The sequence below is a fragment of the Apodemus sylvaticus genome, chromosome X (genome assembly GCF_947179515.1).
Source record: "Apodemus sylvaticus chromosome X, mApoSyl1.1, whole genome shotgun sequence".
NCBI classification, from domain to species: domain Eukaryota; kingdom Metazoa; phylum Chordata; class Mammalia; order Rodentia; family Muridae; genus Apodemus; species Apodemus sylvaticus.
Window position 1 is genome coordinate 62,561,989 of NC_067495.1, and position 70,310 is coordinate 62,632,298.

Genomic DNA, 70,310 nt, shown 5'->3' on the forward strand with positions numbered 1-70,310 from the left:
AATGTTTCATGTGACCATAAAGGAGGTAACTGGGTGGCCTCAATGTTAAGTAGTCAGTGAGGTAAGTGTATTAAGGCTTTGTAGGAAAACATTCTTTTTCTTGGGAAATAGATGCTGCCACATTTAGAAATGAAGTATCATAATGTCTTCAGGTACACAAACAACTCAGTAGAATGATTAAATGTGTACACACACAGAGTTGAGTAAAATAGCATTTACCTGTAGTCCAAGTTACTTGACAAGATGAGGGAAGAGCACCATGTAGCTCGAAAGTTTGAGGTGAGATCCTCAAATCTAAAACAAACAAAAATGGAAAGAGTTAAAATTAAAACAAACCCCAAGGGCTGGAAAGCTGACTCAGTAGTTACAAACATATACTGCACTCACAGGGGATCAGAGTTAGATTTCCACCATCCACATCTGGTGGGTCACAATCGCCAGTAACTCCAGCTCTAGGGGATAAATCCAACAGTTCTGGTCTCTGATATGCCTATGCACACTGCATGCATGCATGTGACACACATCCTTAGGATTCCCTATCAAGCTTTTCTCCACTTAATTCTGACATATGACCCAGGAATACATACATTCACTCCATACAAACTGCTGGAGAAACTCAGAAAAGAGGATCACTCCCCAGCTCAAGTTCTTAGATGGGAGTTACCAGGGTATCGAAAGCTGGTGAAGGCAGTTTGAAAGAGACAAGCCCCAAGGCAATTGTACACTCATGACACAGAAGCAAAAACATCCAGAGGTTGGAAGCAACCTGAGTCCTATAAGATGCCTTAAGGAAAAATTGCAACTGAATTGAGTTCATTCCAGGAATACAAACCTCCCTTCAGAAATCAAACATTTGTGCACATTTCCATGCTGAAAACAAAACCACACTATTCATATTCAGGAAGTTAGGTAGGACATTCAATATTTATTTAAGATATATTGCTTACAGGTTTTTTTTTTACCTTAAATTTTTTTATTCGATATATTTTTTGTTTACATTTCAAATGATTTCCCCTTTTCTAGCCCCCCACTCCCCGAAAGTCCCATAAGCCCCCTTCCCTCCCCCTGTTCTCCCACCCACCCCTTCCCACTTTCTTGTTCTGGTTTTGCCTTATACTGCTACACTGAGTCTTTCCAGAACAAGGGGCCACTCCTCCGTTCTTCTTGTACCTCATTTGATGTGTGAATTATTTCTTGGGTATTCCAGTTTTCCAGGCTAATATCCACTAATTAGTGAGTGCATACCATGATTCATCTTTTGAGACTGGGTTACCTCACTTAGTATGATGTTGCAGGCCAGTAGGATTTGCTGAAGGAGGCAGAGGCAGGAGCATCTGGAGTTCGAGGCCAGCCTGGACTACACATTGCTTACAGTTTTTTAAGAAGTCAAAATGTGGAGGTAAAATTTGTTTACAGGCCGATGAGGCTTTGACACTTTAAAAACGTTGATATTTCTGTGCATGGGTGTTTTGTCTGCATGTATGTCTGTACACTACATGGTTGTCCTCAGAGGCCAAAAGACTCCCCTGGACTCAGAGAAAACTGTGAGTCAATCTGCAGGTTCTGGGAATTGAAGCCAGGTCCTCTTAACAGTAGGTCCAGCCCCTGAGAATTTTCTTTTATCTTTTACTTCTTGTTTTCTTTCTTTCCCTTTTAAAAATGCACATCTTATGTACCCAGGCTGCCTTGAACTGACTTAATAATTGAAGATGAGTTTGAACTTCTGATTCTCCTGCTTTTATTTCCTGGGTGCTGAGATTACAGGTGTGTATCACTACAGTTGGTTTGTGAAGTTCTCTGACACAGACCCAGGGCTTCCTTGCATGCAAGGCAAGCACTCTAGTATAACTGAGTTATGTACTTGGCACTGGCTTGCTTGCTTCAATGCCCCCTCTGTGTGTGTCGCATGCATGCATGTGTGAGTGCTCCTATGGAGGCTAGAGGTCAGTTTTCCCTTGAATTTTCCACTTTATCTTTTTTTTAAAATAAAGTTGAATTTTTATAATTATTAAGTCTGTGTGTATATGTTTGTGTGTGTTTGTGAATATGTGTCTATGGATGGAATTTCACTTATACTATATGCAAGTGTGTGTGTGTGTGTGTGCGCGCGCGCGCGCGCGCGCGCATATGCACTGGCAGAAACCAGAGGTGTCAGTGTTGGTTCCTGCGTTGATTTCTGTGCTCGCTCGAATGTTCTGTCTGCTCCCTGCGTTGTGGCTGCCGCTGCTCACCGGGCCCACACGTGCGCACCCCGGGCCGCGGGCCGCGGTGGAACCGTGAACCGCAATGAGACACGCTAGACCAGAGAGCTCCATGTGGGCTTTATTTAAGAAGGGGAAGGGGTAGCCGGCGGGAAGGAAAGGGGGAAGAGAAAGAGAGAGAGGAAAGGAGCGCTGCTCAGTTATATACCGGGGGTGACGTAATTACAGGTAAAGGTGGGCTATGGAATTCTGGGTAAATGGCAGCCGTTGCCTTGGCAACAGACCTATACATTGCTTTGTATGGCGTCACAAGCTTTGCAGGCCTCAGGTACCTACATTCCTGCATTTCTTTTATTAAAAAAGAAAAAGAAAGAAAAGGGAGGGGGGACCCAATGATGAAAAGGAGTGAGGGCGTCGTGTCTCTTAAACTACTTCCTGCTGTCTAGGGGCGTTGTCAATTTTGGGGTATAGATGACTTTCATCATCGGGGTCCACCTGGTGCATGTTGGCATCAGCTACATCTGGGGACGGGGGCTCTTCCGTGGGCAGCGGCTGGTAATTCTGTAACAGAAGCTGATTAATAGTTTGGTTAGTAATTTTTGCATTTGCCGTTGGAGGAATGTAGAAACAAGATTAATTAGGCAGGGAGCAAACCATAACACCAGGAAAATGACTAGAAGAGGCGTTACAAAAGGGAATATCCACTTCCATATAGGGTTTTCGAAAATGTCAGAGCTGGAGGTCTCACGATCTCTGAAGTTCTTTATGTCTGTCTGAAGTTCCTGGATTTTGTTTCTCACTATCCCGGATTGGTTGACATAGAAACAGCATTCTTCTTGGAGGAACAGGCAAAGACCACCTTCCTTAGCTGTTAAAACATCTAGGCCCCATCGGTTCTGAAGCACCACAGCTGCCAAAGAATCAATCTGCTTCTGGATAGTAAGCACAGTTTCAGTCATTCCCTGAAGGTCACTTTTAAACTGAGAAGTAAATGTATTGTATTGGGCCAGAGAAGTTGTTATCCTTGCCACACCTGTGCCAACACCTATGGCTATTCCTGTAGCTACCAAAAGAGGCACGATCTGAACTGCTCTCTCGCGTCGAGCAGCTATCATATCAACAACTGGGATTGGCAGGGGCTCATTTCCCTGGATCACTCCCAGCTCAGGGAAAAGGAGTACCAACGTGCAAACTCCTGACCAGCTGGCAGGTAGGCGATGATATACCTGAGTGCCACAAAGAATTGACGTGTTTTGGATTGCAGGGCATTGTGGCAGAGATGATAAATCAAGGCTTATGGTTTTATTACAGTCTAGGGAGCTTAGTGTTCCTACAGATTGTGTCCCAGAGGTCTTAAAACAGTTTGCCATGCCAAAGAGAGGGACAGAGGTAAGGTACGGAGCCATGGTGACATCGGAGTCAGGACAGCTAACAAAAGGTAAGGTAAGGTTATTTGGCAGTATCACCGGAGAAGCTGTAAGTGACAGTTTTGAGTCAATCCCTGGGGGTACACATAACCAACAATCTTTAAAGTGACCAGGCCTGGTGACATTAAGGAGCTGGTACACTGAGGTCAAGGTTTGAAGCAACAGGCGAAATGACAAGTTAGTGCCATTTATGAGGGGTGCTGTCAAAGAATCAAGGACCTTAGAGGAGTGTTTAATTATCTCCCCTACTTTTCCAATATCTAGGGGTTGGGCGATTGAGATATACTTTCTCTGAATATGGATGGTACTTATTGGGGAACTGGGCTGGTTTTTATGATAGAGCTTACCAACAACTCCTGTCTCCCACCTGAAATCCCACGGGTCTTGTATGTGGAAGAAAAGTGTCTTGCGGTGTTGATAGAAGAAATGATTGACCCGTGATCCTAGCATATGTATCTGACAAGACCAATATGGGCAGCCCCCATATTCATCTGGCCATTCTTTACAATAATCTTCTGTCTGGTCAAAGAGAAAGCAAGTATAGAGATCATAATACTTAGATGGGATAACAGATACAGGGATGATCGCGATTTGGATCGGTACCTGACATCCAGCTATGGAGCAGTTTCCTGACCCTATTTGGAAAGACTGTTTGTTATCTGTGGGGGTTTCTTGAACCTCGAATCTCCAAATGTAAGGACTGCCCTGGATGGAAATGAAGAACAGCAGTGGTAGGACAAGAAACCCATGTCTAATCCAATGAGGTCGAGCTCGGCTGCCGGAGTAGAGTCTCATGTTCTGGAATTGGGGACAAGATGGATGGTCTCAATGTCCTCCGGAGCTTAATAGAGCACGGTCCTGTCAGGGTTGACGTGTATGAAGAAGAGTTATCTTTAGGTGGAGGGATGAAAGGTTTAAGGTGAGATAGATGGACCCAATGAGGAAATCCTTCGAGTTTAGCAGCTGTAGGGGTCACGAGAATCACCTTAAAAGGGCCCTTCCATTTGGGAGAGAGGGGTGAGGGCCGATGATCTGGAGGGATAAGAGGACTTGGTCTCCATTGTTGACCGGCAGTGGACAGGAGACAGTCTGTGGCCACGGTAGATGGTGGTCAGCAAAGTCCCATAGGAGAGAGCGAAGGTGGCAAAGTAATGGGGTGAGTAAGTGGTCTGGGAGGGGAGAGCATTTAGGTGAGAGACCACGAGTTAAAACTGGACATCCATACATAAGTTCAAAGGATGAGATGCAAAGAGGTCGCTTGGGGAGAGCTCGTAGCCTGAAAAGAGCCAGAGGCAGGAGTTTTACCCAGTCAAGGTGAAGTTCCTGTGACAGCTTGGCAAGAGTGGTTTTTAAAGAGCGATTAGTTCTTTCTACCTTGTCTGAAGATTGAGGATGGTAAGGAATGTGAAAATGCCAAGGGATGTTTTTTTTTTTAATTTCTTTTTTTAATTCGATATAATTTATTTACATTTCAAATGATTTCCCCTTTTCTAGCCCCCCACTCCCCAAAAGTCCCTTAAGTCCCCTTCTCTTTCCCTGACCAAGGGATGTTTAAGGCCTTAGATAGACTCTGAGAGATCTGGGAAGTAAATTCAGGACCATTGTCTGACTGAAGGGAGGTTGGAACACCAAATCGGGGGATGATCTCTCGGAGGAGGAGATCAGAGACTGTCTGAGCCCTTTTGTTAGTGGTAGGAAAGGCTTCTACCCACCCCGAGAAGGTGTCCACCAAGACCAGGAGGTACTTGGAACGCTTGACTGTAGGCATATGGGTAAAGTCTAGCTGCCAGTCAGTTCCAAGAAGGGAACCTCTAGCCTGATGGGTGGGGAAAGGGGTACTACGATACCTCGAGTTAGAATCTGACATCTGACAGATTTTACAAGAAGCAGTGATAGATTTTAAGAAATTTAAGTCTTCAGGAGTAGGCTGTAAGTGGGTCTTAACAAAAGAAGATAATGCTCGACTGTTAGGATGAAATAGCTGGTGAAGATAGGATAGAGTTTGGAGAGTGTCAGGGGGTAGAGGTAGAGATGTGGGTTGTAGTGTAAGGATGTCTTGGGGAAGGCAAGATGAATTTATCCCCCTAAGGGCTGCAGCTCTGGCTGCCTCATCAGCTCGGTTGTTTCCCTTAGATACAATAGAGTCATCCGTCTGGTGAGATCTGCAATGGACAATCCCAATAGCTTTGGGGAGATAGATGGGAGGCCTTTAGCAAGGCTAAAATATGGTTTGCATTAGTTATTGATCCTCCTGTTGTGGTAAGTAACTCGCGCTCTTTCCAGATAGCAGCGTGGGACAGGAGGATATGGAAGGCATATTTGGAGTCTGTATAGACATTGAGGGATTGTCCCTGTGCCAGTTGAAAGGCACGGGTGAGAGCTATCAGCTCAGCCTGTTGGTTAGTGGTGTGTACAGGAAGGGCCTGTGCCTCTACCACCTCGGTGTCTGACACTATGGCATAGCCAGCTTTTCTAGTCCCTTCATATAGAAAGGAGCTTCCATGTGTGTACCAAGTATAAATGGCTTGAGGCAATGAGTCCTCCTGTATGTGTGAAGGATGAGGTAATAGTTGCTCTAAAGTCTCAGTGCAGGCATGAGACAGGGAGTGGTTAGTATTAGGTCGGGGGAGAAGAGTAGAAATATTAAGAGGAGGACATGATTGAAAGGTGAGCGTGGAATCTTCTATTAGCGCTACCTGGAGAGAAAGAACTCTAGAGGGAGGTAGAGTCTGCAGGCCTTTGTAGGTTAGGAGCTGTGACAGGTTGTGAGAAGAGAGCACAGTTATAGGAGACCCCAAGGTTAATTTCTTTGATTCTCGAATAAGAAGTTCAGCAGCCGCTAAGGCACGAATACAAGGTGCCCATCCCTGGATGGTTAAATCCAGTCTTTTTGACAAGTATGCTACAGGTGCAAAGGAAGGTCCCAGTTGATGGCCTAAGACTCCAAGGGCAAATCCCTCTTTTTCAGTTACATAGAGGGAAAAAGGGCGAGTCAGGTCAGGGAGATGTAAGGCTGGGGCCTTAAGGAGAGCCTGTTGGAGCCTCTGAAAGGGTTTGACAACAGATATGAGAAGAGGTTCGTGGGTGGGGCCTAACGCTGCCTCATATAAGGGTCGAGAGAGGAGGGAGAAGGAAGGAACCCAAGAACGTAAAAAGCTAGCCATTCCTAGGAATGATAAAATCTCTTCCTTTGTAGAAGGAACAGTTAAAGACTGAATTAGATTTTTTCTATCTAAGGTAATAGCCTTATGGGTTGGGGTAATTGTTAATCCCAAATAAGTAACCTGAGGAGTGGACAGTTGAACTTTAGAGGGAAAGACCCTGTAGCCTCGACTGGAAAGGAAATTCAGAAGAGCAGAGGTGTCAGCTTGGCTAATCTCTAGAGATGGACTACAGACAAGGACGTCATCTACATAAAGAAGAATTTTAGATCTGGGGAGCGATAAAGAAAGTAAGTCAGAAGCTAGAGCCTGGCCAAATAGGTGTGGGCTGTCTAGGAATCCCTGAGGCAGAACAGTCCAGGTAAGTTGGGTAGAAAAGTGGGTGTCAGGATCTGTCCAGGTAAAGGCAAATATGTTTTGTGACTGGGCATCAAGAGGGATAGAGAAAAATGTGTCCTTTAGATCTAGGACTGAGAAATGAGAGGTTCCTGAGGGGATAGTAGAAAGAAGTGTGTAAGGATTAGCTACAACAGGATGGAGAGGAACCACTGCAGCATTAATGCACCTGAGGTCTTGAACCAGGCGGTAGGTACCATTAGGTTTTTTAACTGCTAGTATAGGGGTATTGAAAGGAGAAGAAGTGGGATGAAGAAACTTTTTCCTTAAGAGGTCAGAAATGGTAGGCTTAAGTCCCCTGAGGCTCTGGAGAGAGAGGGGGTATTGAGCTTGGGTGATGTACCTGGTAGGGTCCAGTAACTGGATGACAACAGGAGAGTAATGTTTAGCAACAGAGGGGTTCTGGACATCCCAAACTCTGGGGTACACCTGAGAAGCTGGTAGAGGAAATAACATGTTAGTGTGTTAGTAGGTTGATTGGCTAGAAGGAGAAGTAGGGGAACTGCTGGCGAGCTCGGGTTCAGGCGAGTGGGGGGAGCAAAAGAAATTGAAGCTCCCAACTTAACTAAAAGATCCCTTCCTAATAAAGGGACGGGAGAGGTTGGCACTACCAAAAAGGAATGGGTGAAGGGTATATTTCTAAAAGTACAGCTAAGTGGTGGGGTCTGATGAGGAAGGTAAGGCTGTCCTCCTATCCCGACTATGGGAAGACGCGAGGGTGAGGTGGAGCCCCAACATTCCACCAGGACTGAGTAAGTGGCCCCGGTATCCAGAAGGAAAGGGATGGGCTTTCCACATACTACGATAGTTACCCGGGGCTCCCTGCTAGTGATGGGCGAGGTCGGGTTGAGGGAGCTCCGGCCCCTTCATTCATCCATAGCCAAGCCTAGGAGGTCAGTAGGAGGGGTTTCTGGGCGGGATGGCCTTCTGTTCTGTGTAACATGAGGACAGTCGACTGCCCAGTGACCCTCATGATGACACCTAGAACATGGTCCCCTTGGCTTGCGGGGGTTGGGGCAAATCTTTGCCCAGTGACCTGATTGACCACACCTGTAGCAGGGAGCTGATGGTTCCTGAGCCTTGGAAGGCCCGGAGCCCGGGTTGATAGCTGGAGCTGGTCGGACAGCTTTTGCCAGCATGTGGTACTTTTGTTTTCGGGCTTTTTCATCTCTCTCATGGTATACCTTGAAGGCCAGCGCCAAGACTTCCGCCTGTGGAGTCAGGGGTCCTCTCTCCAAGTGTCTAAGTTTAGCTCTTATGTTGGGATAGCTTTGGGAAAAGAAATAAGTCATTAAGAGTTGCTTACCTTCCAGATTCTCAGGATCTAGATTAGTGTATTGTAACAAAGCCTTCGTGAGGCGTTGTAAAAACTGAGATGGATTTTCCTGTTTGTCCTGGACAACCTCTTGGAGTTTTTCAAAATTTATTGGCTTTAAAGCTGCCTTTCTAAGACCAGCTAGAAGGCATGTAACAAACCTGTCTCTGGCTAAAATACCAGCCGTGGAATTATAATCCCATAGTGGGTCTTGGTCAGGCACTGCCTGAGATCCAATTGGATAGCTTCTGTCTGTCTGGTGAATTTCGTCTGCATGCGTTTTTTCCTCTTCCCAAACTTGCCTGCGTTCATCGGGAAGTAAATTGTTAGTAAGAATCATATGAAAGTCAAGTTGTAAGATTGAGTAATGTACTGAAACTCTTTAATAAAGTTAGAGGAGTTAGAGGTATAAGAACCCCAGTCTGCTTTCTATTTGAGAAAGTTCACTCAATGAGAAGGGAACATGTACTCTAACCAGACCATCAGTTCCAGCCACTTCCCTCAGAGGAAGGACTGGTGCTGGGTCAGGTGTCTTTGGGGGAGAAGAACTTGGGGGTTTGGCCGTAGCCTTAGAACGTGTAATAGGAGGGGTAAAGGTTGGCGCCAGTTCAAGGCATCTGTGGTGATCCTTTGCTGGCACAGAGGGAGAGGAGACATCTGGGGAGGTCGGGTTGGTAGACTCCGAGACCTGGTGAGAGGGAGAAACTGAGGCTGCAGTTTGAGATCTTGTAGTCTCAACATGTCTGTGGCGAGTGGACGGAGGTGGTTCGTCAATGGGGTCGAAGGTAATGCCATCTAGTGGAGGGTGAGCAGGTTTCATGGCTAGGAGGAGCTGGGATGGGGAGCAGGCAGTGCAAAGAGAAGGCTTAGACAGGAGATAGATAAAAGCTTGAATGTATAGGATTTGGTCCCATTTACCGGATTGCTGACAATATGTATTAAGATCCCTTAAAACAATTGGATCTAGGGTGCCATTAGGTGGCCATTTGGAATTATTATCTAGCTTATATTGAGTCCAGACCTTGACCGCCTCACATCGTGCGTTAGTTTTAGAGACTTGAGATTTTCCAGGAGACATCCCAGTGGGGTGCCTGGAGGTACCAGCGAAGACACTCTATTACCCATCAGGTGGGTGGGGGCATTGTTATTACACAATCGGCGTCCCAAAGAGTGTATAACAAATAATGGCAGCTAAGCCAGAGGGTCCAGACCGTCGTGAGGGCCCCTGGGAGCTGAGGCAAAAGCCGGAAGAAGTATCCTGCCTGGACCAGGGTTTGAGTGAACGGCTGGAAGCCAATGGGGGAGACTCAGGAATACTTCTGGATAAGGAGACACCTGGGGTATGAGTGTTCTAAAACGAATGTTAGCTAGGGAGGCACCTAGCTCCAGAAAAGATTGGCCAGATCCCTTCTGAACTTAAGAAACCGTCCAGCCAACCGAAAGACCTTACCTTTTTAAAGGCCGATGGTGTTTGCTAAGGAAGTGCAATCCGATATCCAGGAACGTGGAACTATTTGGTTTAGCGGCTCAGAGGCAAACCAAGTGGCAGCGGTGGCGGTGCGTGTGGTGGCAGCAGCGGCGGCAGCGGTGGCAGCTGCGGCGCGTGGGGCAGTGGCGGGCAGCAGGCAGCGCAGCATCACGTGCGGGAGGCGGCGGCGGTGGCAGTGCAGGAAGCAGTGGCGCGGGCATTAGTAGCTCGGGCAGGAGGGAGGGAGTGCTGGGAGTGCTCCTGGGTCGGCTCGCCAGTGTTGGTTCCTGCGTTGATTTCTGTGCTCGCTCGAATGTCCTGTCTGCTCCCTGCGTTGTGGCTGCTGCTGCTCACCGGGTCCACACGTGCGCACCCCGGGCACCGGGCCGCGGGCCGCGGTGGAACCGTGAACCGCAATGAGACACGCTAGACCAGATAGCTCCACGTGGGCTTTATTTAAGAAGGGGAAGGGGTAGCTGGCAGGAAGGAAAGGGGGAAGAGAAAGAAAGAGAGAGAGGAAAGGAGCGCTGCTCAGTTATATACCGGGGGTGACGTAATTACAGGTAAAGGTGGGCTATGGAATTCTGGGTAAATGGCAGCCGTTGCCTTGGCAACAGACCTATACATTGCTTTGTATGGCGTCACAAGCTTTGCAGGCCTCAGGTACCTACAGTCAGGTTCCCTGGAGCTGGAGCTAGAGGCAGCTGTGAGCTTCCTGATGTGGGTGTTGGAAACTGAACAAGTGAACAACAGCAGTATGTGCTCTTAAACATGGAACCATTTCTACACCCCCTCCATGTTATTTTTTCCAATACTGGCTCTCTCGCTGAACCTGGAGCTTGCCAATTAAGTTAGGCTAGATAGCCAGAAAGTCCCTGGAATACATCTGTATTCACCTGCCTCCACCCCAGCATTAGGGTTACAGATGTTTGTTGCCAATGCCTGGCTTTTACACTGGGTACCAGTGATCCAAACATAGCTCCTCATGCAAGCACAGTACACATTTTACTACTGAGCCTTCAGCTTACTCCACTTTGTGCCGCAGATAGTCCCAGCCAGCAAGATTAAGATCCGAGGGGAGACTTTGGATTTCAGGAGAGAAACAGGTTCAGTGGTGACAAACAGAAACAACCACAGAGGCAGCTTGAATCTGAGTGTATTTAGGAGTACTAAGTAAGTAAGGATTTTTATACAGAGTTGGTATTAACATTTCAAAAGATGTAGCCAGTGAGGCAGGCACAATTATCCTAACCATTTGGCACAGGGAAATGCAAAATCAATCAGGTACAATGTTTCCCATGTAACAGATTTAGAGGATCAATTTACAGATACCGTCAATCTTTCTGATTAGAATATAGAGTCACTTGTAGTTAACAGCAAACCTTTAAAAAGAGTTTGAAGTTTCTTATACCCCCCCCCCCCCGCCCCCGGGTCTGAATGAGTTTTGTGAGAGATTCTTGTCTAACATTTAGCTTTTACTTTGTAAAAAACTTCTTGACTTAATCAATGCATTCCGTATCACAGTGTCAGAGCCACCCTCACCTACATATGCACAGCCATATAAACCTGCATGTTGTTGGAAGGTTGTAATTATGTAAATGACTATGAGGCAAAGCATTGCAATTCTTAAGAAAGGTTTTCGGTCAGTGAGTCCACTTCAAAGAACAGATTATCTGCCAGGGCTCTTAGGATCACCTTGTGAAAGAGGAAATTTAGAGTAAACTGCTTTTGAGAAGTATGGCTCAGAATTATCCTCCAACTGGAGAGTTCCACAGCCTTCCCAGGAGACTTCCTCACCTTTGGAGTCAAATGCCTCAGTCTGTGGAACTTTTTTGTCACACAGAATCTACTGGGGTTGGTGTGGCAACTTTGCATGATTTTCTGTGTTACAGTCCAAACTCTGCCGTGGGATAACCAGGATTCTTTGGTCCAGGAAGGCACGGGTCCAGCGAAATGACACACAGACACTCAGGTGGATTTTGGATCTGAGTGTATTATTCTGGGTATCCTCTGGTCCAGTCACGTTAACATCTCAAATTAAGCATCACAGTCATCTGTCAAAGCTTCAGTTTTCTCGGGCAGTACAGGGTGTTTGCCCATCATCTGGTTGGCCAATTGGCGCATGCAGTTAAGCCACTTCTTCATCTTGGCCCCGCTGTTATGCTAGTCTGGGGGCTGGGGAAGGATGGCTCCCACACCTAGCCTCCTGGGCGAGGATAGCAGCATTGTAGAGCTTGGAGAGCCTCCTGGCCCATGTTGTCCTCCCAAGAGCACCTCTGCCTAATCCACCCGCCGCATTCTTCTCTGTGCCTTGCCTGGGGCCTCCCCTAGGTACCTGGTGATCAGCTCTGGCTGCAGCCCCTAGCCCCAGCCCAGTGAATCAACCCGGGAGTGTCTGTGAGTAAAAAGTATAAACTGTATCCTCAATCACACCCGGATAAGCTAAGAACGTTGTTTTGGTCAAAGACTCTCTAGGTGGGGTCTGCAAAACAAAAGGAGGTCCTCACCAGCTTCCATTGAGGCAGCTCTGAGCGCTGCACCAACTCAAGTGTAAAAATTCGTTCTAGTTTGCCCAACACTCTGTTCCGCAAGAGCATGGTATGAGGTTCCTCAAATGTAAATATCTTCTAGACTGGGCCTATTGTTTCAAATCCACCTGTCCTGCAAGGGTCACTAAAAAACAAAAGGAACCTGTAATTTTAGGGTTCCTGGAAAATTCTACTGCCTGCTATTAATGCTTTTTATACCATATCTGGAGCCATACTTCATATATATCCTGTTGGGAGGTAAATGTAATTACATAAACGATTGGAGCAAAGCATTGCAGAATTTTTTGGCTACAAGATAGATTTTTTTACATCCCAATTTGCTTGTTTTTTCTTAGTTCTGACTACTAGGAGGAAGGAGAGCTTAGAAGTATAGTAAATTGCCAAGTGAGATTTTTGGCTTCTAAATAGGCATGTTCCGACAAGCCCCAAGAGACATTTCTTGCCTCAGTCTGTAAAATTTTGTTTTACAGATTTCATTGGGGCCACTGTGACATTCTGGCTGGGATAAAATTCAATCAGGAGAGTACTTACATAGCATTTGAGAAGCACTGGATTCTATTCCCTGCACTCAGTGAACTTAGGCATGGTGTCCCACACAGGAAAGATCAGCACTTAGTAGGTTAGAAATTCATTGTCATCCTCAGCTACATGATAAGTTCAACACTAGCCTGCAATACATGAGATACAGAATAAACAAACAAACAAACAAAAGAGTTAGCAGTTGGGGGCACACACTGCTCTTACAGAGAATCTGGCTTCTCAGTCCCAGCAATCATACCTGGCAGTGCAAAACCACTTGTAACTCCAAAGCTCCAGGGGATAGAAAGCCCCTGGCACTCCAATGAACTTGTATTTACATGTGCATACTGACCTTACATAGTTTAAAAATAAAGAAAAACTATTTCATTTTATATATCCGACTACCCATAAAATCATGACCCTCTTGCCTTAGATTCTTCAGTGCTGATTATAAGCCTGCACTATTAAGTCTAGAAAAGTTTGCAAAATTTTAAAGTTGATACATTTAAAGAAATACAAGAACATCACCTTTTGTGCACTGGATCCATCACAGGCTGAGAAGCTGACCTAATGCTGCCAGTGGCTGAGCCATAGCTTTCCACACCAAGGGCAGTCACATTGCATTCACAGATTCACAGCACACACAGCCAGTGCGATGGGCAGACCCCACGGCCCCAGATGATTTGGCATCACCAGGCCATCAAAGGTGAAAAGCCCCCCACGTCTCAGGAATGGGGCCTGGCAGAGCCCACACCTGCTCATCCCGCCATCTCAGATCCTGCCTGGCACTTGATCCTGATTTGAGGCTGGAAGCCATCCTGTCTGTCAGGATGTGGAGCCCTGGAGGTAATAGGGAAGATGGACCAGGGACATACAGTATCATGTTTGGAAATATTTGTGACATGTGGGAAGGGTGAGGAGAGACCTGTGGAAAACCTTTCACACAGCTGTGGACACATCACCTTCAAAACCAGATGCACAGCTAGCAAGATGGTTCGAGCCTGAAAACCTGAGTTCACATTTTAGAATTCACTTTAACAATCTGGATGAAGGGGCTAGACATACGACTCAGAGGATAAGCACACTAGGTCACCCGGAGGAATATGAGTTCAATTCCCAGCAACCACATGGTGGCTCAAAACCAACTGTAATGGGATGAAATGCCCTCCTCTGGTGTGTCTGAAGGCAGAAACTTTGTACTCACAAATAAAATAATTGCTAAACACAAAAACAAAACAAAAACAACAAAAAAAGAACAACCTCTGGGGAGATGGCTAATGAGTTAGGAGTAGTGTGTGACTGTGTGCTCCAATTGCTGGCCTCTTCACACCTGGGACCTTCACTAACCAGATCCAAGCAGCCTTCAGGGAGCCTCGGCTTCTAGTGGTGACTGATCGATCGCAGGGCTGACCACCTCACAGAGGCCTCTTATGTAAACCTGCCCACCACTGCTCTGTGTAACACGGATTCTCCCCTGCGCCGTGTGGACATTGGCATCCCATGCAACAACAAGGGAGCTCACCCAGTGGGTCTGATGGGCTGGATGCTGGCCCGGGAAGTACTCCAGAGGCAAGGGACTATCCCCCGTGAGCACCCATGGGAGGTTATGCGTGATCTTCACTTCCACAGAGGCCCAGAGGAGATGGAGAAGGAGGTGCAGACTGCTGCTGAGAAGGCTGTGACCAAGGAGGGATTCCAGGGAGAATGGACCGCACCAGCTCCTGAGTTCCCTGCTGCCCAGCCTGAGGCGGCCGGCTAGTCTGAGGGTGCGCATGTGTCCTCTGTGCCCACCCAGCAGTTCCCCATATTCGACTGCATGCACAGCAGCCAGCCACTGAGGATGGGTCAGCAGCTCCCACAGCGCAGGCCACCGAGTAGGTGGGAATCACCACTGAGTGGTCCTGAGCTGCTCTGCAGACAGCTGAGCAAAGGGAAAAAAGGAAGAAGGAAAATGGAGTTCCTAAAAGCTGAAAAACAAACAAACAAAAAGCCATATGCACAGGCTCCCATGATGGCTCCAGCCTGAAAACCTGAGTTCACTTATTAGAACCCACTTTAAAAATCTGGATGCGGAGGATGCATAAGTCTCAGAGGATAACAGCACTGACTGCTCTTCCAGAGCAATATAAGTTCAATTCCCAGGAGCCACATGGTGGCTCACAACCATCTGTAAGGGGATCCGCTGCCCTCTTCTGGAGTGTCTGACATATAAGAAATAAATGCTGCAGTGTACTCACATATATGAAATAAATCTTTAAAAAAAAAAAAAACCTCTGGATGCAGGGTGGGGGAAAGATGGCTCACAGGATAAGAACAGTGTGCTGCTCTCCTAGAGGCTGTGAGTTCAGCCTCCCCTCCCTCTTTCCTCTCCCTCAGCCCCAACCCCACCTCCCTCACACACACCCACACCCCCACACATTCCCCAAGCTTCTTAAAACCAGAATTTTTCAGATGGGGGCCAGATAAGAACACTTGTCAGACAAGGACCTGGAGATGTGGCCACTCAGGCCCTCGAGGCCTTCACTTCCACTGTCGTGAGAAGGTTCCCCGTGTTGGCACACAGAACCACTAAAGACTCACTTCACACCACCAAGCCAGAGAGAAGCAGGCACACTCTTCTCTGCTCCCTACGGCCTGGGTGCACACTGTGTGGCTTCACTTACTCCACCACCCATGGAGATGTGATCTACACCTCTGCTGCCATGGCCCAGGGCAGGCCAGGGGACCTGGAAACTCATCTCAGAGGGGAGGGTTATGCAGGGGCCCAAAGATGAAGTGTAAGTTCTAGTCCAGGACTCCCCGAGTGCAGTGCCTCCCAGACACAGACTGATCCACAAGGTCGGAGACTGGGATGGGGGAAGACCAGGAGGGGAGACAGGACTGCTGCATGCAGGGAACAGGGGACAAGAATGGCTTTCTGAGACTGTCCCAGAGAAAGCAGGAGTCAGGGCAAGGGCAGGGACTCTGGCAAAGGGGAAAATGCTGGCCGGGTCAGGCCTGGCCCCTAAGAATCCAGACCTGGCACACTAAGCTTGGGTGCATGGCACCTGCTCAGGAGCTGAGCCCTGTGTGCCCACGGCCCACAGCCCACTCAGGACTGCTGCTATTTTCTTGTTCTTTTCCACAAAATACTTTATTTTTGAAAAGTTCATACACGAGAACCGTATTTGGGGAAAATAGACTGGATTGTAGGTGGCGACTAGTGTTCTCGAGGGCCAGGAAAGGGACAGTTTCCACCCCATTGCTGTACCTAATCACCCACCAAAAGAAAAAGGGCTGAATATAGGACAAAAGTATGTAATGTGAGACAGCTCTCACCAGGGGCAGGTATGGGGCAAAAACAGGGGCACAGCTCAGCTCTGGCTGTAGAGCAGAGGCTCTCAATCTGTGGGTGGCGACTCCCTCAGTCTCACACATCAGATATTACACTATGATAAACAACAGTTGCAAAAATACAGTTGTGAAGTAGCAACGAAATAACTTCATGGCTGGAGAGTAACATAACACAAGGAACTGTATTAAGAGGCCATAGCATTAGGAAGCTGGAACCACTGCTGTAGAAGAACTGGAAGGAAGCGGGATCCATGGGTTGTAGTTTGGCCTCTTCTGTGGGGAGATTCTGGGTCCAACCTGCCAAGCAAAAACAGAGTCAGAGCTGGGCCGTGGTGGCGCACACCTTTAATCTCAGCACTTGGGAGGCAGAGGCAGGCAGATTTCTGAGTTCTAGGCCAGCCTGGTCTACAGAGTGAGTTCCAGGATAGCCAGGGCTATACAGAGAAACCCTGTCTGGAAAAAAACCAAAACCCAAAAACCAATTCAAACAAACAAACAAACAGAGTCAGGCCAGCACTGGCTTCCTGAGCAGTCAGGACTGTGGCAAGGGCTGTGGATAGAACACTCACTTCAAAGATCCTGGAACTCTTCGTTGAGCGCCTGCATGATCGCTGAAACACAGAGGTACAAATGGGCAATGCAGACACAGACACGCAGGAACCCACCAGCCTGAGACCCATTGTCTGTTCCACGGGAACTTCCAGACAGCCGCCTCACTGCCCTCCAGCCCCCATCCAAGCAGACAGACTTGGGACAGACTCCCCCACCCATCACCGAGCGCTATGTGCAAACTTTTTCTACAGGAGAACAGCATGGACAGGCAGTCCTCAAACTCTGGGTCACAGCAGTGCCAGCCCTACTTGTGAAGCAAACAAACAATCATGTGACAACAGACACCTGACAAACCACAGGTGCCAGGACTTCAAGGGAAAGTAAAGGAGGAACTTGTGACTGTCTGGAGAGAAGGGGACCTGGGGGACACATCTGCACAGCACATGGCAGAGCAGGGAGCCACTTGGTGCAAGTCCCAGAAGTCAAGGCGCAGAGGGCTCCCAGCCTGGCCTGCTTCATGTCACATCCCCCATGAGTGTCTGCCCCACTACCTACCATAATCACCTGCACCCAAACAATAAGCTCCCCCTCCGTCCCTGACCCAGTATCCTTCCTGCCCAGGGTAGGCCATACCTAGTTGTTCCTTCAGTTCATCTATTTCTTTCTGGAACATCAGACACTAGCCCAGCAGACACGGAAGAAAAAAGAGAGATTAGTATTGAATGACCTGGCTTCCTCTCTGCTCCATCCCCACTTACAATTACCCTCCCCCCCACTGTCCACAGTCCTGTGATAAGAGTAACACAAAACCATAAACAGGAAGGAGGGGCCCTCTCTTTGTGCAGTACGGGACAGGAGTTGGTACAGGGGATTAACTGTCAGGTTAACTTGGACACTCAGCTCAGAGGCTAGCTGAGGCTGGCATTTCTGAGAGCTGACAAGTCTTTACCTGTGCACAACCTGGAGTCCCTTGTAGTACTGGTGGACTCTCCTCATCTGGGAGTATGGCACCCACAGGTGGATCCTGTTCCCCTAAAAAGAAAATTGTTTTATGTAGCATGTAGACTTAGGGTGCAGGTGTGAAGGGATTGGTGAAATCTAAAATGAGTCCACATCTCCCTGCGTTGGAAGCAACTAGTATCTGTTAGGTCATCAGCTCAGCAGGCTTTGAACCTTCCTTTTCTGTTGCTTCTTGCTTGGTACAACTAAACTAGAACCTGAGACAAGGTCATTGACTGAGCGTGGCTCACCAAGCAAACACTCTGGTTAGCTAAAAGCTACCGGTGGAGTTGGTGTTGTTCTACTTTTTAAAGTCACGCATCCTACAATCCCACTCATTTCATTATGTGACCTGAGGCCCCCTGACCACACCCAGTCCCCTGTGGACTTCCTGCCTGCCCCATCAGGGAAGCCCAAGGCACAAGGCTGCAATCCCCAAAAGAACAGAGCCCAAGGTTGCTTTTCTCTCCCCCATCCTCCCTCATTGCTCTCAAATCCCCAAAGTCTCACCAGCAGGCGGAGGTGCTCTGGGTCTGACACATCTCTGGCTCAAGGACAAGAACTGCGGGTTTCCTGGAACTTGAGGTGCTCTGGGGTTGGAGTCTCCACTGCTCATTTCCACACGATGCATGCACAGGGAAGGCTGCTCTGCCCTGTGTGGTGGAACCTCACACACACACACAAACATATCACTGAGTATATGTTGTTGAGAGGTTGAGGGGAAAGTGGGGCAACAAAATGGAGGCTTGGGAGGCTCAGCCCATCTGCACTTTCTGTCCTCAGTCAGCCTCAGGTCAGGAGGCAGAGCTCAGCCAGGAAGGAGCCCACAGACCCTGAAAAGGCTCAGGTCCTGGCCTGGCTTCCTTGGGGAGGAACCAGGGAGGAATCAGGAGGCCCTCAGGACTGACTGTGTGCTCAGGGTGTGCAGCCCACACTCTAAGGGCTCTCTGGACACAAAGCACCCAAACTGACAGCCAGGCCCATTTCCCACCCCAGACCTGGTTAGAGAGAGGAAATGCACAGGGAAGGGAACAGTAACTGGCACCTGACCGGGGCTCCCTTGATATCCACCCTCACTTACTACTCCACACTGACATCCTAATCAGGATGAGTGTCCACTCACAACTTCCCAAGCCAAGGCAGGGTCAGGGGCAGCTGTGCTGGGGAGAGAAAGGGCAGGGCAACAAGAGACAGGGGATGGTCTACTCACTTGGGCTGGCAGGCCAGGATCCCTTGGTGAGTTATCGTCTTTAGGCCCTGCCTGTGTCTCCTTTGTCCTCTTTGCCACAGACTTCTTCCCAGTGCAGAAGGGCTTGTACTCTTTAGGCCCTGAAGGCAGTGAGCATTTACTGGCCTTCCCTAGCAGGGCAATTCCTGAGATTGGGGGTAGGGTGGCTGGCCCCACAGGTGCTGACTTGAGTCTTTGCTCCCATGGTGGGAGGCTTCTCCCCTGAGGTCCTCTTGAGGCATCTGAGGAGGAGGTCTTCTCTTGGGCTTGCTTCTTTTTGGGACTGGTCTTGTGCAGGGCACCTGAAGTACCAGAAGCTGAGGTAGGGGCAGCAGCTGCAGTAGCTCCTTGGTGGCTGGGTTTGCTCCCTTCTTTGCCCCAGAATATATTTGGCTTTTTCTTAGACAAAGAGCTTTCCAGTTCTCCTGCAGCCTGCCTTTCTATGCTTGAGCTGACTCCCCAGGGAGCACTGGACAATACAGAAGGGGGAACATGGACAAAATTTCCTCTGCCATGAACATTTGTGTGTCTGGCTATGTTATCCAGCTCAGTGAGGCCACTGGACCTGGCCTGGTCTCCTTCTTTGAGGCCAATGGTGCCTTTCATCATGTGAGTGTCAGTGAACTCATCAGAGGACACAGGGTTTGCGGAGGGATATTGGACACCTTCACTACTCACCATCCTACCTACGGTGCCTCTTCTTGGGGTCACCCAGGTTCTGCCTCTCCCCAGGCCTCTGGAGTGCGTTGCACCTTCAGGGGCCTGTTTCCCTCTCATAGTGCTCAGGGACAGTGCCCCTCTGTTGGAGCCTTCATCTGTGTTTCCCCAGAGGGCAGCCAGCTCAGCGGCACAAGATTGTGGGGACGGGTACCTGCAGACTTTTCGGGTCTGTAGGTTGGTCAGCTCTCGCATTACAGTCATCGCCTCAATACTAAGCTGGGGCAAAATATCCAGGTCGGCCTCTTCTTGGTCCACGGGGGAAGTGGTCCGCCATTCTGGATCCCTAAACCCCCTGCCTCTTCCCTCTGTTGCTTCCAGCTTAGGGCCAGACTCCAGCTCAGTGCTCTCAGGGCCCGGGAGGCTGCCTCCACCCTCTCTGATCTTCGGAGGACCTTGGATGAGGCTCGAAGCCTCTGGAACTCTGGGGCTGCTCACAGGGTCCCCTAAACGCTCCCTGCCTTCCCGACCCAAGTCAGCTTCCGGAACAGACACCTGATCCTGGGAATTCATGGCACCGGTAACAGGGGTGTCCTCATCGTCACAGGCTGCGGGGACGGCCGCCTCATCCGAAGAGCTCATGTCGGCAGCACGGGATACTTAGGAAGATAGCGCCCTGTTGTCAGCACGGAGAAACTGAGGCCTTTCGTCAGGTATCGCAGGCCTTTCAGAGAACACGTGACTTAGCGAGACTTCGAAGTCTCGAGAAGGCCTCACACTAGGCCCCAAGCCCCGCCCTTTCTTTAAGAGTCCTCGTCTCTATTGGCTAGGGCTTCGAGTAAAGGCCCAACAATGAAAGCCCTGGTTGGTGGCTCGTACGATGGCCGACCAATGAGAACGGCGAAATGAACCCCCGCCGCTCCCCCCACCCCCGGGCATGAAGTCTCGCGATATTTGAACGTGAGGCGTATGGCACCTGCAGTCGCGGCCGAGGCGGTTGGCTTCGCCAAGGCGTAGCTGGAAATGCGGTGAAGGCGGTGGCGGTTTTCCCTCAGACTGTGCCTGCAGGACTGGAAACATGAGCTCTCCTGATGAGGTTTCTCTTCGGGGGGCCAATTTGGGGCCAGAAAGTGGGGAGCACTCAGAAAGACGCCGCTTTGCCCACGGCTTCCCAAGGGGACACGGCATAGGCCCTGAGGAGAGGCTGTTAAGGAGCAGAGAGGACAAAATGTGTCACCCGGTCTCCAAGACCTTTCAGTGTGAATCCTGGTTAGACAGGGAGGACATGGAGGGAAGGTCAGTCATTTGGGGCTGCGAAGGCCGGCCCGGCACTCCGGTGGATGACAGAGGGGACAGTTTGGACTTTGTCCAGCAGCTGGCCGTAGAAGGTACGAGCTTCGGGCAGCATGTAGCCAACCGGGAGGCCTGGGGTGTCCACAGACATCCGTCTCCCCAAGCCTGTGCGGCTGAGCCCTTTACCATCTGGGGAGACTCAGACGCGAGCACGCTCAGGAGAAGCGCGCGCCCGCTGACCTCAACAGAAGGGAAGCAGTACGCAGCAGCCCAACTGCACCCCAGAGGTCTAGGGAGAGGCAGGGCCTGGATGACCCCGAGAAGAAGTGCCACCAGTCGAATGATAGCCAGTGATGACACTCAATATCCGTCCTCCGACCCTGAATCTTCTGATGAGTTCAGTGAGATACAGATGATGAGGGTAACCATTTGTCTCAAAGAAGGAAGCCAGCCCAAGGCCACTGGCCTCACCGAGCTGGAAGATCCACCTAGACACACAAATGTCCATGGCAGAGAAGGTTTAGTCCATGTGCCGCCCTCTCTGCTGGCTACCACTCCAAGAGGGCTCAGTTCAGGCATAGAAAAGCAGGCTTCAGGAGACCAGGAAAGCTCTCTATCTAAGAAAAAGCAGAGTATCGTTTGGAGCAGAGAAGGGAGCAGGAGCAGCCACCAAGGAGCTATTGCAGCTGCTGCCACCGCCACTGCCAGTGCCTCGGCCATTGCCACTACTGGTGCCCCTGCCCCTGTCGCTTCCGGTGGCTTGCCCAAGACCAGTCCTAGAAAGAAGCCAGCCCAGGAGAAGACATGTCAGTGGGATGCCTCAAGAGGACCCATCGGAAGAACCTTCCCACCATGGGGACAGAGACTCAAGTCAGCTCCTGTAGAACCAGCCACTTTCCCCCCAATCTCAGGGGTTGCCCTGCTAGGGAAGGCCAGTAAATGCTCACTGCCTTCAGGGCCCAAAGAGTGCAAGCCCTTCTGCACTGGGAAGAAATCCGTGGCAAAGAGGACAAAGGAGACACAGGCAGTGTCCAAAGACGATAACTCACCAAGAGATCCTGGCCTGCAGGCCCAAGTGAGTAGACCATCCCCTGTCTCTTGTTGCCCTGCCCTTTCTCTCCCCAGCACAGCTGCCCCTGCCCCTGCCTTGGCTTGGGAAGTTGTCAGTGGACACTCGTCCTGATTAGGATGTCAGTGTGGAGTAGTAAGTGAGGGTGGATATCAAGGGAGCCTCAGTCAGGTGCCGGTTACTGTTCCCTTCCCTGTGCATTTCCTCTCTCTAACCAGGTCTGGGGTGGGAAATGGGCCTGGCTGTCAGTTTGGGTGCTTTGTGTCCAGAGAGCCCTTAGAGTGTGGGCTGCACACCCTGAGCACACAGTCAGTCCTGAGGGCCTCCTGATTCCTCCCTGGTTCCTCCCCAAGGAAGCCAGGCCGGGACCTGAGCCTTTTCAGGGTCTGTGGGCTCCTTCCTGGCTGAGCTCTGCCTCCTGACCTGAGGCCGACTGAGGACAGAAAGTGCAGATGGGCTGAGCCTCCCAAGCCTCCATTTTGTTGCCCCACTTTCCCCTCACCCTCTCAACAACATATACTTAGTGATATGTTTTTGGTGTGTGTGAGATTCCACCACACAGGGCAGAGCAGCCTTCCCTGTGCATGCATCGTGTGGAAATGAGCAGTGGAGACTCCAACCCCAGAGCACCTCAAGTTCCAGGAAACCCGCAGTTCTTGTCCTTGAGCCAGAGATGTGTCAGACCCAGAGCACCTCCGCCTGCTGGTGAGACTTTGGGGGTTTGAGAGCAGTGAGGGAGGATGGGGGAGAGAAAAGCAACCTTAGGCTCTGTTCTTTTGGGGATTGCAGCCTTGTGCCTTGGGCTTCCCTGATGGGGCAGGCAGGGAGTCCACAGGGGACTGGGTGTGGTCAGGGGGCCTCAGGTCACATAATGAAATGAGTGGGATTGTAGGATGTGTGACTTTAAAGGGTAGAACAACACCAACTCCCTATCTAACACCAGAGATTTTGCTGCTAATCCCTATTCATGCACTGAGCTGCTTCCAGCTTCTAGCCATGGTGGTAGTCCTGGTAGCATCCACACAGTGGTTTTGTCTTAGGTGCTCACACCACCTTTATGCTGCCTCTGGGCTGCAGTGAAGGCAGGAATAGAGCTGGGTAGAGCTGAAGATTTCCCAGGTACAAGTTGCTGCCAGCAGAGGGCACTGCTACCTCATATCAAACCCAATTAGTCCCTTTCCACCTGTATGATCCTGCTTCTCACCCACACCCATATGTGTGTGTGTGTGTTTCAGGTGACCAGGAAGTGCCTCTACGCCTGCCATTCCCAGTTGGAGACAGACCACATCCAGTACAAGCAATCGGGGGCTGCCAGCAGGTAAAACTTTCATCAGCTCTCAGAAATGCCAGCCTCAGCTAGCCTCTGAGCTGAGTGTCCAAGTTAACCTGACAGTTAATCCCCTGTACCAACTCCTGTCCCGTACTGCACAAAGAGAGGGCCCCTCCTTCCTGTTTATGGTTTTGTGTTACTCTTATCACAAGACTGTGGACAGTGGGGGGAGGGTAATTGTAAGTGGGGATGGAGCAGAGAGGAAGCCAGGACATTCAATACTAATCTCTCTTTTTTCTTCCATGTCTGCTGGGCTAGTGTCTGATGTTACAGAAGGAAATAGATGAACTGAAGGAACAACTAGGTATGGCCTACCCTGGGCAGGAAGGATACTGGGTCAGGGACGGAGGGGGAGCTTATTGTTTGGGTGCAGGTGATTATGGTGGGTAGTGGGGTAGACACTCATGGGTGATGTGACATGAAGCAGGCCAGGCTGGGAGCCCTCTGCGCCTTGACTTCTGGGACTTGCACCAAGTGGCTCCCTGCTTTGCCATGTGCTGTGCAGATGAGTCCCCCAGGTCCCCTTCTCTCCAGACAGTCACAAGTTCCTCCTTTACTTTCCCTTGAAGTCCTAGCACCTGTGGTTTATCAGGTGTCTGTTGTGACATGATTGTTTGTTTGCTTCACAAGTAGGGCTGGCACTGCTGTGACCCAGAGTTTGAGGACTGCCTGTCCATGCTGTTCTCCTGTAGAAAAAGTTTGCACATAGCGCTCGGTGATGGGTGGGGGAGTCTGTCCCAAGTCTGCCTGCTTGGATGGGGGCTGGAGGGCAGTGAGGCGGCTGTCTGGAAGTTCCCGTGGAACAGACAATGGGTCTCAGGCTGGTGGGTTCCTGCGTGTCTGTGTCTGCATTGCCCATTTGTACCTCTTGTGTTTCAGCGATCATGCAGGCGCTCAACGAAAAGTTCCAGGATCTTTGAAGTGAGTGTTCTATCCACAGCCCTTGCCACAGTCCTGACTGCTCAGGAAGCCAGTGCTGGCCTGACACTGTTTGTTTGTTTGTTTGAATTGGTTTTTGGGTTTTGGTTTTTTTCCAGACAGGGTTTCTCTGTATAGCCCTGGCTATCCTGGAACTCACTCTGTAGACCAGGCTGGCCTCGAACTCAGAAATCTGCCTGCCTCTGCCTCCCAAGTGCTGAGATTAAAGGTGTGCGCCACCACGGCCCAGCTCTGACTCTGTTTTTGCTTGGCAGGTTGGACCCAGAGTCTCCCCACAGAAGAGGCCAAACTACAACCCATGGATCCCGCTTCCTTCCAGTTCTTCTACAGCAGTGGTTCCAGCTTCCTAATGCTATGGCCTCTTAATACAGTTCCTTGTGTTATGTTACTCTCCAGCCATGAAGTTATTTCGTTGCTACTTCACAACTGTATTTTTGCAACTGTTGTTTATCATCGTGTAATATCTGATGTGTGAGCCTGTGGGAGTCGCCACCCACAGATTGAGAGCCTCTGCTCTACAGCCAGAGCTGAGCTGTGCCCCTGTTTTTGCCCCATACCTGCCCCTGGTGAGAGCTGTCTCACATTACATACTTTTGTCCTATATTCAGCCCTTTTTCTTTTGGTGGGTGATTAGGTACAGCAATGGGGTGGAAACTGTCCCTTTCCTGGCCCTCGAGAACACTAGTCGCCACCTACAATCCAGTCTATATTCCCCAAATACGGTTCTCGTGTATGAACTTTTCAAAAATAAAGTATTTTGTGGAAAAGAACAAGAAAATAGCAGTAGTCCTGAGTGGGCCGTGGGCACACAGGGCTCAGCTCCTGAGCAGGCGCCATGCACCCAAGCTTAGTGTGCCAGGTCTGGATTCTTAGGGGCCAGGCCTGACCCGGCCAGCATTTTCCCCTTTGCCAGAGTCCCTGCCCTTGCCCTGACTCCTGCTTTCTCTGGGACAGTCTCAGAAAGCCATTCTTGTCCCCTGTTCCCTGCATGCAGCAGTCCTGTCTCCCCTCCTGGTCTTCCCCCATCCCAGTCTCCGACCTTGTGGATCAGTCTGTCTCTGGGAGGCACTGCACTCGGGGAGTCCTGGACTAGAACTTGCACTTCATCTTTGGGCCCCTGCATAACCCTCCCCTCTGAGATGAGTTTCCAGGTCCCCTGGCCTGCCCTGGGCCATGGCAGCAGAGGTGTAGATCACATCTCCATGGGTGGTGGAGTAAGTGAAGCCACACAGTGTGCACCCAGGCCGTAGGGAGCAGAGAAGAGTGTGCCTGCTTCTCTCTGGCTTGGTGTTGTGAAGTGAGTCTTTAGTGGTTCTGTGTGCCAACCCAGGGAACCTTTTCACGACAGTGGAAGTGAAGGCCTCGAGGGCCTGAGTGGCCACATCTCCAGGTCCTTGTCTGACAAGTGTTCTTATCTGGCCCCCATCTGAAAAATTCTGGTTTTAAGAAGCTTGGGGAATGTGTGGGGGCGTGGGGGTGTGTGAGAGAGGTGGGGTTGGGGGCTGAGGGAGAGGAAAGAGGGAGGGGAGGCTGAGCTCACAGCCTCTAGGAGAGCAGCACACTGTTCTTTACCCGTGAGCCATCTTTCCCCCACCCTGCATCCAGAGGGTTTTTTTTTAAAGATTTATTTCATATATGTGAGTACACTCCAGAAGAGGGCAGCGGATCCCATTACAGATGGTTGTGAGCCACCATGTGGCTCCTGGGAATTGAACTTATATTGCTCTGGAAGAGCAGTCAGTGCTGTTATCCTCTGAGACTTATGCATCCTCCGCATCCAGATTTTTAAAGTGGGTTCTAATAAGTGAACTCAGGTTTTCAGGCTCGAGCCATCATGGGAGCCTGTGCATATGGTTTTTTGTTTGTTTGTTTTTCAGCTTTTAGGAACTCCATTTTCCTTCTACCTTTTTTTCCCTTTGCTCAGCTGTCTCAGAGCAGCTCAGGACCACTCAGTGGTGATTCCCACCTACTCGGTGGCCTGCGCTGTGGGAGCTGCTGACCCGTCCTCAGTGGCTGGCTGCTGTGCATGCAGTCGAATGTGGGGAACTGCTCGGTGGACACAGAGGACACATGCACACCCTCAGACCAGTCGGCCGCCTCAGGCTGGGCAGCAGGGAACTCAGGAGCTGGTGCGGTCCATTCTCCCTGGAATCCCTCCTTGGTCACAGCCTTCTCAGCAGCAGTCTGCACCTCCTTCTCCATCTCCTCTGGGCCTCTGTGGAAGTGAAGATCACGCATAACCTCCCATGGGTGCTCACGGGGGATAGTCCCTTGCCTCTGGAGTACTTCCCGGGCCAGCATCCAGCCCATCAGACCCACTGAGTGAGCTCCCTTGTTGTTGCATGGGATGCCAATGTCCACACGGCGCAGGGGAGAATCCGTGTTACACAGAGCAGTGGTGGGCAGGTTTACATAAGAGGCCTCTGTGAGGTGGTCAGCCCTGCGATCAGTCACCACTAGAAGCCGAGGCTCCCTGAAGGCTGCTTGGATCTGGTTAGTGAAGGTCCCAGGTGTGAAGAGGCCAGCAATTGGAGCACACAGTCACACACTACTCCTAACTCATTAGCCATCTCCCCAGAGGTTGTTCTTTTTTGTTGTTTTTGTGTTTAGCAATTATTTTATTTGTGAGTACAAAGTTTCTGCCTTCAGACACACCAGAGGAGGGCATTTCATCCCATTACAGTTGGTTTTGAGCCACCATGTGGTTGCTGGGAATTGAACTCATATTCCTCCGGGTGACCTAGTGCGCTTATCCTCTGAGACGTATGTCTAGCCCCTTCATCCAGATTGTTAAAGTGGATTCTAAAATGTGAACTCAGGTTTTCAGGCTCGAACCATCTTGCTAGCTGTGCATCTGGTTTTGAAGGTGATGTGTCCACAGCTGTGTGAAAGGTTTTCCACAGGTCTCTCCTCACCCTTCCCACATGTTACAAATATTTCCAAACATGATACTGTATGTCCCTGGTCCATCTTCCCTATTACCTCCAGGGCTCCACATCCTGACAGACAGGATGGCTTCCAGCCTCAAATCAGGATCAAGTGCCAGGCAGGATCTGAGATGGCGGGATGAGCAGGTGTGGGCACTGCCAGGCCCCATTCCTGAGACGTGGGGGGCTTTTCACCTTTGATGGCCTGGTGATGCCAAATCATCTGGGGCCGTGGGGTCTGCCCATCGCACTGGCTGTGTGTGCTGTGAATCTGTGAATGCAATGTGACTGCCCTTGGTGTGGAAAGCTATGGCTCAGCGACCTGAGACCTCAGTCTGTGACACATGCAATGTACAGTATTTCATTAGAGGTAGTTTTTTGAAACTCATACCACAGGAAAGCATGGACTGTTTACGGAATTGCAAGTCACAAAAGCTACTGATTAGTGCTTTTATAGCAATATAGTTGTCCAAGTGGGCTCTGGATTCTGTCCTAGCACATAGTCTCAGAAAATCTACCCTGAGGTCCTTAAGAGTTGGCTCAGTAGTTAAAAGTAGTGGTTGCTCTTCCAGAGGACCTGGGTTCGAGTCTCAGAACTTCCAACCAGTTTACATCTTACATCTGTTTATAAGTCCAATGCCAGGGGATAAGAGAGACCTTTTTCTGGCCTCCTGGAGCTCAGCATACAACACACATGTTCCATAGACACACATGCAGAGAAACTACTCAGACACAATGAGAATAAGTGTTTTAAGATCCTTCTTGGTGAGAGTGATATGTTTCTCAGATTAGCTGGCTGGCGCTTATCTTTGAAGCAGGAGCTCTCCCGGGAGCAGGCCTGCTCTAAGCTAAGGGAGAGTCAGGTGAGATGTGTTCAGTGAGAGTTCAGAGTGGGTGAGGCCTGGCCGTACCCTGCCCCACAGCCTCCGGGGGTCCCCTCTGGGCCCCATAGGTTGACTTTCAGGAGACAGCACATAATACATAGAGTAGGACAATCATAGACCTCAGAGCCTGAATGGAAAGTGGGGACTCAAACCCCCATCTACTTGGAACCCCTCTCTGAGAGGATGTTCTCAGTTTCTTAGGATGTGGCTGTCATCCTGAGCCACATTGCCTAACTCTGGCAGGTCTAAGAGCCGAGTGAAGTCTGACAGACTCTGCAGTTGGGTTTCTGGCAGCTTGCACCAGTCAGTCAGGCCTGGCTGTGGTTGGTGTATTCCCGCACCCAGGTCCCGTTCTTGCATGCTCAAGGCCATCGTCACCAGTGCAGCTGCATGCACACAACCTCCCTCCTCCTCATCTAGTCTTACTGCTGTGCAATAGTGTGTTACTGTGGCAGACTGATCCCGCTGCATCTAGGGGAGGAAGTGGCAGGTTCCCGGGCTCAGTTCTGACAAATAAAATTGGGCCCCATTGGAAAGGAGGAGGTAAGAGCGTTCTCTTCCTTTCACCCCCCACTCTTTCTCAGCCTCCTCCCCAGCCAGGAGAGGGTGTGCCCTGGAGAACACCTAAGCTCTGTCCTGCCTCCTGCTGCAGCTCAGCTCAGTGAGGGCTTTGTAGGGTGGCTGAGCTGTGTGCCTGCCCCTGATGCACTGGCACTAGGGAACCCCTAGCAACATTTCCCTGGGGCTGGAAGCCAGGGATCCTCTGAGCTTCTTTACAAACATGACCTGCACCTTACTGAAAGATATAGTGTCCTCTGAGAGACTAATCCAGTTGTCCCTAGCCTTCCTAAGTCTATGACCCTTTAATACAGATCCTCATGTTGTGGTGACCTCCAACCATAAAATTATTTCCTTTGCTATTTCATAACCATAATTTTGCTACTGTTATGAATCATAATGTAAATATTTGTTTCGTAAGCGACCCCTGTGAAAAGTCAAAAAGGTCGCAGCTGGCAGGTTAAAAGCCACTGGTCTAATCCAAGATATTGACACCTGCTGAGAAATTGGTGTCCACAGCATTGTATTGCTAATAGTGGAATGTAACAGAATTAGTGAAGAGCATAAGTAGACATTTGTGAATGGATCGGATCTGGGTGGGAGGAGAGTCGAGGCAGAGCTGGGAGAAGTAGAGGAAGGGCAAACTAATCAAGATACATCACATGAGGAAAATAGTGCTATTTTCAAAAAGAGGAACTGTGTAACCATTAAAAATTAACTCCCACATTTCTCTAGAATCTGAAAACCGCCATCCTATCTTCTGTTCCTCTGAGTTGAACTCTTTGGGATCCTTAGTGTAAGTAAAATCACGCAGCATTTTACTGTTTAAAAAATTTATGTGGGTATGCATTTGTTGCATGTATGTACATACACATGCCTATGTGTACATGGGAGACACGAGGGGATTGGATCTCTTGTAGTTGGAGATCTTCGAGATGCCTGGCTTGTGACATACTTACTGGGACCCAAATTCCAGTCCTTATGACTGCACAACAAGTGCTCTTAACCACAGAACAATTTCTCCAGCCTCGGTATTTTATGTTTTGAGAGACTAGGTCCCTATCATAATATTCTCAAGGTCCCTTCATGTTTATAGGATCCATAAGAAATTCCTTCTTAAGTACAAATGAAAGTTCATCTTAAGACAAAAGAAGAGATCACATTTCGTGTCCTTCCTCATCCATGGCTTGCTGTCCTCTCTCAGAGAATGCTGGGAACATGCTAGCTGAGAAACTAATAACATTTGGAAACTCTGTTTTAAAAACATTTTCTCTATCTTCATTGAAATCTTTGTGTTATATCTTTCTGTGTGTATGTTACACACATTCAGGTATCTGTGCAGGCCAGACGAGGGTGCTGAATTCCCTGGAATTGTTACAGGTGTTTGTGAGCTGCTGTGTGGTTGCTGGGAACCAAACTCAGGTCCTCTGGGAGATCAGCAAGTGTTCTTAACCTCTGAGTCATCTCTTTAGCCCAGATACTTTGCTTTTTAAAAATAAATACTTAAAAGCAGAATTTCTACACCAATAGGGGAACTTCATATATTACAAATATTTTAGATTTATTTATTTTTATTTTGTGTGTATGAGTGTCTGGCCTCCATGTTTGCTGACCGCACCAATGCCTGGTGCCTTCAGAGGTCAGAGGAAGGCTGTGGAGTCTCTGGAAGCAGAGTTACAGACAGTTCTGAGCAGCCATGTGGGTGCTGAGAATCAAACTCAGATCCTCTGTAAGAGCAGCAAGTGCTCTTAACCACTGAGGTAACTCTCTGGTCCCTCACACCGATATTTTTGAACAAAGAAATTATTTTATTTTTTGTTTTTGTTTGCTTTTGTTTTTCTTTTTGTTTTGTAGACAGGGCTTCAGTCTGCTATCCAGACGAGCCTGAATCTCACTCTGTAGCCCAGCCTTGCCTCAGCGTTCTGAGTACTTGGATCAGAGCCACCACAGCCAGCATATTCCACCTTTTTGTTTTGTTTTGTTTTTTGGATTTGATTTTTTGAGACATGGTTTCTCTGTGTAGCTCTGGCTCTCCTGGAACTCACTTTGTAGACCAGGCTGGCCTCGAACTCAGAAACCCGCCTGCCTCTGCCTCCCAAGTGCTGGGATTAAAGGCGTGCGCCACCAACTGTCCGGCCATCTTTTTTTCTAAGGCAGGGACTCCCAGTGTAGCTTGCCTGGTTGGCCTGGAACTCAGAGACCTGGCTGCTTGTGTCTCTCCTGAATCCTGAACTTAAAGGCACACACTACCATGCCTAGCATATTTTTTATTTTGAATATTTTTAATTTAAAAATATTTTATGTGTTTGGATGTTTTGCCAGCATGTATGTCTGTGCATCATGTATGCACATGCCCGCCAAAGAGATCAACAGATCCTGTGCAAATGTAATTACAGGCAGTTGTGAGCCACCATGCGGGTGCCAGGTATTGAACGTCAGGTCAGTCCTCTGGAAGAGCAGCCACTTCTCTTAAGCATAGGGCTATCTCTAGTCCCTATTTTTTAAAATTTGTTTTTAATGTCTATGTATATGAACTTGTGTTTTTGTGCATATATGCATGCAGGACTCCTCAGAGGCCATAAGAGGGCATCAGACCCCTTTGAAATGGATGTGGGTACTAGGACCTAAATCCCTATCTCCAAAAGAGCAGTAAAGTGTCCTTAACTGCTGAAGCATTAAGCAGCCCCTACATTTTACTTTTTAAATGGAAATATTGCACACATTATGTATAATATCATGTTCTGAAATATGAACACCCTGTGGACTTGCTAAATTGAGTTAATTGACATATGTATTAGCATACAGGCATCTTTTTAAAAAAATGTATTTATTTATTTGCTTATTCACTTTACATCCCGCTCACTGTCCCCTCTTGGCCACCGCCTCTCCCCTCCGTCCTCCCTTCCCCCCCTTCTCCTCTGAGCAGGTGGGGCCACCTGGGTATTCCCTCATCCTCACACTTCAATGGTGGGAAAACTTAAAGTCTATCTTAGAAATTTTTGTTTTTATTAAAAATTTAAACTGATACACAAAACAAGGTTATACATATTAATGAGATACCATAAGATTTTTCAATACATATATACATTTTGTCATATATGAATCAGATTAGAAATACTGATTTATTCAAATAATTTTCTCATAATGAAAACATACAACATCCTTTCCTTTAGCTTTTGTAAATCCATGTGACAATTATTTTATTGTGAATGCTTTCAAAATTATTTCCTCAGTATCTCCCTACAGAGACAAAAAATTCTGTTATTTAATACACTGGAAGTTGACAAGTTGATCACTGCCTAGAGAAGGGAAAATTGTCTTGAAAACATACTTCCCCAGGAGGCCAATTCATCACAGACCTCCCATAACATGGGCATGAACACGACAGATGCACTGTCCCTGATGTGAACTTTTATTAACTACCATTTGATAATCATCTTCAGGCCCAGATCTATGCACATTTCTCACCAGGAATCATTACCTGTCCAAGAAGACTTTCATCAGCATCTTCTGCAATTTCAGGAATCTAGAGTCTATGTTTCTTGGGTATTACCAGAAAAAAAAGGGCTTGTACTTGAAGGGAAAGTTCATGGAAAGCATGACACTTGACATCCAAAAAAAAAAAAAAAAAAAAAAAGATTGTGCTTGCAAAGTCCTTGTAGATGACCTTCCCAAACATTGTGCTGTCGTCACCCAGGCCAGGCAACCTGACACTTGCTATTACTGTCAGTCATCTCAGGCTTCCTTGCAGGAACCAGGAATGAAGTCCTCTTTCAGAGGTTGAGCTATACCACACAAAGCTTGTCAGTAGTCACCTTGCTGTGCAATAACAGACCAGAACTTACTGCTTCTAAGCATAGCTCAGTACACATTTGTTCCTTGCACTGGTGGCTGGCTCTGTTGTTTCTGGATTGTGGTGAGCCACAGCATTGTAGTGGGAGGAAGCCGAAGAGCAGAGCTGCTTACCTAATGGCAGTCATGAAGCTGGGGGGCAGGACAGGAAAAAGGATGACAATGTATAGTCCCCAGGAACAGGACCCCAACAACCTACTTCTCAATATGACCGCCTTCCAAAGAATTCTCCCACTTCAAATATAGCCATCAAATTATTAATCCAGCAGTGGATTAATCCATTGATTTTGTTAGAGCACTCATGATCCACTCCTGCTGATTGGATCCATTAGCAAGATATATATATATAATATATATATTCATTTTGCCAATTCTCTTATTCTAGAGAACTCTGTCTAATATAGGCATGTCCTATCCAATCCATAACACTATATATATATATATATATATATATATATATGACATGACACAGGGTTCCTCTGTGTAGAAGTTGGCTTTCCTGGAACTTGCTCTGTAGACCAAGCTAGACTCTAACTCGGATTAAAGGTATGTGCCACCAAGCCCAACTTAAATTATATATTCGAATTAGCTTACAAAGTAGTGCTTCTCCAGAGGGTTTTTCATACATCCTTAGCTTGAGTTAACCCAGTTCTGCCCCCTGCTCTTCCGTCTCTCACTGCTCCCATCCACACTTAAACCTTGAACCCCCAGTATCCCATTTTCATATCACACGAGCTCTAACCCTTAGGCCTCTTTCTCTCTCTATCTCATGGGCCCTTTCTAGCATCTGCCTTCTAAAGATATTTAAAATTAAAGACACAAATCAAAACAATTTTCTTTCCTTGAGTTCTTTGTCTGTTCTAGATACTAATTCTGTAGGGCATATATATATATATATATATATATATGTATGTATATGGCAAAGAATTACTGGTTCTTTCCTGGACCGCAGCAGTGGGAGGCGGCTGCGGGGAAGATGGCAGACGGGAAAGCAGGAGAGGAGAGGCCTGAGAAGCTCCAGAGAGCCAGAGCTGCCGGAGTTCATTCAAGGGAGCCTCTTGTACTGCCACACAATCTCAGTTCCTGCCGCCTACACGCTAACAAGCAGTGAAGGGACTGTTGGGTCGGTACATGATAGCTGCAGAGGTATCTTTCCTTGTAAAGACGCTTTTTGAGGCTGCTGCTCCCATCAATCTGCTCAGTAAAAATAGTTCATCTTGTAATGGAGGGGAAAGTTCCAGTGGCAGCGCTGAAAAAGCGATCAGCTGAAGACGAAGTCGCAGACCTCCCAACAAAGCCTACAAAGGTGTCCCAAGTTTGGATTTGCCATAGGTAGTCAGACGGCAAGGAAAGCATCGCCATCTCCATTAGACTAGGAGCAAGTCAGCGTAAGGAAACAGTTCCAACTCTTGCTCCAAAAAGTCTTTCGGTAGCAGCAGCTTTCAGTGAAGATGAAGATAGTGAGCCAGAAGAAATGCCTTCAGAAGCAAAGACGAGGATGGAGAACACCGGAAGGGACGCACCAACAAACCCCTTTAATAAAGGAAAGCACGACTTTCCCAATAACCAGAAGTTGTGGGAGAGACATATAAAATCTCATCTCGGAAACATCCACGACCAAGACAATTAAGTGAAGTGTTCTGAGACTGCGCTGTGGGTGGGTGCAGATAGAAGGAGCAGTCTCCTTTTTGTAAAGAATGGTGTAAGACTAGCTTTGGAGCCGTTTTTCTTTCTTTCTTTCTTTCTTTCTTTCTTTCTTTCTTTCTTTCTTTCTTTCTTTCTTTCTTTCTTTCTTTCTTTCTTTCTCTTTCTTTCTTTCTTTCTTTCTTTCTTTCTTTCTTTCTTTCTTTCTTTCTTTCTTTCTCTTTCTTTCCTTCTTCTTCTTCTTCTTCTTCTTCTTCTTCTTCTTCTTCTTCTTCTTCTTCTTCTTCTTCTTCTTCTTCTTCTTCTTGCTTTTCCTCTTTTCTTTATTTTTTAAGATTGAGTGGTACACTAATAAATGAGAGTTTGCAATTAGAGCTAATTTATAAACATAAATTTTATATACAGATTTCAAGACATTTGCTAATTTTGTAGTTTCACATGATTAGTTTCAAAGGGTTACAGATAATAAAGAAATCAGAAGTAGTACCTTTCTAAGAATTGCATTTTTTTAAGACATAACTATTAGCCCATTAAGAGGGAAGCCAAGTTATTGTATACTTCAACCTGAAAGCAGTTCCTCTCCGACTTCTCCTGTCATGATCTAACGGTCTGGCTCCCTGGAACTGCCTTACAGAGAGGGAGTCTTGGATTGAGAAGACAATTTTACTGGACTATTGACTGAGAGCAAATTTAGATAAGGTTAAGATAAACTTTTCCTATGAGTATTTCATTTTGTTTTGGGTCATTATATGCTAGTATTGCTTCACTATCAGTGGGTACCAACTCTTTGCTCAGTAAATTTTTTTTATTAAAAAATCTTATATGAAGTATTGAGTATTATAACTAGCCCACTTTGATGGAGCCTGTCTCCGTTCAGGATCTTCAAAGGACACTATTTGCTACCAAAGTAAATTAGTATTTTGAATGTGCTTCTCTTGATTTCTATTCTAGTTCCTATAAGCATTTCCACCAGAAATTGAGGCGAAACATAAGGAAGCTGTTTCTTTTAAAGTACAAACACCGCCAAAAATATCAGTGTACATACTGCTTTATGTATTTGGCTTACTTTTATTTTTTAAAAGGTTTAAATAACAAAAAAGGGGGGGAGGTATGACATTGTATAAAGACAGACGAGGTGACACACCTTCTGTGACTTTTGAAGCATTTAAATTACTGATTTACTAGAACCAGTTTGAATTGAATTCACAAGATTTCTTTCTTTCATTTTATTTTATTTTATTTTATTTTATTTTATTTTATTTTATTTTATTTTTGTTTGTTTGTTTTTCAAGACAGGGTCTCTCTGTGTAGCCCGGCTGTCCTGGAACTCACTCTGTAGACCAGGCTGGCCTCGACCTCAGAAATCCGCCTGCCTCTGCCTCCCAAGTGCTGGGATTACAGCCGTGCACCACCACTGCCCAGCAAGATTTCTTAATAGTACAACTCCATGGCTTATTTTACGTATCTGCACACTGGCCAGTGGTTTCAGAAGCACGATTAGTGACTGCGATAGGGCAGAAGTGCTTCTTCAGACACAAGCTCGTTGTGAGCCCTTCATCTCATATGCTCTTAGAGTTCTGTGTGTAGGATGTTTGTTTTGTATTTTTGAATTGTATATGGGCTTTTAGAATGTGACAGTTAACTGCATCTTTAATAGTCACAGACAAAAGAAGTGATAAAAATGTCCTTGAAAATTACAATGTTAGATTTGAAGGCAGCTTTGGTGAGTTTCATGGGTGGTGATTATTCACTGGGCAATCTTTAATGTAATGACTTCCAAGAAGCAGCCTACAGGTATTCCCAACACTTTGTTCACTACATGTTAGTTTACTTCATAAGCCCCAAGCAAAACGATGGAACTGTACAGAGCACTATTAGTTCATACATGATTTAAGTATGTCAAGATACACAAATTAACTTTTATGTCTGCAAACTGTCCATTTATCCATTTTACTGTTTGTTGAAGTAACACCTCTCCTACATATTTTCTACATGACTAAAATAACTAATTAACCTGAGGTCAAGATGGAGAGAGACGACTGAGCTGAATGTCTTTACTAAAATTACAATAAATTTTGTCAAATTTGAAAAAAAGGGAATTCCTTCCATTCTCTAGGCTGCCTCTTTCTTCACTTTGCTTTTTCATTTCGTAAAATTCCGTTGGATGATTATTAGCTGTAGTTCTGAGTGATTAAAGTCTTATTCAGAAATTTCTTCCCTTTAAGTTTTATTCAGGTTCAAATCTTATATTGAGGTATTTGATTCATTTGAAGTTGATGTTCCTGAAAGGTAAAAAATAAAGATTTAGTTTCATTCATATATATATATATATATATATATATATATATATATATATATATATATATGTGTGTATGTATATATATATACATACATATATATGTGTGTGTGTGTATGCATTGAAAAAGGAAGTAAAAACATTTTATGATAAAATTGAAGATTTACATGGAAAATATTTCTGGTAAAATTGAAATATATAGAAAAACATGTTAAAATTGAAGATTATCATGGAAAATTATACAGATAAAATGGTAGGCATAAAAACATTTCTAAATTAATTGAAAGTGAAATTAAAAATATTTTGTGATAAAATTAGAGATTTACATGGAAAGTATTTCTGATAAAATGGAAGAAATATATAGAAAAACATGTTAAAATTGAAGATTATCATGGGAAATAATATAGATAAAATGGTAGACATAAACATTACTAAATTAATTGAAAGGAATTATAAACATTTTCTGATAAAATTGAAGATGTACATGAAAAATATTTTTTAGTCTATGTCTTTTTATTGGGGAATTGAGTCCATTGATGTTAAGAGATATTAAGGAATAGTGATTGTTGCTTCCTATTATTTTTGATGTTATTTTTATGTTTATGTGGTTACCTTCTTTTGGATTTGTTGGAAGAAGATTACTTTCTTGCTTTTTCTAGGGTGTGGTGTCCCAACTTGTGTTTGGGTTTCCCATCTATTATCCTTTGTAGGGCTGGATTTGTGGGAAGATATTGTGTAAATTTGGTTTTATCATGGAATATCTTGTTTTCTCTGTCTATGGTGATTGAGAGTTTTGCTGGGCATAGTAGCCTGGGCTGGCATTTGTGTTCTCTTAGGATCTGTATGAGATCTGCCCAGGATCTTTTAGCTTTCATGGTCTCTGGTGAGAAGTCTGGTGTAATTCTGATAAGTCTGCCTTTATAAGTTACTTGAGTTTTTTTCATTACTGCTTTTAATAGTCCTTGTATCCAGAAAATCAATTTCCTTGCAGTGACCCACTGCCCTGGATCTTGTAATCTTTCCCTATCCTTTTTTACAATAATCTCTGAGCCTCTAAGGGGTGTATGATATATACATTCAACTTAAGACTGAGCACTCCACAATCTCTTAATCTGTCTATTTTGTTCATATGTTTATGTTTGTGGAAAGAGAGGTCACTTCCTGAAACAATGTAAACAAAAACTTGCTAATCAACCTCAGTATAATAAAATCCCTTCTAAAATATGCCCAATATGTAAAAAGAATTTTTACTGGGCTAGTCAACACCAATCTAGGACCAATGACAATACAACCCAATTATGAGAACCCAGAGAATGAATAAAGCAGGCCCTTTTACTTTAATTTCTAGCTTGGAATCCCACTGGTTGGACCTCTGAAGTTCCTCAGCTGGAACACAGTTTGGTTTTATATAGACTCTGACTCTGTTCTGCAGCAAGTCACCCAGCTCTATTCTTAACCCTCAAACAATGAGAGACTGCATTACTACTACTAAGAGCAATTCAAAATTAAACTTATCTATAATTAAAGATATATAATTAGATGTAATAGGAGCAGTAAAGAGGCTCCCTAAAAATCTACAGGGACCTCTTTCTAACAAAGTGTTTTGATGTTGTTGGATTTTAATCTCCTTTTGTCTCCCTCCTTTAAGGATTCTGTGCAATTCTATTCCTTCACATATAGGTCTTCTACCCCCCTCCATAAGTCCATGTCCTATTTGTATTGCACTTTTTTTCAGATAGAGTCAGTATATCAGGCAAAGAAACTGAGATGTTGTTGGAATATGGCACTCTCATATCACCCCTGAAGTACCATTACCAAGAGAACTGGCTGGTTTTTTCTGCCTTCAGATAATTCTGTTGATCCTTTGATTTACTGATTCTCATTATGTGGCTCAAGCCAACAACTATTGTTTCAAGCCTTCCTGGAGCACACCTCAGAGTCCTCTATGTAATCAATATTTACCTCCATTCAAAGCCTCCTCATTCTATTTTAATTCAGCGCATTTGAGTTCACCCAGAATTACCTGGCCCCATCACAGATAGAAATCATCATGCTAACCATCTTGTCATGTCCTTTTTTTCAAGAGGTTACTGCTTCTAATTACTTTTTTCATCTAGGAGTTAAAACTTTACAAAACCAATCCCAGTCATCAAGGGTACAAACTCAACAAATTGTCCAGTCACGTACCAACTGCCAGTTGCTGGGTCCTACCATCCTAAGGAGTCAACCCCCATACTCTTCATCCTAGTGATCTTTGACAAATGGATGTGACTCACATATATGCCTTTGGTAATTTTAAATCTGTTCGTGTTTGTGTTGATTCCCTTTCAGGCTTTATCTATACTACTTCTCAAACACAGGAGCCTGCTCCAGCTGCTCAAACACGAGTCTGCTTGAGCTGTTTGCAGATACATACTGACTATTTTCTCTATAATGGGAGTCCCAAAATAGATGAAAACTGACAGTGGTCCTGATTATGTATCTAAACCATTTATCTCTTCCTGTCAGCATTGGGAAATACATATTACTTGTGAAATTCTCTATAACCCCGAAGTATAAGCCTTAATTGAACTAATTAATTTGATTTATTACTCAAGAATCAAATATATAAACAAAAAAGGGGTAAGGTATCGAGTGCTCAGGAGCAACTTGCCAAAGCAATTTACAGTTAAAAATTTTTAAACTGTTCCTCTTAATTCCACCTCATGCCTTCCCAACATCTGAGGAAAAACATCACAAAAAGCAACAAGTTTTTGCTCCAACCTGTGGTTTTATATAAAATTCCTCATGGACCCAACCAGTGGCTGGTTCCTGTTCCCCTCATTATTGGGGCCAAGGCTCCACCTCTATGCTTTCTTCTATAGGTCCTCTCTGGATCCCAGCATTACTCATAAAACTATACCATGAGCTGGCCCCAGAAGACAACGACTGAACAACAGAAGAGAGACCCAGGCCCTCTCCTGAACTTCAAATCACGTGTTGAAAACTCCATTGCCTGGGATGCACTTTTGCAAGAGATGATGTAAATATTACCAATAGCTTCAGCTTTCAACCCACTATTGATATTGACAAGCATAAAAACCTGATCAATGTAGCAGAATTTTCAGAATAATGGGTCTGATAAAACCCTGGAAAGTTCTTTTTTGCTATGATGGCTAACAAAGTCTCTCTCATTTTGATAAGGTAACACTCTGAACTGTCTTTACTTTCCTCTCTCCTCCTGCTTCAGCTCTGTGGCTGAAATCCCTTCCCAGGGGAAAGGTAAGTAAAGTCTACTCCTTCTTCCAAGGTCCCAACAACAAACTTAAGGCTTGATTCCCCAGTGTTCACACTGGGGAACCGTGGTGGTTTGAATGACAATGGCCCCTGATATGCTCAAATATTTGAGTCCTTGGTCCTCAGTTGGTGGAACTATTTGGGAAAGATTGGGAGGAGTGGCCTTTGTTAGAGGAAGTATGTCCCCGGGGGCAGACTCTGAGGTTTCAAAAGACTCAAATCATTTTTAGTTTGCCATTTTCTCTCTCTGCCTGCTACGTGTGCACCAAAATGTAAACTCTCAGCTGTTCCAGCCCTCATGCCTTTGTTCCAACAATCATGGACTGCAACTCTCTGAAATAGTAAGCTTCAACTAGACCCTTTCTTCTATAGGTTGCCTTGGTCTTAGCATATTATGAAAGCAATAGAAAAAATATAACAGGAGTCGAGTTTATATTAGGCTTCCTTCCTTTCAGAGCATAGGTGAGGGGTTATTTAAGGTGGTGTGGGAACTCTTCATCTAACAGGCTGGACCTGAAAAGCCTAACCCAGAACGAATGAGGGCTTTCCCATAGCCACAAAAATGAAGTCCTGACCTTTGTAATCTCTGTCCCCTCTCCCAGGCATGTGCAGAGTTATTAATAGGTAGGGAACAGTTGGATACTGGGTTGGGGGACAAACTGTCAAGAAGCCAAGCTGGGATGATCTTGTACAAGGAGACACAGCTGAATGTCCCCAAATGACACTTGGTCATCTCAGAGGACAATCACATATGACAGGCCCAATGTTTGACCAATGATATAGTCTAAACTTGAAACTCTGTTAAACATCAATGACACAGTGGTCACTGGAGAGACTATCTTTTTCCTTATGGCTCCCTTATCCAGTTACAAGATTATATACAGATTCTCTAAACAAATTCCATGGATTCCCTTGGAAAATAACATAGGTATATTTTACTCTACAGATGTCCCTATGTGTCTTCCCACCATATCAAGTTCATTTTGCACTTATGTGCAACCACAATTGCATATGAATCTCCTATATCAAAATAACTCCAGACTCGGGACTTAGCGGACGTTTGTCTTCCATCTCCCTGTCGCCATGGCCACCGGCATCATCCAGTGGGCCGGACTGTTGTGCCTGCTAGAGGTGGACGAGCCGCCCCAGCACACCCTTTGGGTCGACTAAGCCGGGGTGACGAAGGTGGACGAACTGGGCAAAGTGCTAACGCCTACCCAGGTTCTGAATAGGCCCAGCAGCATTTCATGGGATGGCCTTGATCCTGGGAAACTCTACACCCTGGTGCTCACAGACCCGGATGCTCCGAGCAGGAAGGACCCCAAATTCAGGGAGTGGCACCACTTCCTGGTGGTCAACATGAAGGGCAACGACACTAGCAGTGGCACTGTCCTCTCGGATTATGTGGGCTCCGGGCCTCCCAGTGGCACAGGTCTGCACCACCATGTCTGGCTGGTGTATGAGCAGGAACAGGCGCTGAGCTGTGACGAACCCATCCTCAGCAAGAGGTCTGGAAGACAACCGCGCCAAGTTCAAGGTGGAGACCTTCCGCAAGAAGTACAACCTGGGGGCCCCGGTGGCAGGCACGTGCTACCAGGCCAGGTGGGACGACTACATGCCCAAGCTATACGAGCAGCTGGAAGGGAAGTAGGGGTGCCGGGCCCGCAGTCGGGGGCCTCCCCCAGTAGTTAGGTTGTGGAAAGCATATTGTTTCTCCCATCCTTCCCTCCCTCTAACAGGGAGTTCTCAGCTGTGCTAGGATAGAGGTTTAGGGCGTCTTCCTACTCGCTGCCTGCCCTGTCGACTCCAGTCACATCCAAGTTTATGATTGGATTTGGTTTCCATCTGGAGAGGTGTCTGAAGTTCTGGTGGGGTCATTCTATCGTTGATTTAAAAAGAGTAACTCTGAAAAAGAAAACATTCTGCCAGGATCAGGTCCACAGAGGAGAGTCAGGGCTGGTATTGTCTGTAAGCGGGCAAACAGGAAACTTTCCAGTAGCAGACATAGCGGCATCTTTACGGGTGTGGTGGGCTTTTAGGGTCCTGTCCCCCAGCTGAGACAACCCTAGACTCCCATCTCAGCTGAGCCCTGTCAGGCCAGGTGGCTGTGTAGGTATTGATGTCCCTCTAAAGAACAGTGCTGCTGTGGAGAGACCCTGTTGAGCCCCTTGCTTCTCTGAGGGGTGAGCAAGTCCCTGGAGTTGCCGAGTGTGTTAGTCTTCATCACATACAAATGAAAGGCATTGCATTCAGAAAAAAAATAACTCCAAAGACCAAATGATAGATACAATCCATTTATACTTTAATCAGGCAATTAGGTTCCCTAGCTACCCCAATCCCATAAAAACGAAGCCACCTTTCCCTAAATGCCTTCACTCAATCCAAAAAGGTCACTCTTACCCTATTCCTAATTTGAATATCTGTACTCACCAAACTATGATGAAGAAATATTACCCAGTAAAGAAGTGTTACAGCTGGGTGGTGGTGGCACACACCTTTAAACCCAGCACTAAGGAGTCAGAGGCAGATGCAGAGATGCAGAGATGCAGAGAGGCAGAGAGGCAGAGAGGCAGAGAGGCAGAGAGGCAGAGAGGCAGAGAGGCAGAGAGGCAGAGAGGCAGAGGCAGAGGCAGAGAGGCAGAGAGGCAGAGAGGCAGAGAGGCAGAGGCAGAGAGGCAGAGGGAGAGGCAGAGAGGCAGAGGCAGAGAGGCAGAGAAGCAGAGGGAGAGGCAGAGGGAGAGGCAGAGAGGCAGAGGGAGAGGCAGAGAGGCAGAGGCAGAGAGGCAGAGGCAGAGAGGCAGAGGCAGAGAGGCAGAGGCAGAGAGGCAGAGAAGCAGAGGGAGAGGCAGAGGGAGAGGCAGAGAGGCAGAGAGGCAAACACAGAGAGGCAAAGAGGCAAATCTCTTAGTTCAAGGACAGCATGGTCTATAGAGTGAGTTCCAGGACAGCTAGGGATACACGGAGAAACCCTGTCTTGAAAAACAAAAGAACAAATAAACAAAAAGTGTTAGAAAATTGTTGGCCTGGTAATCTAAATTTGATTCCTTCTAGTATGAAACCACAGGAGTATGCCATACTTTAACATCTACATTGGGACTCAGGGTTTGCTGGACCTATTCTTCATCCCCACCACAATACCTTTCTGTCATCTACTCAAATCCTCCCTGGTGTTTGGCTCTTCCTCTTTTTCCTAGATTGCTAAAGAAGGGAAAGTACTAGCCCTCTTATATGGGGGCACTTCTGGCCATGGGAACAAAACTGAGGCTCATGATCTGCACTTCCCAATCTTCTATCCCAGTTCTCACCCCTACTTACCAAACTTTTCATTATACTGCGACTCTCTCTTAGATGACTCACTCACACCTTGCCTAACTCAACACAATGTCAAATTTGAAATTTTCTTCTATATTAAGTTTTAGGCAGTGAGTCCCTGACTAGATTCTTGTTAATCTGGCCCACCCATGTCCTGAGGGATCTACTTTAAAATAATGCAATTATGCCCTTGGACATATATGTACACAAAGGCTTGGAATGATTATTGCAGCTATTATATCTGCCACAGTCATTGTTGCAATGCTGCCACACAGCAGTGACCCTATTCAAACTGCAATAACTATAAATCCCTATCTTTAAATTCCTGTTAATGAATTACAAAAACACACCCATACTGATTATCTTAATAGGATTTCTATTGCTGTGGAGAGACACCACCAAGGCAACTCTTATAAAGGAAACACTTTAATTAAGGCTGGCTTACAGTTCAGAGATTTAGTCCATTACCATCATGGTGGGAGCATGGCAGCATGCAGGCAGCAATATGACAGAGAGCATAGAGAGAGTGACAGTGGGCCTGGCTTGCTTGTGCTTCTAAAACCTTAAAGCCTCCCTCCACCAATGACATACTTCCTCCAACAAGGCCACACCTACTCCAACAAGGCCACATCCACTCCAACAAGGCCACACCCACTCCAACAAGGCCACACCCACCTCAACAAGGCCACACCTACTCCAACAAGGCCACACCTCCCAATATTACCACTCCTTGTGAGCCTGTGGGGGCCATTTCAATCAAACTACCATACTGAACAATAAATCTTTATGAGAGCGCTGAGTGTGGTGGCCTACAGCTTTAATTACAGCACTCAGGAGGCAGAGACAGGTGGATCTCTGTAAGTTTGGGGCCAGCCTGGTCTACATATTGAATTCCAAGAGAGCCAAAATAAATAGATTTATTTAACACCCTGTCTAAACAAACAAACAAACAACAACAGCAACAAAACCTTTAAAATATAAGATGCCCTTAAATCTGCTGTCTTGTGGCGTAGACAATATCAAGTAGTTCTTAAGCTCCACAAGCAGCTTCAATGTTAAAAGGTTTTCATTGTATGTGTGCCACACTCTTCCTTCCATGTTAACTATACTGAAAGATAGGATAACATCTATAAAGAAGGAAGGAAGGAAACTCCTCTTAGTCACAGTCTAAATAAAACAATATAAGAACAAAAAGTGTGTACTGAAAGCAGCAAGAGAGAAATACCAAACCACACATAAATAGGGACCCATCAGAATAACAATATATTATTCAACTGAAATTTCAAAATCCAGGGATGGCATCTATAAAACACCTTGGAATGGAGTTCAGTTCTCCTTTAGAATGAGGCATTTATGTCTTAAATAAACACACTTCTCTCTAAACTAGAAAACTCATACAAACACAAAATGCATCATTATCCAGACGAATGAACTAATTGACTCAACCGTTCTAATTGGTTTTGTTGTTGTTGCTTTGTTTTGTCTTTCCAGATCGGATTTATCTGTGTAGCCATGGCTGTCCTGGGACTTATGCTGGATGTTGTCCTTTAGGCTGGTGTGGTAGCCCATGCAGAGGCAGAGACAGAGGCAGAGGCAGAGGCAGAGGCAGAGGCAGAGGCAGAGGCAGAGGCAGAGGCAGAGGCAGAGGCAGAGGCAGAGGCAGAGGCAGAGGCAGGTGGAAGTTCTATCATGCCTTGTTCAATTGTTCAAAAGGACCACTTGGAATGAAGTGATGCTACCCTATAGTATACCATAACTTGTCTAACTCTTCATCAGTGAGCATGCTTTCTTTTTAATAAAACATAAAGAGAGGAGATATCTTTGCTGGGCATAGTAGTCTGTTTTGGCAGTTGCTATTATTTAGAAATTGAAATACATTTGTCCAAGCCATCCTGGCTTTTGAAATTTCAGTTGAATAATATATTATCATTCTGATGGGTCCCTATTTATGTGTGGTTTGGTATTTCTCTCTTGCTGCTTTCAATACACTTTTTGTTCTTATATTGTTTTACTTAGACTGTGACTAAGAGGAGTTTCCTTCCTTCCTTCCTTCCTTCCTTCCTTCCTTCCTTCCTTCCTTCCTTCCTTCCTTCCTTCCTTCCTTCTTTCCTTCTCTCATGCATTACATCCTGATTGACCACAGTTTCCTCTCCTTCTACTCTTCTGTATCTGCCCTCCCCTTCCCTTTTCTCTTTCTAAAAAATGAGGAGGCCTCCCAGGAGTATCAACCAAACACTGCATAACAAGATACAATAGGACTAGGCACAAACCCTCATATCAAGGCTGGATGAAGCAACCTAGTAGGAGGAAAAGGTCCCAAGAACAGGCAAAAGAGTCAGAGACACCACCACTCCCACTGTTAGGTGTTACACAAGGACATCAAGTTGCACAACTATAACATATAGGCAGATGATCTAGCTTAGACTCATGCAGCCTCCCTGATTGTCACTTCAGTCTCTGTGAGCTCCTATGAGCGTAGTTGATTCTGTGGGCTGTGTTCTCCAGGTGTCCTCAGCCTCTCTTGCTCCTATAATCCTTCCTTTCCCCTGCCTGCCCCTCTTCTATGCAGTTCCCGGAGCTCCACCTAATGTTGGACTGTGATGAAGCCTTTTTGATCATGGTTGGGCTAGTCATTAATCTATGTGTATAGCAGAATATAATCAGGAATCATTTTATAGATATTTCTTTACCAATCATCTTTGTTTCCATTCAGGCAGTGTCAGGCATGGTTTCCCTCTCCTGGCGTTGGCCTCAAATTGGACCATTGGTTGGTCACTCTCACAAGTTCTGTACCACCGTTATCCAGCACATCTTGTAGGCAGGACAAATTGTAGGTTGAAGGTTTTGTGGTTGGGTTGGTGTTCCATCTCACCACCAGAAGCCTTGCCTGGTTACTGAAAATGGCCAGTTTGGGCTCCATATTGCCCACTACAGTTGTCTTCACTTGGATCAGCCTCATAGATTTCAGGGAGTTTCTACTACATTCAGTTTCCATATTGTTCCCAAAACACCCCCCAGAGGGGACACCTTGGCCCACTTTCCACATGTGTCTGATCCCTCTCACTTTCAGTGTGGTCAACCTACCTGGCTGCCCTTTAGCTTAAGATGCACCTGGTACCCATGAGAGCTCCTGCTTCATAGACGAGGCACCAACCAGCCAATCATAAGAAGCCTATACATCATTCCTTCCTCAACACACGGTTTTTAATCTGTATATGTATGCATTTTTATGGTCATACTTGTGAGGGGCTAGACATCAGTGTATGGTGTCTTTCTTTATTGCTTCCCTTTGGTTTTGATATAGGGTCTCTCCTTGAGCTCAGAGCTCACTAATTAGCTAGACTGGCTGGTAGTTAGCTCTGGAAATTGGGCTTTCTCTGCCTGCCCTTACCTCGGTTCTAGAATTACAGATGTGAGCCACCAGGGGATCCAGAGTCAGGTCCCCAAGTTTGTAAGGTGAGAACTTTATTAACACAATTGTCCCAGGATAAGACTTCTGAGATGTCTTCATTCCAGAGAAGGATCAAGAGCCAACTCTGGCAATTCCAATCCTTTGATAGCCCTCACTTTCCCCCAGCGAGTTTGCTAATTTCCACTTTCTTCTACTCCATGCTCAATGATTACGGCCTCAAAATGGGTCCTAATGATTTGGGTCTTCCCCTAGGGTCCAAAAATGGGTCATAATGATACTCTAATATAGTATAGTATGTCTTGGAGAATAGGGCTTGAAGGACTATTCTAGTGAACATCAACTTTGCCTTGTATGCATTTGATCCATTAGAGGCTAGGGCCCCACCCTACTGCTGTCACTCCCTGAGTCAGACCTTTCTTCCTCAAGGGTAATCACATGTCATCCACAGATTTACAAGCACACACAGCTGGACCAGGTGATAGGCTCAACAGCCCTGAGAAATGAACAGCCTCTTGTGAGTGGGAATTGATAGAAACCACACCTGCTTGACCTCACTCACTGCCTCTGAGTTTCCAAGCCTTGCCTGGTTCTGGGACCTGGATCAAGGTACAAAAACCTCCCAACCATCTGTGATGGTAACTTCAGAACATGGGGCTCAGGTAGAGGTCCTAAGACCTAAGGGGGAAGATCCGGGATATATAAGTATCATATTCTGGAAAACTTGTGCCATGCAGGAAGTTAAAAGCTGCATGTGGCTGCCATCCTTGCATGTGTGGATGCATCATCTTAGCAATCAATAAGAGCAAGAAAAAGGCAGTTGGCTGGTCAGGATGAGAGGATGTGGGGGCTCTGGTCCCTGACTCTCCCTTAAGCTGCTTGTGAACAATCCCTGCAGGTTGGCTCAGTGGAGCCACTTACAGACTCCTGCCCCAGGGGTGAACAGGTGATGTTGTTTCCCCCCAACCCATTTCCCCACAGTGAGTTTCTGCAGCTTTGTTGTGCTCTGCTGCCCAGCAAGGTGATGTTGGGCTCCACTCACATAACGGAATGGATCAGGGACATAGCAGAGGATATGGAAACTATGCAGCAGCCCAAGGATAATGTGCAAGGTTTGGGTCCTCCCCTAGTGTGATGCTAGGAGAGATTGAGCCAGAAAGGATGGAATCCGGGGAAGGGATAAAGGGACAAAACCACCAACCAGAGTACATCCGGAGGGACCCACGGCTCCAGCTACATAGGCAGCAGAGGATGGCCTTGTTGGACATCAAAGGGAGGAGAGGCCCCTGGTCCTGTGAAGGCTTGCTGCCCCAGTGTAGGGGAATGCCAGGACAGGGAAGAGGGGGTGGGTGGGTGGCAGAACACCCTCATAGAAGCAGGGGAGGGGGGTTTTCATAGGGGAAGCAAGGGAAGGGGATAACATTTGAAATGTAAACAAAGAAAATATACAATAAAAAGACACCCTATTTTAAAAAAAAACGATGGGTGTTAATGATACTCTAATGTCTGCTGAAATGATCCATAAGACACACTCCCCCTTAGTCCAAAGTAAGGGCTCAGAAGTTTCTGTTGAATTCAAGGAACAGCAGGCAAAAACGGGTTCTATGAGTGTCCCAGAGAAGGACAGCAGTCAGGGGAGGGACAGTGTAGAAGGGTGGAAATGCTGGGTGGGCCAGGCTCCCCTCACAGAACCCAAACCCAGTGCAGAGGGGTAAACGTGAGTGCAAGGCACCTGCTCAGAAGCCGAAGTGCTTAGCTCAGGTTACCCTTAGGGGTACTGTTCTTAAAGGGAAAGGAACAGCTTGCCATTCTGTTCTGAACCCCAGCTTCCCGTGGGAAGGGTTGGGTGGGAAGACAGGGGGACGGAAGGGAGCTGATGGGACTTTCGGGGAGTGGGGGGGGGGTCTAGAAAAGAGGAAATCATTTGAAATGTAAATAAAAATATATCGCATTAAAAAAAAGAAAAAAGAAGAAAGAACAAAACACATGGAAACTACTTTTATGTGCAACATCTGTCACCAGGGGCACACGGGGCAAATCAGGGGGCATAAAGGTGGCTCTGGCTGTAGAATAAGGAAAAGGAATAAGCAGGCCACAGCTCTGGAACCCATGGGTGCTGATAGTGTCTCCTCTCCTTAAGGAATTCTGGGTCCAGACTTTCAGGTAGAATACAGGTAGTCAGGCCAGAACCGGGTCCCGCGGGAAGGACTGTGGATAGCAGAACACTCACTTCAAAGATCCTGGAACCTTTTGTTGAGGGCCTTCATGACCGCTGAAACACAGAGGTACAAATGGGGATTCCAGACACAGACACACACACAGGATTCAACCACCCTTCCCACTTCTAACCACAGAGAATCCCTAAGCAACCATTCGCCCCCCAGCCCCTTTCTAAAAAGCTCTGGAATTGATGCCTCCACCCATTACTGAACTCCATGTGCTAATGCCCTCTACAGGAGAACAGTGTGGGCCGGCAATTAACTTGGCAGACGGCGTGGGAGAGCAGACGCACACAGTTCCTGGTGCATGCCATAACAGTCAATGCACAGAGGCCTCGGGGTCTGACTTGCTTGGCATCGCCTCCCCGCAGGTAGGCTAGCCTTGCCTACGTCCTAGTACCCGAATACCTAGCTCCCTCTGCCCCTGCCCTCACCCATCCCTGCCGAAGGTCAGTCATACCTAGTTGTTTTCTCAGCCTCCATACTTCTTTCTCTAGCAAAGGACACTAGCCCAGAAGACAAAGGAGGGGGAAAAGATTAGCAATCAATGTCCTGGCCTCCTCTCTGCTCTGTTTACATTCTCCAGTCCTTATAGACCCCACCCCCCAGTCCTGTGGCAAGACTATCTCGCAATCACGAGCAAAAAGGAGGTGGGGCAGGAGTGGCCACAGGAGCCAGGCTAGTTTCTGCACTCAGTTTATCATCTAGATGGGACTGTCATTTCTAGGAGCTAAGGAAACTTTACCTGCTGACATCCCAGTATCCCTGGGGCTTGATGCTGCTTCTCCCCAACAGGGAGTGGGAGGACCACAGGTGGATCTTGGTCACCTGAAAGAGAACATAGGATGCAGTGCCCAGGCCTGGGATCCAGGTGGGAAGGGTCTGGGGAGGTCTAAAATGAGGCAATATCACCCTCTGCTGGAAGCAACTTGTTATTTCTTGGTTCTTCAGCTCCACCTAGTTCTGGGTCTGCCTTCCCTGTTGGCCAGAGAAGGGGGCTCTCTGGGCCCTAGCAATTTGGCCCTGGGCTAGTGCTAGTAGGGCTACAGCCACAGCCAGGACCTGACAGGAGCCCAGCACCAGGAAAGGATTTGGGTGCTGAAAGTCAGCTTCTAGAGTTGAGTTGTCCCACTGTTTAAAGCCACACCACAATTGAGAACATGGCCTGCCTTCGCTCAGTCTCCTGTGGGCTCTCTGCCTAGAGAGGAAAGCCCAGAAACAAGGCTCCAAATCCCCAGTTATAGAACCTGAAGTTCCCCTCCTCTCCCCCACTTCTCTCAAACCCCAAAGACTCACCACAGGGTGCAGATGCTTTGGAGCTGGGGCTTCCCTGGTTCAGGGTCACAAGCTGGGAATTTGCTGGAACTTGAGGTGCTCTGGGGTTGGAGTCTCCACTGCTCATTTCTACACGATGCATGCACAGGGAAGGCTGCTCTGCCCTGTGTGGTGGAACCTCACACACACACACAAACGTATCACTGAGTATATGTTGTTGAGAGGGTGAGGGGAAAGTGGGGCAACAAAATGGAGGCTTGGGAGGCTCAGCCCATCTGCACTTTCTGTCCTCAGTCGGCCTCAGGTCAGGAGGCAGAGCTCAGCCAGGAAGGAGCCCACAGACCCTGAAAAGGCTCAGGTCCCGGCCTGGCTTCCTTGGGGAGGAACCAGGGAGGAATCAGGAGGCCCTCAGGACTGACTGTGTGCTCAGGGTGTGCAGCCCACACTCTAAGGGCTCTCTGGACACAAAGCACCCAAACTGACAGCCAGGCCCATTTCCCACCCCAGACCTGGTTAGAGAGAGGAAATGCACAGGGAAGGGAACAGTAACCGGCACCTGACCGAGGCTCCCTTGATATCCACCCTCACTTACTACTCCACACTGACATCCTAATCAGGACGAGTGTCCACTGACAACTTCCCAAGCCAAGGCGGGAGCAGGGGCAGCTGTGCTGGGGAGAGAAAGGGCAGGGTGATAAGAGGAAGGTTGGTCTACTTACTTGTGCATGGGCAATTTCCTTAACCTTGGAGGACTCTGATGTTGGAGTCATCCCTGTCGAATTCTTCATGGTGTCTTTACACACAGGGCCCCTGTCTCCTCTGGCCACTGGCAGGGTCTCCCTTGTATTCTTTGCTACTGCTCTCTTTCTGGATGTCCCATGTGTGGATTCAGTGGCTTCTAGAGGTGTTGCGGGCTGTTTCTTAGAACTCTCAAGTGTAGGGGCACAGGTTATTGGAGGAAAGGTTGCTACTTCCACAGGAGCTGCCTTGGGCCTCTGCCCCCACACTGGGACAGGTCTTCGCCCAGTGACTCTTGGAGTATCCTGTAGTGGTTTCTTCTCCTGGGCTGATTTCTTTTTGGGACTGGCCCTCCTCAGTGCACCTGCAGCAGCTCCTGGGTAACGAGGCCTACTCTGTTCCTTGCCTCTGAACACAGATGCTTTTCTGTTAGAACAAGAGGCCCCTAGCTTTCCCATGCCCAAGATATGGCCCTTGGGAGCAGACATCTGCAGAGAGCCAGTCATATGATGAAAATTGCCCCTGAGTTGGACATTTCTTTTTCTGATTTTGTCTTCAGGAGCCATGGAATTGCCAGATATGATCTGTTCTCCATTCTTGAAGCAAATGGTCACCCTCATCACTTGCATTTCACTATACTCATCTGATGATGAGTCAGGGTCAGACGGTGGCTCTTGGATATCCTCAGGGATTGTTTTCTTACTCTTGGTGATTTTCTTTTTCTTTTTTGTCCTGCAGCCCCTGCCTTTGGGCCCCCGGCGGTGGACTGGGGCCACAGATGCCCGCTTTCCATCTCCCAACTTCTTGACCAGCCTGCTTCTTCTGCTGCAGTCTGCCTCTGGATCTGCCCAAGCAGTAGACTGTTGGGTGGCACAGCTTTTTGAGGATGAGTGGCTTCTAGCATCCTGGTTCGTTTGGTCGGTTTGCTGTTGCACTCTATCCTCAACCTTGTCACTGACAGGAGGCAAGCAATCCATTAGATCCCCTTTGTCTCCAGCTGGGGTGACAGAATTCTCTCCATGATCCTGAAAGACCACCATCCCTGATTCTAGCGCCTGTAGCTTGGACCCTGAGTCAATCTCAGAGTTGTCCTCAGTCTCGACCTCATTCTCACTTAGGATTCTCTGTAAAGATCCCATGTCAGGGTCCAGGTTGAGATCCTGCAGTGAGCAGGGGCCATCCAAACAGATGTTAGTAGCTTCCCCATCTTCAGGGTCTAAACTTACTTTTTCAGCTGCCCCCTCCTTACTGCAGCTCATGTTATCAGTGCTAGTCTACATGGCTTGGCCTATAAGGACAAGGGTATCCCTAGTATCAGCTAAACCAGACAGGCCTTCAGAGATACCGTCGCTATAGACACCACCCGCACTAGTGTTAAACACAAACAAAAGGAACCTTCTAGTGCCTTGGTGTCCTCATGTGGCCTTCTCATTGGTCTACCCTCCACCAATCAGATTGATCCTTGTTGGGCCAGCTTACAGGCCCTAGCCAGTAAGAATAAGGATTCTTGGTTGTTTGGAATTCTTATCCTGGCTAGTCTAAGCCTATGGATGGGTGTAGGGGTGTCGGGGGTGTGAGGAAATGGGATTGTTTGGGAGTGGGTGGAACCTTGAGGTTGTGGTTCAGTCTGCCTTTTCTATCATTTCCTTGCCTCCTCTGGCAGACACCTACCATGGAAGGAGAACTGCACCCGCTGAGATTCTTTCCCATGTAAAGGTGCAAATTGGTGAAAATAACCACATATAGGCCAGGGACTTGTGAAGATTCAATGTCGTGAGACCTGTAGAGCATTCAACATAGAAAGGATTTGGGAACCTCAGTTCCATAGACAGACTTCCTACTCAATAGGACATTGGGCAAAAGAAACCCATGGCCACTGAAGAAACCCCTCCACAGAAGAGGCAGAGACATAGAAGATTGTTTATGAGCCACGGGTTGTAAAGACAGCCACTATGATTGTAAGCAGTCATGCACCCATAACACTGTGTTGGTAGGTTGCACTTTTTCCCCACTTCTTCCAGACTCCATCCTGTATTCAATCAGGCCCCCACCCCATCCTCACCCTGAGTTAAGGCAATGAGGAGGGAATCTCTTTGGTATAGAACCAAAACATTTAGTGTCACTGATCGTGAAGTTTCGAACTGAAATCCGTGTTCACATACCAGGTTTGCAAACACAAAACAGCATTAAAGGGTGGGTGAGGTTCAAGCTTGTAGTCTGCTCTCTTCTGAAGTGGAAGGTGCAGCTAGTAGAGAGCAATGGCTTGGGTGGGTAATTTGGCAGAATCAGAGGAACACAAAACATGTCACAATCACTGTTACCTGCCTTACAATTTTCTAAGCACTCACATAAAACTAACATCCCTTTCAAGACATCTCCAAGGTTTGGGTAACTACTTACTGCTACTCTTCTTGAGTAAACAACCCATTACCATGAGGGCAAGGACATTGTCAAGGTTGTTGATGAAGACAACCCTTGGGGAACTCCGAAGTCCCCTGGATAAGGGAATGCATGAATATATATATACTGGCCCATGCACCCAGCAGAATATATAGAAGCATTATACACACCCCGATGTTGTGTTTAACATGCTTAAAAAGCAAGCATGACTGCATAAACCAAGTTCTAGAATATTTCATAGATTTGGATACCCATTTGTGAACTAAAAATCCAAACCAGGCATCTGTGATATTTGAGAGTACATATAAGCATATAGAGGATTATACTCTAAGGACCCAGAATGGAAACACAAGAAAGGCCTCGAGGCACCACTGTTGTCATACTTTGCCTGAGACTGTCTGTACCCAGCTTTTCCTTCCTTGGTTTCTAGAAGGGTTTAGAGTGCTAGTATTTCCCTCACTTTCCAGAGGAAATAGAGAGCCAAGTTCCTACAATTCTCGCTGGCTCAAGTATTCATCAATCTAATGATCCATAGAGCTAGTTTCATGAACATTTTGTTAAAACAGCTTTTTTTGAAGCAAATTTTTCTTTATTGGATACTGTATAAAATAGAATAAAAACTTAAAATCACTTTTAACAAGGCATTAACAGTTTCCTTCCAGTTAAAACAAAGCAATGGAAAAATAACAAAACAAAAATGTACGAAAACTGAAAAATAAATGCAATGCATATTTGCATTTACAGTTTACACCCAAGTTACTCTTTAAGTTTCTAGTCAAAACAATCAGACTTATCAAAATTCCACAAAGTCTTTTTAAACCTATTCAGTAAAACCTAGTTGGGAGAAAAGTACAACAGAGGAGCAAATATGAACAAAGTACAATGATACAAAAGTATAAAACTCTCATAATGAAACCCATTAATTTGTATATTAACTAAAATTTAAAGATATATTTGTAAAGCTGGATCTCAAGTTTGGTTTGGGACCAACAAAATTAGGCACTTTTTATAAGAATCTGCTAACATATACCTATATATGCTGTTTTTGACAAGTTTTGCTTTATATACTTCACAATGAAAATGTTAATATTTGCCTATTGCCATTTCAGGGTCAGTACATTTCCATGTTAAAATTTGGCCGAAAGTTTTGATATTTCAAAGTTTCATATTTTCAGTTTCAAATGTTTCATTAGTTCCCGATGCTGGAATTGTTGTCCAAATGCTGAATGCAGTTCTCTTTAATGACCAAGGAAGTTATAGATCTAACAAAAACATTGAAAGATCTCCACATCTTCAGAGGCAAACTTGAACTAAGTATATTTTTCCTTAGTTTATGATAGAAAACTTGAAGATTTTCAAAGCAGTCCACAGATAGCACAGTGTATCCTGACAACTTTTCAACTTTTGCTAAAACTCTAAGTATGACAATACTATTGACATATATTCCTATAAAGTATGTTCCTAAATCAGCTAATAACAACCTCAAAAACATTCTTAGTAGTCAAATACCAGGCTCAAGAAAACATTCAGTTCTGAAATCCTAATTTTGAAGCTAAGCAAAGCAGTTTTCCTCGTTCCTATAAGTAAATTCTCTACTAATAGCAACACAGAACTAATATTTCCTAAAACTGAAGCTTGATGCACTCCTTGTTTTCTTTAAGTACCTCATCCAATGGCATCACACTGTTATTTTTTGTGATGCCAGGAATATAGACACCATACAGATGGGCTTTTTATCCACCTCACTGAAGAGCTCCAGGGTTTCCTCATATTTGGAGCACATGCGTTGATAATTTCATGGAGTATGGCAAATCTGGCGAATTATATGGACCATGTTGGCAAGCTGCAAATTGGGTCGAAAACTGCGCCTTGGAAAAGCCCTTTGGCATTGTGGGCAGCTGAAGACCTGTGGTGTGGGACGAGTTGGAGAACGTACTCGGTCTTCTAGACGGCGCTGCCGACGACGCACCGATGGATGTGGGGGGCCACGGCGGAAGCCTGGATGGTGGCGGTGGCGCCCATAGGGGTGACCATCATGGAGGTGTTCACCTCTTTCTTCTGGTAAAACCCTAATTCTCAGGTCACGTACCAATCCTCGAAAACTGTTCCAGTCTTCTTCCTCTTCATCCCACACAGAGTCTGCACTGCTCTGATGCCTTCTACGGTTAAGACCAATCCAGTGTCCAGGTCTGTACTCAAGCACCTCCTGTTCTGGGTGCCTAGGAAACAAAGCCTCTCTAACGACTTGACCCGCTGCAGCAGGCTGTTCCCGGTCCTGTTCATCGTCGTTGCCCCACAACTGGGTCACACACTCTCTGCAGAAATTGTGCCCACAGCCAATGGACACAGGGTCCTTAAAATAATCCATACAGATGGTACACACTGCTTCTTTCCGAAGTGACTGCATAGTGCTGGAAGGCCCTGTAGCGTTGGCCATCTTAGAGCACAAAGGTCCTCAGAAACTGAGACACCCTCGCTGTCCTGCCAAAAAGCACAAAGGACGAAACCACAAGTGTAAGGTCAAGAGCACAAAAGTGATAGGACTGCTTCCCTGCCCAGTGGTCCAAAGGCCCAAAATCTCCCTGCCCAGCCAAGGGGCACAATGGGCGCTAAGGGCTGAGGCCTCTTCGCCATCCTGCCAAGGGGCGCTAAAGGCCGAGGCCTCTTCGCCGCCCTGCCCTGCTGAGGGACGCTAAAGGCCGAGGCCTCTTCGCCGCCCTGCCCTGCTGAGGGACGCTAAAGGCCGAGGCCTCTTCGCCGCCCTGCCCTGCTGAGGGACGCTAAAGGCCGAGGCCTCTTCGCCGCCCTGCCCTGCTGAGGGACGCTAAAGGCCGAGGCCTCTTCGCCGCCCTGCCCTGCTGAGGGACGCTAAAGGCCGAGGCCTCTTCGCCGCCCTGCCCTGCTGAGGGACGCTAAAGGCCGAGGCCTCTTCGCCGCCCTGCCCTGCTGAGGGACGCTAAAGGCCGAGGCCTCTTCGCCGCCCTGCCCTGCTGAGGGACGCTAAAGGCCGAGGCCTCTTCGCTGCCCTGCCCTGCTGAGGGGCGCTAAAGGCCGAGGCCTCTTCGCCGCCCTGCCCTGCCGCGGAGCACTAAAGGCCGAGGCCTCTTCGCTGCCCTGCCCTGCTGAGGGGCGCTAAAGGCCGAGGCCTCTTCGCCGCCCTGCCCTGCCGCGGAGCACTAAAGGCCGAGGCCTCTTCGCCACCCTGCCCTGCTGAGGGGCGCTAAAGGCCGAGGCCTCTTCGCCGCCCTGCTGCAGAGCGCTAAAGGCCGAGGCCTCTTCGCCGCTCTGCCGAGGGGCGCTAAAGGCCGAGGCCTCTTCGCCGCCCTACCCTGTCAAGGGGCACTAAAGGCCGAGGCCTCTTCGCCGCCCTGCTGCAGAGCGCTAAAGGCCGAGGCCTCTTCGCCGCCCTGCCCTGCTGAGGGGCGCTAAAGGCCGAGGCCTCTTCGCCGCTCTGCCGAGGGGCGCTAAAGGCCGAGGCCTCTTCGCCGCCCTGCTGCAGAGCGCTAAAGGCCGAGGCCTCTTCGCCGCCCTGCCCTGCTGAGGGGCGCTAAAGGCCGAGGCCTCTTCGCCGCCCTGCTGCAGAGCGCTAAAGGCCGAGGCCTCTTCGCCGCCCTGCCGCGGAGCACTAAAGGCCGAGGCCTCTTCGCCGCCCTGCCCTGCTGAGGGGCGCTAAAGGCCAAGGCCTCTTCGCCGCCCTGCCGCGGAGCACTAAAGGCCAAGGCCTCTTCGCCGCCCTGCCCTGTCAAGGGGCGCTAAAGGCTGAGGCTTCTTCGCTGCCCTGCCCTGCTGAGGGACGCTAAAGGCCGAGGCCTCTTCGCCGCCCTGCCCTGCTGAGGGACGCTAAAGGCTGAGGCCTCTTCGCCGCCCTGCTGCAGAGCACTAAAGGCCGAGGCCTCTTCGCCGCCCTGCCCTGCCGCGGAGCACTAAAGGCCGAGGCCTCTTCGCCGCCCTGCCGCGGAGCACTAAAGGCCAAGGCCTCTTCGCCGCCCTGCCCTGTCAAGGGGCGCTAAAGGCCGAGGCCTCTTCGCCGCCCTGCCGAGGGGCGCTAAGAGCCGAGGCCTCTTCGCCGTCCTGCCAGGGGTGCTAAGAGCTGAGGCCTCTTCACTGACCTGCTGAGAGACGCGACTCCACCAAGTTTTGGGGACCAGCTACAACCTGCTGCCACCACCCTTGGGTCCGGCTTTCCTGGATCTGCTCAGAAAGACCAACTCACGGCCCAGCAGCCCTTGCTCCGGAAGCCGGAAGCAGCTGGCGAAGGACCACGCAGCTGACTGGCGTCTCGGGAGAATCCTCACGTGCAGCAGCGAGCAGCCTCAGCTGGCGTCTGCCTGGGACAGCAGCTTTCTGAACAGAGTTTATCACGCATGTCTGTGTCTTTGTAAGGCACCTCCAAACTGTCTTCTGTGGAAGAACTCCAGACATCAGCACTTGGGGGTCATGTTTAAGGGGAAATCACCAGGAAAGCGCAAAAATGTAAACTATATGATGCTAAGAAAAAGATACTTGATTGCAGCTTAAAAGGGAAGAATGTCCACAGTTTTTACCCCAGTTGAGAACACACTTGGCCTTTGAGTGACTTTAATTTTTAATCCCATTTGCACAGAGTCACTAATGGCCCCCAAAGTGCACGTGTATTGACACTGACGTGGAAATAAAGTGTAGTAAGTAGTTGAATTAGCAACCATGGAATTGGTGTGATGACACACCAATTTAATCTCAAATCTGTATGCCTTTCCTTGCCTTCGGTTTGTTTTTAAAATATTTATTTTTATCTTAAGTGTATGTATGAATGCCTGCATCTATGCTGTGCATGATGTGTCTGGTGCATCCAGAAGATGGTGATGGATCCCCTGGAACTGGATCAGTAGATGCCTGATGTGGGTGCTGCTCTTAGATGCTGAGCTGTCTTTCCAGCCTCCTCACCCTTATTGTTTTTAAAGATGGGATCTGTGTTACTGTATAGCCCATACTAGGGTATTGAACTCTCGATCCCCCTGTTTCAGTGTCCCATGTGCTGGCACTACAGGCGAGCACCTTTATGCCAGTGTGCACCCTACTGCTGGAGGCATTTTGGTTGTTTCCAGTTCCAGAAATATTATACCTAGGGGGTGCTACAAGTATTCTGGCCATGTTTCATGGTATCCGTGGCAGAACTTTCCAACTTTCCAGATCCTTATTCCTAAGGGTAGCCAGTACCTCCTGGATATGTTGGACCTGGCCCTGAACAGCTGTGTCATCTTACATCTTATGAGCCACACAAATATTTTCTGTCGGATATAAAGTATTTTCTGTGGGATATAAAGTCGGGGAAATTTTGTTTATATCTAGGAGTGTGACTATTGACTTGAAATACATGTTAAAAGTTCTCAGATTTTCCTCAAGCAACTGTCCTTTTCCCCAAAGAACTGTACTTATTCACACTCCTGCAGGGGTACACCACCATCTCAGCTCTTCTGCAACTGGAACAACATTTATTACTATGAAACCACTGACTTTTTGCCTCTGATGAAATATGCTATCTCATTTTACTGTTGTTTTGTTTATATTGAGTCACAAAGGAACTCAATCTGGCCTCTAACTCTTGCTTGTCCTGCCTTTGCCTCCTTAGTGTTGGGACTGGGATCACACACACAAGCCATCACTCCTGGAATTCTCTTGATTTTAATTTTAGCTTTAGCTTTTTGAGACACCATCTCACTGTGTAGCCCTGACTGGCCTGGAACTTGCTATATAGACCAGGCTGGTCTCGAACTCTTAGTGAGATTTGCTGCCTCCCAAGTGATGGGTTTAAAGGCACACTCCACCACAGCTAGCTTTAGTTTTAATCTAGAATTCCTTGATTAGTAAGGATGAGATTTATGCATTGGCCTTTGGGACTTTCTTCTCCGTGATGCACACTGTGCCTATTTACTGTCTTTTTTTAAATTTGATATATTCTTTACTTACATTTCAAATGATTTCCCCTTTCCTGGATCCCCACCCTCGAAAGTTCCATAAGCCTTCTTCCCTCCCCCTGTTCCCCCATCCACCCCTTCCCACTTCCCTGTCCTGGTATTCCCCTATACTGCTGCATTAAGTCTTTCCAGGACCAGGGGGCCACTCCTTCCTTCTTCTTGGGCTTTATTTGATATGTGAACTGTGTCTTGGGTATTCCACGCTTCTAGGCTAATATCCACTTATTAGTGAGTGCATACCATGATTGATCTTTTGAGACTGGGTTACCTCACTTAGGATGATGTTCTCTAGTTCCATCCATTTGTCTAAGAATTTCATGAATTCATTGTTTCTAATCGCTGAATAGTACTCCATTGTGTAAATGTACCACATTTTCTGTAGCCATTCCTCTGTTGAGGGACATCTGGGTTCTTTCCAGCTTCTGGCTATTATAAATAGGGCTGCTATGAACATAGTGGAACATGTGTCCTTATTACCTGCTGGGGATTCCTCTGGGTATTTGCCCATGAGTGGTATAGCAGGGTCCTCTGGAAGTATTATTCCCAGTTTTCTGAGGAACCACCAGACTGATTTCCAGAGTGGTTGTACCAATTTGCAACCCCACCAGCAGTGGAGGAGTGTTCCTCTTTCTCCACATCCTCGCCAACACCTGCTATCTCCTGAGTTTTTAATCTTAGCCATTCTGACTGGTGTGAGGTGAAATCTCAGGGTTGTTTTGATTTGCATTTCCCTGATGACTAAGGATGTTGAACATTTCTTTAGGTGCTTCTCAGCCATTCGATATTCCTCAGGTGAAAATTCTTTGTTTAGCTCTGTACCCCATTTTAAGGGGGATATTTGGCTCTCTGGGGTCTAACTTCTTGAGTTCTTTGTATATCTTGGATATTAGCCCTCTGTCGGATGTAGAGGTTCAGTAAAGAACTTTTCCCAATTTGTTGGCTGCCGTTTTGTCCTTTTGACAATGTCCTTTGCCTTATAGAAACTTTGTAATTTTATGAGGTCCCATTTATCAATTCCTGATCTTAGAGCATAAGCTATTGGTGTTCTGTTGAGGAAATTTTCCCCTGCGCTTATGTCCTCAAGGGTCTGCCCTAGTCTCTTTTCTATTAGTTTCAGGTTGTGTACATTTCTATGTGTGTGACTTCTTCCTGTATTTTCGACTTCAATTCTTTGATAGTTTCCTATGGCACAAATATATTCTCATAGGTAGTTTACCTTATTATATTTTTAGTGTGATTTTTAATGAAAGGAGGTAACTTTTAAAAATTGTTTTTATTTTTAAATTCAATTTTTCCCCTTTTTCCTTATTTTCAAACAGGGTTTCTCTATGTAACCCTTGGCTGTCCTGAAATTCACCCTATACACCAGGGTGACCTCAAACTCATAGAAATACACCTGTCTCTGCCTCTCAAGTGCTGAGATTAAAGGCTTGTGCTGCTATGCCTAGCTTTTTTGAGAACTGTATGCTTGAGTACTGAATTTACATTATTTCCACCATCCCTTTTCTTCTTCTAATTCCATCTGTGTTCCTTCACTCCCTCTGAAATTCATGACTTCTATTTGTTTGTTTATTGGTTTTTTGTTGTAGCCTTGGCTGTTCTGGAACTTACTCTGAAGATCAGAGCTGGCCTCAAACTCACAGATAACTGCCTACCTCTGTCTCATGAGTACTGGGATTAAGGTGTGGGCTCCCACCATCTGGCTATGACTTCTTTTTAAATTAATACTGTTAAATAGTACTGGGTTCGTTGCTCATATACATGTGTTTGGGATTGACAGTCCAGTGTTTTTTTTTTTTTCAGAATCTCTTTTTAATTGTTCCTTCCTATTCCATATTGTTTGCCTTGATTCATTTAGCTGTTTATTTGCATCCTTTTGAATTAACTGATAATTTAAAGTCAATCTTTGAGTCATTTGTCCAGCATGTCATCTACCTCAGTATCTTTGGATTCGATTACTGGAGTCATAAACCTTGTTTCTGTGTTTGGATCTGCCTGTTTGATAGAATGGAAGTCTCTTCAATTTTCATGTGTATCCCTCGTGAACAGCTTTCTCTTAGGGATTTGATCATAAAGACTGTTCAAAGAGGAGAAAAGAAACCACAGCAACAACGAGAACAACACATAACCAAGGATATGGTGGTACATGTCTGTACTCTTAGAACTTGGGAGACCGAGGCAGAGGATAAATTTAGGGGTGGTGTATGTTATGTAGCAAGATACTATTTGAAAATCAAAAAGGGCTAAGAATGTAGTTCAGTGGAGAAACAATTTACTTAGCAGCCATGAAGCCTTGGGTTTTATCTTCAGTATTACAAAACAAAACCAATAACATAAAATAAATTCCCCCAATCTTAATTAAAAACACCTGCACCACCAATGCAATAGAAAAAAGGGAGGAAATATGACAGATCAAACTAAAAGGTTGAAAGTAAATGAATAATAGAAGAATGGAAAAAGGATCAGGGAAAAGGAAAAAAGATTTTTTTAAATGGAAAAATATGAAGGAGAGAAGTAAAAAAAATCCAATTAAAGAATAAAATAAACAAATAGAATTACATAAAAGTGAGAAAAATGGAAAGAAAAAACTGGAAAAAAGAATAATAAGGCCAAAAGTTGTCTTTGCTGTGGCTCTTGGGTTGAAAAGTCTCTGTCTAGGCCTTCTGTTGGAAATCCCCAGGAGTGGGTGGGGTTAGTGAATCATAGCTGAGGCCTATTGTAATGAGTCTCAGCTTCTGTTAGGCTGGTGCTGTACTAGTCTGAGTTCTGCTTCACGGTTCCCACTAGTCTGTTAAGTGTGGCACATCTGCGGCAGGAGCAGATTCATTCTAGAAGTTCTGTATGCTTGCATGTGTGTATGTAAAATTTAGAGGCCAAGGGATAAGCTCAGATGTCATCACCATAGACATTTTTTGAGATAAGGTTTGTCACTGTCCTGAAGCTTGTCAACTAGGCTAGGCTAGCTAATTAGTGAGCCTCAGGGATCCTTCTGTTTCTACCTCCTCAGTGCTGAGATCATATGCATGTAATTCCATATAGGCTACCATACTTGGCTTTCTGTTGTTGTTTTTGAGATACGGTCTCAATGTGTTAACACTGGCTTTCCTGAAACTACTATGTAGACCAGGACTGTCTTGAACTCACAGAAATCCACCTACTTGTTCATCCCAGGTGCTAGGATTATATGGGCTTTTTTGGTGGGTGGGGGCATGGCCTCTGGGGATCAAACTTAGGTCATTGTACTTGGAAGGGAAGTGCTTAATCAACCAGACTATCTCTCCAGATATTTTTTTTTTATTTTTTTGGTTTTGTTTTGTTTTATTTTTTTTGTTTTTGTTTTTGTTTTTGTTTTTGTTTTTGTTTTTTGAGACAGGGTTTCTCTGTATAGCCCTGGCTATCCTGGAACTCACTTTGTAGACCAGGCTGGCCTCGAACTCAGAAATCTTCCTGCTTCTGCCTCCCAGAGTGCTGGGATTACAAGCGTGTGCCACCACCGCCTGGCCTCCCGATATTTTTATATGTGTGCCTAGAGCTACCAAAGCCTTGACAAAATTCAGTTAGTGTGGCTCCAAAAGCCCTGTTGGTAGGAGGCCAACAAAATGTCGATCCCCATAAGACCCCAGTCTGTGTGCCCAGGGGTGTAGCAAATGTCTAAGCCATGATGTCGTGGTTCACAGGTGAAATGTCCCCCATAGGCACATGTGCTTGAACAGTTGATCCCCAGATTGTGACACTGCTTAGGAAGGTTGTAGAACCTTTAGGATATGGAGCTTTGCTGGAGGATGTATGTCACTAGGGGTGGGCCTTGAGGTTTCACGGTCCAGCCCCACTTCTTGCTCACTACTTTCTGACTGCAGAGGCAATGTAACCAGCTGGCCTCCTGCTCCAGTAACTGTGCCTATCCTGCCACGACGGACTGTATCCCTTGAACTGTGAGCCCAAACAAGTCATTTCCTTAAGCTGTCTCTTGTCAGATATTTTGTCAGAGTAATGATGATAGTATCAAACATTGTGCATTTCCAAATGCCTCAGGATATAGGAGATGCAAACAGACCACCCATTTTCTGTAGTGGAATGGGGGTGCTGCAGGGATTGAGAAATCCATGGGCCTGCCTCTATGCTGTTCAATGTCTCTAAGATCACCTGAAACTAGTTGTGCACCTTTCCATAGAAGATAGGAAACAGCAATCACTATATGCTTCACAGCCTGCAACCTTCACTACCTAAAGGTCTCAGTTTATGGCAGACTCCTAAGTTTCCATGAGCTTCTCCTCATGTCCATCTCCTGTTTGGCATTTATAACAGAGATTCTCTTGAATTGTGATTGATCTGCTGTCTGATCCCTAGAGCAGTTTAGTTCCAAACAAGAAGACTCTTCTCAAGATAGCTCAAGATAGCACTCAGAGGTGGTGGGCAATATAATGGGTTTCTACTCTAAAGCTATACAGGAGGATAGACTAAATATAGAAGTAAAGAAAAAGATTTTCTGCTGGGCAGTGGTGGCACACACCTTTAATCCCAGCACTCTGAGAGGCAGAGGCAGGCAGATTCCTGAGTTTGAGGCCAGCTTGGTCTACAGAGTGAGTTCTAGAACAGCCAGCATCACACAGAAAAACCCTGTCTTGGAAAAAAAAAGATTTTCTATGAGTCTAGGCTGTGGAGAGAGGAGAGAGAGAGAGAGAGAGAGAGAGAGAGAGAGAGAGAGAGAGAGAGAGAGAGAGAGAGATCCTCGAATCTAATTTATTTCATTGTGTTTCTTCTTTGAGCATGACTACTAACAAACCACAACTAAGTCTCCTGAATGACCAACAACCACCAGCCACACTTCTTAAGGCCCTAGTATTTATATACCTTCTAAAAAAGTTACTAGAATCCCAAACATCACACAACCACAGAAACAATCTGCAGCTGGCAAAGCCATGCTTCTGATAGAGGGAAATCATAATCAGCTGCTAGGGACAGTCTGAAGCAGCCCTACACCCCTACACCTAGAATTAAAATGAAAACACATTCCCATAATTTTTTCAAAGAATCAAAAGTTTCAGATTTCTCAAAAAATATTGCTACATTTTATTTCATTGTAGCAATATTGCTACATAGTCTTCTTTTAAAATATAACCATTTATGGGCTGGAGAGATGGTTAAGAAGTTAAGAAATTTGGCCGCTCTTCCAGAGTACCTAGGTTTGATTCCCAGCACCCACTAGAATGGCAGCAGCTTGCAATCATCTATAACTCCAGTCACAGGTGATCTGACCCTCTCTTCTGGCCTCAGTGGCCCTCACATGATACACAGACATACATGCAAAAAACCCCATCCATACAAATTAAAAATATATAAGCAATATAAGTATTTAATATTATAAGTTCCTAGGTATGACTCTACCTACCATCTCACAAATGTTTTCATTTTCATCCATGAAAAATAACTCCCCCTTTCTTCACCATGTCTGCTTTCACTCATTGTTTATTAAGAAATGTATTGTATAATTTATCACTATTTGAGGATTATACCAGATGTTATTCTGTTATTGATTTGCAGTTTAATTCCACTGTGGTCCAAAGACATACTTTGTATGACTTAAATTATTTAAAAAATTTGGGGTTAGTTTTGTGGTCCAGACATAGTCTATCCTGTTAAATGATTTTTCCTTGCAAAGAACTCTTACTCTGTTGGTGACATTCAGGGAGTTCCATCAATGTCAAAAGATGTTAAGTTGGTTGATGGTGCTGTTCCGATCCCTTACCCCTTACTGATTTTCTGTCTACTTATTTTATTGGTTACTGAGAGAGAAATGCTGATGTTTCCAAATATTATTGTAGAATTATCAGTCACTCCTTTCGAGTATATTAGCTTGACTTGTTCAAGAGGTTTGAAGCTATGCTACAAGGTTCACATTAAATTTGAATTCAAATGTTTTGTTTCATGTTCTAACTCCTTGAATCTATTATAACAAACCAGGGAATATTCCTAGAGTCTTTCTCAAATCATTGCTCTAGCTGTTCTGGTTGCCTTTAGGTTAGTGCTGTCATGGCAAAGCCTTTTCTTTTAGATTTAATCTATTCACATTATATTTAAAGTAGGTTTCTTATGGGCAGATTAGAATTTGGTTTGCTTTTTATAAGTTGTCCAATTTTGTCTTCTTTTCATTTAATATAAACTCCAGCTCCTGGGGAGTTCTGATGCCCTCTTCTGGCTTTTCTAAGCACCTGTACTTACACACATCCTAACCACCATATACTCCTAAATAAAAATAAATATTTAAAATAAATGATGTAACTCTTGTTTCTTACCAACTTTGTCTCAGCATACTGAAGAAAATTATATGACATATGACAACCTTAATAAATTTATAAAAAGTTCTAAAAATTATTATCCATTTGTGATATAAATCTTTCTTGAAAACTAAGAATTAAAGAGAATTTTTCCAAGTTAGAGCAGTTATAAAAAACATAAGCCAGAAATGGTAGCATATGCCTGTAGTATCATTCTCACCTTGGAGGCAGAGGCAGAGGTAGGAGGAATGCCAAGAGTTCAAAGCTGGCCAGAGCCACTTACTTAGAAAGGCTAGCTTAAAAGCAAAATCAATCAAATAACTAAAAAATAAAAGAAAAACTACAATGACATATTTCTGGGGAGACTATGTACTTTTCTTCTGTAATATGGGACAGGATGGTACATCTATTATGACTATATTTATTCAGTACAGTATCAGATGTCTTAGCTGTACTACGAGGCATGAAAAAGTAGAAAATTTACTCAGATAAGAAGTAAAACTGGGGGCTGGAGAGATGCCTCAGTAGTTACGAGCACTGACTGCTCTTCCAGAGGTTCTGAGTTCAATTCCCAGCAACCACATGGTGGCTCACAACCATCTGTAAAGGGATCTGATGCCCTCTTCTGGTGTGTCTGAAGACAGTGAAAGTGTACTCACATATAATAAATAAATCTTTAAAAAAGAAGTAAAACTGCCTTTCCTTGCAGGTTGCATAATTGTATGTGTAGAAAATCTCAGATGTGTGTGATGGCTCATGACTGTAATCTCAATACTTGGGAGGCTGAGGCAGGGGGATTACTGACAGTTTGAAGCCACCCTGGCCTATATAGTGAGTTACAGGTCAGCCTGTCAAAAGAAAGAGAGAGAGAGAGAGAACATAAAATGTCAAATATTATATAACACAAACTAGGCCCAGGGAGACAGTTTAGTAAGTTCCCAAGATACAAACGACAATCATATTCTAGAGTGAACAACTGGACACTGAAATATAAGTTAATAGTGTTCAGTAGTAAACATAACATAAAATAACTTCATTAATAAAATATGTATAAGATCTATATCATCAAAATTGCAAAACACTAATAAGAAAAGTCAATTTACACCAAAAATGAAAAGAAAAGAGATACACAGAGCATATTGTTATGAAGTTAGCTTGTCCCAAACTGATTTATAATATCATTTATCTTACTGAATTCTACACTTGAAATGGTTGCAGTGCAAAGTGTGTGTTATAAAGCATTGCCACACTAAAAAGGTGAAAAAAAATGTCAATGAACTTGAGCTGGAGAGATGGCTCTGCAGTTAAGTGCAAGTGTTGCTCTGTGAGCAGACCCGAGCTTCATTCTGCATATCTACAACCTGAGACTCTAGCTCCTTGCTTTCTTGGGCACTCACACAAATGTAGCACACACACACACACACACACACACACAGGCACCCATTAATAAAAATAAAAGATGTATTTTTTAAAATTCCAATATAAACCAGGCGGTGATGGCACACACCTTTGATCCCAGCACTGGGGAGGCAAAGGCAGTCAAATCTCTGAGTTTGAGGCCAGCCTGGTCTATATAGTTTGAGGCCAGCCAGGGCTACACAGAAACAGCCTGTCTCAAAAAACAACAACAACAACAACAACAACACATTTCAATATAACTTCAGCAAAAATTGACAAGCTAATTTCAAATTTACATAGAAGAATAAAGAAAACTGAAGAGCCAGGATAGTAAAAAAAAAAAAAAAAAAAAAAAAAAACTGGAGGAATCTTGTTACCTTATTTTCAGGCTTATACAACTGTAACCAAGACAGTTTGAGTTTGGCAAGAGGACAGATACACAGATCACTGGAACACAATTGGAAAATTGAGGACTCTATTCACACTTACCCAATTTTCACAGAGGCCAAAAAAAATCTTGTAATTCAGTGAGGAAAACTGACCTTTCAATAAATGGTATTGGCACAATGAGACATTAAGATGGACAAAATGATGACTGCTGACTACATTAGCTTTCTGTTACATATCAAATACCTGCAACAGTCAACTTATAAATGAAATAGATTTAGTTTGGTTTACAGGTTTTGATGTGAAAGAAAGTGTAAGAAAAAGGAAGGGTCCCGCATTTCTTCTGATAGAATGGCCCCACTAAACCCCACATTTTAAAGTTTCAATTGCATCCTATATTAATTCCTTTTCCCATTGATGTGACCAAATACCCGATAAGAAGCAAGTTACAGGACCAATTTACTTTTTGGTTCCTGATTTGAGAGGGTACAGTCTATCGTGGCAGGGAAGGCATGGTTATGAGTGGCACACAGCTGGGGCCTAAGTTTGAGGTAGCTAGCGGTCAGAAAGCAGAGAACTTGGATAGGAAGGTGGGACCCACTTCCTGTTGCTAGGCTCCACCTCCAAAAAGAACCACAGCCTCCCAAAACATCAGTACTGCTCAGAAACCAAGCATTTGAACATGTGAGCCTGTGGAGGACGTTTCACATTTAAACCATAACGCTTCCAAAGGAGCACCAACTTAGGGACCAAGCCTTGAAAACAGACCTCTTGAGGTACTAAAAAGCCAAACTGTAGCAATACCCTGAAATGACACAAAAATGAATTTAAAATGCATGCTAGATTTTCTCAAAAGAATGAGTCATATGATCAAGCAGAGGTTCACCTGATGCTTATTAAACAGAGCCCAGAAAACCTGGAGACTTCCTAGTTAGAGCCTGATGGGGTACAGACCAAAGAAACACCAAGCGCCCCGATCTGCAGCCTGAGCGCACTTTCAAATGTCTAAGTTGTTCTTTTCATCCAGTATGTCTCACCTTTAACAAAGCTCAGCACTGGAGACTATTCAGCTTCTGCGCCCCTCCTAGGAAGAACAATACAGTCTCGCTGGCTTCGATCCCAGCTTCACAAAGATGACGATGATAGAAAAATACATACCAGGGAGGAGAAAGAGAGGAGGGGCAAGAGGATAGAAACTGGGTGGGGGAACAGAAGATGGAGGTAAAGAGAGAGGGAGGGAGGAAAGAGAAAGCAAGAAATGGGTAGAAGAAGGAAGGAAGGAAGGAAGGAAGGAAGGAAGGAAGGAAGGAAGGAAGGAAGGAAGGAAGGAAGGAAGGGTAGATGGGAAAAAAGCAGGAAAGGTGGCAGAGTATTAGCCCTTATATGCCCCAAATGTAGAACCTAAAACTGTAGCACTTCCAAAAGATAAGCACACTTTGGAAAATCTTAGTGAGTTTGTTAGGCAAATATTTCCAAGTAGAATACCAAAACACAATTCCAAAAGGTAAAAAAAGAAAAAGAAAGAAAGAAAGAAAGAAAGAAAGAAAGAAAGAAAGAAAGAAAGAAAGAAAGAAAGAAAGAAAGAAAGAAAGAAAGAAAACTGCATTTCAACAAAATGAGAATCATCTGTTTTTGAAAAAAGATGTTACTACGAATACAAAGGTGGGGAAGATACTTCCAGAATTTGAAAATTTGAAAAGTATGCTGCCTGGACAGTTTCCCCTTTTAAAAAGCACCCTAGGGGGTGCAGATCAGTGGTCGATAGAGGATGCTCTCCGTGGGTGTGAGGCCATGGGTCCACACATGGGGACCAAAGAAAAGCTCTAATAAAATTGGGAAATTATCAAAGAGTAATTTTAGAACCTTGAATTAGAAAAAAAAGAAAGAAAGAAAGAAAGGAAGGAAGGAAGAAAAGAAAAGAAAAGAAAAGAAAAGAAAAGAAAGAAAAAAGAGAAAAATGTACAATGAATTTGAGAATGAGTGCGAGGCTGGCTCAACTCAATTTCCAGTTCATTCTGTCTGCTTTCACGTCTGCTGACACTTAGAAGTCCCAGTCTCAGATTCCCATGAGCTGTGTCCTGTCTCCACTGCCCTCCAACTCTCTACTCAGCCATGATAGTCTGTATCTTCTCAAACCATAAGCCAGAAGAAGGTCTTTTTTCCTTTAGGATGTGTCAGGTTTTTTTATTATTACAGTGATGAAAAAGTCACTAATAATGGTACATTCTGGGAACCTAATGCCACTATGACATAATCGATGCAGTGTAATCAATAATGATGTACTGTATACTTGAAATCTGTGAACAGAGTAGATTTTAAATACTTTTAGCACACATAATTGATAACTGTTTCAGCAGATGGATGTGTTGTGATCACTGCAAAATGTCTAAGTTCAGTATATCAAAATGGCAAAATGTACATCTTCATTCAATTTTTATTTGTCTATCATACCTCAATAAAGCTGAGGGAAAAAGTTACTACTGCTCTATATTAGTACAGGCCATGACTGCTTTCGTGGGCTTTCTATGGTTTACATTGGGCTTAGGAATCTCTAAGTGTTCATTCACGGGAAACTTTATCCTCAATGTGACAGACCATCTGAGCTGTGGGCTCAGTGGAAGGTGGCTGGGTTACTTGGGACACTGCCTTTAGAAGGAATGAATGCTTGCTTCTCTTGGGCAATTAGTTCCCAAGAGGAGGAATTGTTCCGTGAAGAGGAATCCTTGTCCTTAAATCCCTCTGGCTTCCTGTCTTTGGCATATCTCAGTATGCATGGCCCTTGGGTAGAAGTCTAAATGCCCATGACTCCAACTCTGTCTGTATTATCCTCTTGCTCTTAACATGTATATATAGCCATCTAGTGTTAAAGGCACACACCTGCTGAAGACATTTTTTTATGTAAACCATAAGATCATCCATTCTGGTAACTGCAACTTTGAATAGTTGCCTTGTATTTTCCCTACAAAGAATAGACTGAAGAAGGAACCATGTTGGCCAGTTCACATATAGTTCTACGTATTATGTGGCACTATAGTGCCTTTCTGGGTCTCACTGAAGAACGGCAGTGGAA

At 46.0% G+C, this 70,310-nt stretch overlaps 3 protein-coding genes, 1 long non-coding RNA gene and 4 pseudogenes across 4 annotated transcripts; 4 read left to right on the top strand and 4 right to left on the bottom strand.

Moving 5' to 3' along the window:
- Positions 1–14,347: 14,347 nt before the first annotated feature.
- On the top strand, positions 14,348–14,941 carry LOC127674510 (40S ribosomal protein SA-like; annotated as a pseudogene).
- Positions 14,942–16,532: 1,591 nt separating this feature from the next.
- Positions 16,533–17,284, bottom strand: LOC127675237 (uncharacterized). The gene is made up of 2 exons (XR_007975455.1): positions 16,939–17,284; positions 16,533–16,666 (listed from the first exon to the last, which is right to left on the bottom strand). It is a non-coding gene; the product is annotated as an uncharacterized LOC127675237 (long non-coding RNA).
- Positions 17,285–17,468: 184 nt separating this feature from the next.
- Positions 17,469–20,447, bottom strand: LOC127674511 (uncharacterized protein CXorf49 homolog). Its single transcript, XM_052170258.1, has 4 exons — positions 19,131–20,447; positions 18,431–18,587; positions 17,871–17,953; positions 17,469–17,600 (listed from the first exon to the last, which is right to left on the bottom strand). The coding sequence occupies exons 1-4, from the start codon at positions 20,445–20,447 to the stop codon at positions 17,469–17,471; spliced, it is 1,689 nt and encodes a 562-aa protein (XP_052026218.1).
- Positions 20,448–20,883: 436 nt separating this feature from the next.
- Positions 20,884–24,908, top strand: LOC127675525 (uncharacterized protein CXorf49 homolog). Its single transcript, XM_052171608.1, has 6 exons — positions 20,884–22,173; positions 22,716–22,872; positions 23,403–23,485; positions 23,756–23,801; positions 24,377–24,418; positions 24,691–24,908. The coding sequence occupies exons 1-5, from the start codon at positions 20,884–20,886 to the stop codon at positions 24,415–24,417; spliced, it is 1,617 nt and encodes a 538-aa protein (XP_052027568.1). The 3' UTR covers position 24,418; positions 24,691–24,908.
- A 1,467-nt stretch (positions 24,909–26,375) lies between these two features.
- LOC127674512 (40S ribosomal protein SA-like) lies at positions 26,376–26,965 on the bottom strand (annotated as a pseudogene).
- Positions 26,966–33,633: 6,668 nt separating this feature from the next.
- Positions 33,634–34,287, top strand: LOC127675415 (PEST proteolytic signal-containing nuclear protein-like; annotated as a pseudogene).
- A 6,669-nt stretch (positions 34,288–40,956) lies between these two features.
- LOC127674988 (phosphatidylethanolamine-binding protein 1-like) lies at positions 40,957–41,524 on the top strand (annotated as a pseudogene).
- Positions 41,525–54,958: 13,434 nt separating this feature from the next.
- On the bottom strand, positions 54,959–55,693 carry LOC127675660 (E3 ubiquitin-protein ligase TRIM52-like). Its single transcript, XM_052171719.1, has one exon. It carries the CDS (start codon positions 55,661–55,663, stop codon positions 55,022–55,024), a length of 642 nt encoding a protein of 213 aa, XP_052027679.1. The 5' UTR covers positions 55,664–55,693; the 3' UTR covers positions 54,959–55,021.
- Between the last annotated feature and the right edge of the window lie 14,617 nt (positions 55,694–70,310).

Coding starts and splice junctions, on each gene's coding strand:
- LOC127674511 (XM_052170258.1), bottom strand. CDS start 20,447: ATGAGCTCTTCGGATGAGGCGGCCGTCCCCGCAGCCTGTGACGATGAG. Junction 17,954..18,430: donor CAGAGCACCTCCGCCTGCTG/GTGAGACTTTGG, acceptor TTTTCTTTTTAG/GGGAACAGGATCCACCTGTG. Junction 17,601..17,870: donor GGACTCCAGGTTGTGCACAG/GTAAAGACTTGT, acceptor CTGCTGGGCTAG/TGTCTGATGTTCCAGAAAGA.
- LOC127675525 (XM_052171608.1), top strand. CDS start 20,884: ATGAGCTCTCCTGATGAGGTTTCTCTTCGGGGGGCCAATTTGGGGCCA. Junction 22,174..22,715: donor ATCCTGGCCTGCAGGCCCAA/GTGAGTAGACCA, acceptor GGTGTGTGTGAG/ATTCCACCACACAGGGCAGA. Junction 23,486..23,755: donor CAATCGGGGGCTGCCAGCAG/GTAAAACTTTCA, acceptor CTGCTGGGCTAG/TGTCTGATGTTACAGAAGGA.
- LOC127675660 (XM_052171719.1), bottom strand. CDS start 55,663: ATGGCCAACGCTACAGGGCCTTCCAGCACTATGCAGTCACTTCGGAAA.